The following is a 53,916-nucleotide window of genomic DNA, read 5'->3' on the forward strand; positions in this document are numbered from 1 at the left end:
CTTCATAACTGTAAGTTTGCTGCTGTTATGAATTGTAGTGTAAATATTTGCTATGCGACCCCCAAAAGGGTCCTGACCCACAGGTTGAGAATCGCTGCTTTAGGGAAAGAGGACAGAGAACATTTCCTTCAAGAGCAGTGAGTAAAGAGTGAGTCTGTCAGGGTGGGACTGAGAATGAAGCTGCCATTTCACTTCCCAGGTGTCAGAAAGGCTCCTTTAAGGGAAGGGATTGTAGCTATTGGACCTGGCAGTCTTCCCCACTTCCCTGGGATTTCATTCTCATCTATCTTGTGGGCTCAGATCTTCCAATGTGTCAGCCTGCTCTGGTTTGGTTTGCTTCCCCTCTCACCTCCAAGGCCTTCCATGTAGCTTCCCTGCAGATCCCAACCTATCCCATAGAGGTCCACTCTCCTAAATTCACTGGAGCTCATATGTACCTGCAGTCTCAGCACTCGGGGAGCTGAGGCAGGAATAGAGAATTCCAGGCTAGCCTGGGCTGTAAAGTAAGGGCCTACCTTTAAAGGGCAGTGGGACAGCATTAGGAAGATGTCCCAGACAGTAAAGTGCTTGCCACCCAAACAGGACTTGAGTTTAATTCCTAGCACCAATGCAAAAGATTGGTGTTACTCTACACACACTCACAGACACCTTTATAAAAGAAACAAAGTAAAACAAAACCCCTAAACCTGAGTCTCTGATGAAGAAGGCCCCCATGCACGGTCTCCAGGGTGGGGTCTTCTGTGCCCAAGAAGCCTGCCCAATGCCTGCCATCAGTACCGTTTCCTATTACTGACGCTCATGCTCACTGAATGCCTTCCTCACCCTCGGCTGAAGAGAATTTAGTCCTCCCTTATGAAACTCAATTCCATCCCAACCTACTGACAGACTTCATGTCTACACATTCAGTCTGTGAGGTGTTTTTCTTAGCCAAAGGCCAGTCTATGTGTGTGTGTGTGTGTTCCTGGTGGGTCCCATTGTTTCTTTCCATACAGCCTATAAACAAATTCCAGCCCTTTCCTATTGAAAACAACCATTAGCATCAATTTAGAAATGAGAGGCAGGCACTGATTCTGAAAGCTCCCCCAGGTGATTCCTGTGTGCATCCAGAGCCAAAAATTATAAATAGAGGCTGGGGATGGCCACACATGCCTGTGATCATAGCACTGAGGAGACAGATTGGGGCAGGAAGACCTGGCATCTGAGAGCCTGTCTCAAAATGCGCATGCACACACACGGGGGGGGGGTGTAGGGGAGGTTAGGGGTGCTCTCTGAGCTGGAGCTCTACTAAGCTATTAAGAGTTTCCAACACATGCCACATCATTTGCTTCTAGGCCATTGTGTGCTTCTCTGTCTCAAAGGCCCTCCCTGACTGTGAGAAACTGTTCCTGAGTGCTCAACTCAGGTGTCCTTCCCGAGAAGCCTCTAAGAACTAACCCCCACCTTTGATGGAGGTCCCCACTTCCCAGAGCATTCATAAGCCGCTGGGTCTCTCTTTTGGAAGGTTCACATGCTACTCTGTGTTGTTCACTTGTGTGTATGTCTGCTCTCCTAGGCTGGGGCTTTGCCAGAGTTCATTATGAGCGGTTTCCAGTGTGCTTTCCTAATGGAGATGTAGCCCCAGATCTCTTAGTAGGGCTTTCAGAGAAGCACATTGTTTAGAAAAGATTTTTTAAAGGAGTACTCATTAATTCAAATGCAAACATGTTGGTGAAGCAGAATGCTGAGCACTGTACATGAGTTCATCTCCTTTAACCTTTGCAGTGATTCCAAAAGCTAGGTACTATTTGTTCCCATTTTTAAGAGATTCCACAGTATATACACGATCTCACACATACTAACTGGACATTTAAACTCAGAACTTCAGAGACAGGTGTGGCCTCAAAGCTGTTTGAGTGCACATGAAAGATATCAGGACCTCAGAAAGCGTTAGTTAGCTCAATACTGCTCTCAAGGGAAATAGAAAGATGTGAGTTCTTACTGTTCTCCCCACTTGGCTCTGGGTCTCTGACTTTCTCCCTCTTCCTTCCATTGTCCTCTTCATTCTAACATCTAATCAACGCACTTGGTGTAGGGGCAACTGAATGACAGGCAGTGGGCCCAGTTATGGAGAAAGAGATATGACTAAAAGATGAGCTTCTCCCGCTGGAGAAGGGAGTTGGGAGAGATGCAGAAAATCGCATGAAAGTAAGCCAGAGGCAGGATCTGCCTGGAGATCTAACTGCAGCTTGTGCTGAGCCAAGAGAAAGGCTTGAGAGTTGGAGGCAGTCCCATAGATCAATATATGTTTGTCTGTGAATTTGCGAGCATTCATTTAACAAGTGTTTCCTAAGCATACACGCAGAGCATCATTCTGAATGCTCTACTGGGAGGTTTCGGATAAGCAGCCATCATGGATGCCCACTGGAAAGATGCCGGCCATTAATGACGGCTGTAGCGCAGGCTGTGGCTTGAGAATGACATAGATAGGCAGAGTGAGAAGACCAGAGAGGCCAGGGGTTTAGGGGACAGTGCTAAGGAGACTGGATTTAGAATTCTTTGCTGTTTCTTATCAAGAGTAGGTTCTAACAGGTAATCTACGGTGTGCTCAGAACTGTACCCTGGCTTTCACCTCTTACCAAGCTCTAAGATGCCCAGGCCTGGGTAGCCACAGCCGCCAGTTATCAATGTAGTGTCCCTCTCTGCCACTGCCTCTTCTGGATTCCCCAGCTCACTCCTTACACACAGCATCCAGGTGTCCAGGCTGTAATTGGATCATTCTAGGCCAAAGAGAAAGCGATTTCATATCACTGAAACCTGGTCTAATAGTTTGGGCTACGGGGGGGCGGGGGGGCGCACGTAGTGTTGAACTGACAACTGAGTAGAAACCCCCATGCCTGTCCTTCCCAGTCTCATCAGTTTCCTCTTCAGGTCCAGGTTTTCTCTTACCTTATCTCTCTCTAGTACCTTGTACCTGAACTGTAAATTGTGTAAGCGACAGGACCAGAACTTAATGTGGTTTTGCATTGTAGATGGCCGGTAAATGTCTGATGAATGAGATGAGCTGCCTCAAAATCTTGTTTTCTTTTACTTCTAGAATAAAAGTCAGCCTCATTTGGCCTCTGAGATCTACTACATTGAACCACAGCCAATTTCACTTGCCTTCTCCCCCACCCCCACTCACTACCTTGAAGGCTAGTTTAGACAATGATTCACAGTTTTTGCCTGGGGCCACTTGTATTCTCTCATCTCCATTCCAGGAAATCCTCTCCGTGGCTCCTTAAGCTAGGACTCATCCAAGTTTATAGGTTCTGAGAGGTACGGTGGTGGCAAGCTGCTGCCTCCCGTTAAGGCCTCCCGCCACCCCAATCAGCCCTTAGCAGGCACAACTGGCCCTCCTCTGCCCCTGCTGGAGAACACTTGAGAGAATGGTTGAACCCTGGAATTTCCCCGGCGTCTTAAGGCGTGCCTGTCGCAGACTGCAGATGAGTGGTCCTCATGCTGGACTGGACAGAGGTCCGCGAATGAGACCATGCAGGCTGCACGTCAAGAAGGAGCTGGGTGCAGGCCAAGCCACAGTCATCAGCGGGGCAGGCTGAGAGATGCGAAGGAAGGGGTGGAGAGCTGGGGCTGGGTGTGCTTCCTGCCCGGGGATCTGGCGACCCGCCCCTACTCCCGCCCTGGCGACCAGGCGGGTGCTGGACGGCCCCTCCTGCCTCGGCCAGCCGCCCAATCAGCAGGCGCCCCCCGCCCGGCCCGCCCCCTCCCCCTCTGGTGACAGAAAGTCGGCCCAGCAGATGAGGAAGTGGCCGGCAGGCGGCCCTTGGGACTACTCTCCGGCCCTGATCCCTCCGAACCCTCCACTGCTGCCCGCCTGGTTCCCACTGGTGAGTGTGGACCTTCCATGGCTCCCCACGTGCCAGTGCCCCCTGCCTGGCTGGCCAGGCTAGCCCTGCCCTGCCGCCTGCCCTGCCCAGGCTGTGGGCGAGGCTGTTCTTGGGGCGAGTGGGTGGGAGGTCCCAGCTACTGGGGCTGGACCAGCCCAGCATGCTCCCTCCCCCGACACCTTGGCCCCTGACCCCCATTTGCTCACACCTAGTTCTTTTCCAGCACCTCCTGGCCTTGCCCACTCCGTCTCCTCGTCTCCCTTCCCCTTCCCTTCTCCGGTGCCCTTTTTCACTTCCATCCATTTTAAAGGAACTGACCGTGTTCCACCGTACACACCCGGGTTTCCCTCAAGCTTAGGGAGAGATCCTTCGCAGAAGTCTGACCCCCTGCTGTCCACTACCGGTGTGTGTGGTGTTGAGTGAGGAGTGAATGGAAGGAGGTGGTTGAGGGAGATAAGGAGCTGGCAAGCTCACATGTCAGAGAGGAACCGTGTGTGAGAGCACATGTGCTAGGCCCCACTCCAACATAAGCCACCAACCAAAGTGTGACTGTGTGTGAAGAAATGATCAGTGTCGCTCACCAAGAGCCCTGTGTGGAGGAGGGAGGTGGGAGTGAGGCCCTGTTCCCTCACCTCTCCATGTGTCCATACCTGGTTAAGTGTGAGGGCCACTCTGTGTATGCAGTCCCTGCCAGGTGTAAGATCTAGGAGTCCAGTGGGGATGCCTGTTTTGGTGGTGTGGTCAGCAAGATTTGCATGGCTGTATGTGGATGTGTGCTAGCCCCTGGTAGAGGGTGTATGTCTCGGGGTCTGAGGCTAGTGTGTATAAGCGTGAGAGCGCAGATGGAAACGGTAGAGTTGAGCCCTGAGAAAGGACAGTGATGGAGGGCACCTGGAGCACTGAGGTTGTTGGGCAATCGCCTGATCCCTATGGGACAGAGTCCTGGGCTTTCCTGGGTCTAGGCTAGTAGGTTTTGAATCCCTCCCTGTAAGCCTTCTTCTGACATTCCTTCCAACTTTGAGGAGGAGGGGCCTAGCCCACGAGGAACCCTCCCAGAGGAGGGAAGATTCCTGAGATCTCCCCCACTCTCCCACCTCCTCACATACCACTGGTGTCCTTGCCCTCCCTGGAAGGGAAGGGTGATGCCCATTCTGAAGTAGTACAAACTGAGAATTCGTGCCGGCTTGGGAGAGAATGCTGGGTGTGTATTTTTAGCAATCTTCTGACCAGAGCTTATCTGGCTGGTCTAAGGTGGCGAGTTTGGAGCCTTGGTTTTCTCAATTCTGGTGGGTCCTGCTCCTCTAGGCATTGACCTGTGGCCTGGACCCACCCTCCACCCCATGCCCATGGTAGCGGGGGCGGGCAGAGGGCGGGGCTGCTGCAAGATCTAGTCAGACAGGTGGAGCCGCCAGGGCAGGAGTCTCAAAGAGCCAGGCTCCAGGAGTGGAAGAGAGAGAGAGGGGAGCTTGCGGGTGAGAAGAGGAGGAGAGAGTCTGAAGGTGAGCACTGGGAAGCAGCCGCGGCCGGAGGTGAGGGGCCCCTGAAGACAGAGGTTTGTTCAGATACTGGGGTAGAAAGACCATGGAGGTGGGAGTTCTGGCAAGGGAGTCTCGGGAAGGAACCAGAAGGACTTTACTTGAGAGAAAGGGGAGTAAAAGAGGAGAGGCTGGAGGGGGGAATAGCTGGAGGAAGGATGATGGAGGGCTCACCTCACTCACTGCCGGGGAGATGAGACTGGGTGAGGAGGGAAGATGAACTGTGCTGTGGGGATGAAGACTCCAGGAGACCGGCCTCAGAGGAAGGGAGGGAGGCCAGGAAGGAAAACTCAGGAGTAGAGAGAGAGGAGGGGAAGGTGTGGAGAGGAAGGGTGGGACAGCTCTTTGCAGGCAGGCAGGGTGCTTGGGGAGCAGAATGGCCTTTTCTCCCACTGTATCTCCGCTCGCCATGGCTGGGATTAAACTCGGGGTCATGACGTGCTAGGAAAGTGCTGTACACTGAGCTCTAGTCGCAGCGAAGCAGGCTGTCTTGTGTCTGTGGACCAACAGTAGGACGGGGGCATGCAGTGATCCCTATCTGATGCCCACTCTCCATCCCTCCTCAGAGTCCTTAGCCAGGATGGAGGCTGTTGTGAACTGGTATCAGGACTTGATGAAGCTTGCAGGTAAGCTGCTGTCCATAGCCACGCCTTCCCTGGGACCCCGGGATCTAGGTTGATATCCTAATGAAGTCCTTATGAACTATTTCATCCTTTTGTGACCTGATCTCATGACTAGACTTAGAAAGGTATCTTGAACCCTGTGACCCTAACTCCTTTGACCTCCTATTCACAGATCCCCGGATCCAGAAATACCCTCTGATGGGGTCCCCTTTGCTAATAACATCCATCCTTCTGACCTATGTATACTTCGTCCTCTCACTTGGGCCTCGAATCATGGCTAATCGGAAGCCCTTCCAACTTCGTGGCTTCATGATTGTCTACAACTTCTCACTGGTGATATTCTCCCTCTACATTGTCTATGAGGTAGGCTGGAATGCCTGGGCTGTAGTTCTGTCTGCAGGGTAAGGGTTAGGGCATAGGGCATGGGCCAGTGCATGGCATGTCTACCTTCCAGAGGTTCATTTGGTGAAGGGGAGGAGTTACAGGGAGAGAGGAACTCTGGTCTAATTCTTATTTTTTCCTAGTTCCTAATGTCTGGTTGGCTGACTACATACACCTGGCGCTGTGACCCTATAGACTTTTCCAATAGCCCTGAGGCACTTCGGGTAAGTAGAGCCTTAGGTAGAAAATCATAAGCAACCTAGATAAAAGGAGCACTCAGAGAAGTCCTGTGTGTGTCTGGCCAGTAAGCAGAGGCTGTTTAGGTACTGTGTAAAACGCATTAAGACTGATCTAACTTGTTACAGATGGTTCGAGTGGCCTGGCTCTTCATGTTTTCCAAGGTCATTGAGCTGATGGACACAGTGAGTAGCAATGGATATTAGAACTGGGGGAGAAAGGCAGGCACTGGCACTCAGCCTTTCCTCCACTCTTCTCGCAGGTGATATTTATTCTCCGGAAGAAAGACGGGCAGGTGACCTTCCTCCATGTCTTCCATCATTCTGTGCTTCCCTGGAGCTGGTGGTGGGGGATAAACATTGCTCCAGGTGAGCAGTTGAGGCCACTGGAGAGAAGGGTGGCCACTGGGAGCAGAGGCTTATTTTCCTGACTCTTGCTTTCTTTCCATCGTAGGAGGAATGGGCTCTTTCCATGCCATGATAAACTCCTCCGTACATGTTGTCATGTACCTATACTATGGATTGTCTGCCCTTGGTCCTGTGGCTCAACCCTACCTTTGGTGGAAAAAACATATGACAGCCATTCAGCTGGTGAGGGGCCTGATGGGTCTAAAACTAAACCCCCAATATTCCTTAGTTCCTTCTTTTACCCAGCCAGTCTCATACCGTCCTTCCCTAAAGCCTTCATTTCTATTCTCCTCCCTCCCAAACCTGTTTTTGACCCTTGTCTTTTTCTCTCCCAGATCCAGTTTGTCCTGGTCTCACTGCACATCAGCCAATACTACTTCATACCCAGCTGCAACTACCAGTACCCTCTCATCATCCACCTCATCTGGATATACGGTACCTTCTTCTTCGTGCTCTTCTCCAATTTCTGGTACCACTCTTACACTAAGGGAAAGCGGCTGCCCCGCACAGTCCAGCAAAATGGAACTCCAGCTATCACCAAGGTCAAGGCCAACTGAGAAGCATGGCCTAGCTATTGCCCACCTAAGTGCCTCAGGACTGCACCTTGGGCAGCATCCACCAGTGTCCTCTCCACCTACACCTATGACCAGGGCTCATGTGGTCAGGACTGAGTAGGAGGACTGGTTCTCCCCTCCCCACAGCTGGTCTACAGGGACTACTGTTCCCATCCCTTCTCCCAGCCAGCTCCAGGGATGTGGTCTCACTGCTGTCTGCCACCGGAACTGGAGGCTGAAAGGGCTGGACACTTCCCCCTCCCTGCCTTAAACTTGGGAGAGGAACACTCAGGGCTGGCCCCCACCAGGGTCTTGTGGCCTTTCTCCTCACACTGAAGAGGTCAGCAATAATCTGTCACAATGGACTCAGGCTCCTTTTCACTACACATTGAAGCATGAGCTTCTGGGCCAAAGGTCAGGATGGGCAGCAAGCCTGGCAATACAGGCGGTGTACTCATTTGTGTCTTAATTAAAGTGACAGAGGAAACCACTGAGATTGTGTCAATGTATAAATGGAGGTGGGGCATACAGCGCACAGAGGGATGGTAGTGCTGGCAGTAATTCTAGCTGAGGAGGGTTGCTGAAGCAGAAAGCTCAGAAGTTCAAGGTTAGCCTAGACCCAGTCTCAAAATACAAATGAAGCTCAGTTGTAAGGTGCTGGGTTCCATCCCCAGTACCACCACCACAACAAAATGTGGCTGAAAGTTCCCACAAGATTTCTAGCTCTGATTAGAGTAGGGGCAGCCCCTAGGAAGGATGCTTGGGACACAAGAAAGGAAGATACAACTTTATTAAAAAATAAAACAACAACAACAACAAAAAAACCAAGAGGGGTCTGTTTTCAACGGATGCCTTGGTGGATAAGGCTACTTTTGGCTACGCTGGCTTTTTCCCTCTCCCGCCGCAGGGCAGGGTCCAACTCAAAGCAGCGCCACAGCCGCAGAGTCTCATCAGCTGCTGCTGATGCCACTGTGGCCCCATCTGGACTCATGGTGAGACTCAGGACCCGGGCTGTGTGACCTAGGGTAAGAGCAGTGTATTTGAGTATAGACACACAACCCTATAATTGTTAGTCCCCTTGAAATAAAACTTGATACCATCATCTCACCCTCTTAAATAATTCAGTGCTTTTACTGTATTTACAAGGCTGTGCAATGTTCCAACTGGTACCACAGCAATCTAAATCATACTTCCCATCTTCTCCAAAGCCCTTTACTCTTCACATTTACCTATTCTCAACATTTCATACAAATGAAATCATACACTATGTAGCCTCTCTGCCTGGCTTCCCTTTGCCACCTACCTTTGAGCTCAGCCACCTTGGCCATGGTTGGGTACTTCCAAATAACCAGCTGGTTCTGGGCAAAGCCATGCCCTGAGATGAGCTCCTTATAGTGGGGAGACCAGAGGATGGAACACACCTGTGGAAAAGAGTTGTTATGGGCATGACACACAGCCCGGGCTACTCAGAATTGAGTCCACTAGTATTAGGAATTCTATAATGTGCTACAGATGCAACCGTAATGGTTCACAGTCCTTACTGTAGTTCCATAAGACAAATATCTATTTTATGGAAGATAAATCCACCAGTAGGAAGTTCCATAAATTGTCCCAGAGTAAGTCCAAGTATATGACTTCAGAGCCAATGCCTGCAGGGAAGGCTGAGTGTGAGGGAAATGAACGGGGTTGGCCGGAGTGTTTACAGCAAGGCACACATCAATGGCAAGAGCCTCGAATGTTCTAATGTATTTGGATGTTGTAGGTTGTGGGAGTTCATAGGCTTAAGGACAGTAAGATACCACTCAGACTGAAATAGAGAGGAAAGATTGGAAGAGAGGGAGCCTGGGCATGGTGACGCACACTTGGAATGCTGAAACAGGAGGATCACTCTAAGTCTGAGGCTAGGCAGGGCAAAACTCTGTCTCAAAAAAATAAATGATAGTAAGACCCAGTGATGAGAGGACAGATGTGAATGATAGTCCAAGATAAAACAATTCTCTTGAAAGATTCTAGGAGATTCAGATCTCTCAGCAGATCTGCCATTCTGAAGCAGTACAAGAGGAACAATACATCAGGAAGACAAGGTGAAGTGACGAGCTTAATTCAGGATATAGGGAGGAGGTGATACTTGGGACCTAGGGTTGGAGATAAGCCAAACTTGGAAATGGTGACTCAAGAATGAACCGAGTTAGTTCAGAAATTATCAGGTATAGAGTCGGAGTGGAATTGGCTGGAATAGGTTACAACATGAATCACCACTATCGAGCCCCAACAAAACTACCTGGGAATGGGCATCCACAGCACTCAAACAGGCCCCAGAGCAGACATTCCAAATGCGGATGTGTCGGTCACTGGTGCCTCCTCCGGTCGCCAGAATATTGGACTGCCAGGGACACCACGCAACAGCCTAGGTGGGATGGACAAAGGCTGGGTCAGGTCAATGGAGAGGCAGTAGAGCTGGTCAAGAAGCTCTAAGTGTCCCAGCCTAACCCCACCATGTCATCTCTCTTTAAGAGTCTCTAGTTGTTAGCTGAGGGTCTGCAGAGACCTCAGCTCAAATGCTTCCTCACCTTGACAGCACCTTGATGTTGAGTGAAGGTCTGCAGTGGGGCCCAGCCACTTTCTCCAGGACCACTCGGCCACACGTTCACCACGTTATCATTGCCACCGCTTGCCAGATGTCGTCCATCCGGGGCCCAGCGCAGCCCACATACTTCCTGGCTATGGCCACTCAATGTGGCCACATGGTGTTCTGCTACCCGAACATCATGGTGGTGTATGTGGCCAGAGCGTGAACCACTGAAAAGAAAAGAGATTTAGTTCTGAGGCAGCAGAGAATCGAGTCAGAGCCACTTCAGTTCTGGCAAGAAGTAGGCAGAAATCAGACTTCTGCTACAGACGAGCAAAAAACCCCACTGACCTGGACAGAATATAGCTGTTCCAACTTAGAGAGCTTACTCGAGCTGAGTGGCTAGTCATATTCCGAAGCCGTTTCTGCTGCTGCACATCCCATAGCTGTAGAGGTGAGACCACAGGATCAGAGACTGGAGCTGGGCACGAGCATCTTAGCAGCTGAGCTAGCTCTTCCCTAGGGCTGATGACAACAGGGCCACAATGCAGGCACCAGTCTCACCTGCACTTCAGCATTACTGGTGCCCACGGCCAGGTAGTTGCCCTCTTTGATCCAGGCCACGGAGGAAATGTAGTCCCCAGGCTGTTCCATTTGCAACAGCTGCAGGATGTCACCGGTGCCAGCGTTCCATAAGTACACACTGTTGTCCAGTGCCACAGCCAGGACATTTCCAGAGCTCCAATCCACGAGGTTCAGGTCTGCCAGAGGCAGAAAGAATGGAACATGAGGTCCTCTGTTGGACTGGTCCATCCTTAGGCCATCTTTCTCCATCCACAGACAAAAACAGTGATGCACTTACAGTAGTCATTTCGGATTTCAGGGGCATCGAGTATCCTGTCTGGCAGGGAAGGAATGTATCGGCAAGTCTTCCGGCTGGAGCCAGGCGTGGCTTTCTGGCTGTAGAGGACTTTCAGTCTGTTCTGGTAGCCTGTGGCAACAGAGTGAGTCTAGACCTTCAAACTGATACCACCCTTGCCTGCGACTTTACGCAGGAAAAGCAGGCACATGTCTCCCTTAGGAGGGACTGGGACCAACCTTCCGGGGCATTCTGAGGTTTCCCACTGAGTCTGAGGATCTTGGCTTCCTCCACATCAAAACCGTTCAGGTTCAGGGCCCAGGCTTTCTGATGCTCCTGACAGAGATAGGTGGTAATGAGGCATACCGCTATCATCCAAGGGACACATAAGGTCTCGTGCCTCACGACCCCTGGGCAATCATACCTTCTTGGTGGGCGTCTCCCCGTCTTCCGGCTGGTTCTCCTTGCTCAAGAGGAAGCTGGCCACCTCCATTTGGGAAGCACTGCGATGGGGGATATAGCGGTCACCTCCAGGTTTGCTAGGGGTGGTCTGAACCTTGGAATTCGATTTGCCTGGGACAGGGAGAGAGAAGACAGTCTGTCGAGGCCCCTGGAGGGAGCTAGAAGGCCGATTCTCAGCCATTGCATCTCTCCCTCTCCCGGCCCCCAACTCACCAGGAGTCCGGCCCGGGGTCCGGCCGGCGCTGTGAGATCTGTTGGCGGCCCGCATGGGCGAGGGCGCTGGGCCTTTGGTTTCCTTCGCTTTGCGCTGCCAGCGCGCAACAGGTGCATTGGGGATAGGCGCGTCCAATTGAAGCAGAGAGTGCAAGTCGCTCTCGAACACGAACTGCGCCATGGCAGCGTCTACGGGGGCGAGAGGCGACCAAGCTCGGGACCTTGCCGGGGTTTCTGGGCTCCGCCGGACACAGCTCCCACCAGACCGGCACCTCCCCGTACGCTGCCTTCCCACGCACTAACCCCCAGGTCCTCACAGTCAGTCCGTGCGTCTACAGAACGCGTTCTTTCCCGACCAGCTAAAGGCACGCCGAGCAGTTGTGCTTAAACTCTCCGCTGCGAGCACTCATTGGCTCCTTCAAAACCCAACCGTCTTAACCGTCGCCCTTGCCCATTGGTCGCTGCCCTGGAAAGGGGCGAGTCTTCCGGGAACGATTCTCAGATCTCACGAGAGTGTGGCTGCTCAGCTTGCGGGAGAAATCCCGAACCCACCTCCCGGAGCCTGAGTCCAAGTCCGGAGCGGAGTGCGGTGGGCGGGGCTTGCGCTGCCTGTCGGTTCTCGAAAGCCGCCCACCGCTTGACGTCTCTCCGGGTGGGACCGAGCGAGCAGTTGGTGGTGACCTGAGAGTCTGAGAACGGAGCCTGGGTGTGGGTGGTAGAGGTTATATGACAAGGGTAAACGCGATCCCCTGGAGCCGAGTGGTTAGAGACCTTGGGCAGGTGGCAAGCCTGTACGGGAAGGGCAGGAGCTTGTTGGCATGCATCCAGCTAGCCAAACACCCTGCTAGGAGGAGATGTGCGTGCGTGTGTGATGCTTAACAAAGTGAGACAGAGCCGGGCGATGGTGGCGCACGCCTTTAATCCCAGCACTCGGGAGGCAGAGGCAGGCGGATCTCTGGGAGTTCGAGGCCAGCCTGGTCTAAAAGAGCTAGTTCCAGGTCAGGTACCAAAGCTACAGAGAAACCCTGTATCGAAAAACCAAAAACAAAACAAAACAAAACAAAACAAAACAACAACAACAAAAAAAAAAGGATTGGGATTCCGGCCTTTTCCGTCGTGAAGATTAGGTTTTAGGTTAAGCGGCCCTTGGCTGTTTTTCGTGGGGCTTTGGAGTCTTGAGAATTTTAGTGATTCTGACTTAACCTGGGTTACATGCAACCTGTCAGTAAGCAATAAACATGTTGGTGTTCTGTTTTGTTTGTTTGTTTGTTTTGTTTTTCGAGACAGGGTTTCTCTGTAGTTTTGGAGCTTGCCCTGGAACTAGCTAGTTCTCATAGACCAGGCTGGCCTCGAACTCACAGAGATCCGCCCGCCTCTGCCTCTTGAGTGCTGGGATTAAAGGCGTGCGCCACCACTGCCCGGCTCCATTTCATTTGTTTGTGATGAGGGTCTCACTATGCAGTCTAGGCTGGCCTGGAACTCAGATCCGCTGGGATTTAAAGGCGTTTGTCGCCACACCGGATCCTGAACCAGGTTGTGTTGATGGAAAAACTAAGGCCCAAAGTGTGGGATTTGCCCATGGTCATAAAAGAAGTTGGTAAGAATCCTGGTCTGGGACCTGGAGAGTTAGCTCCGTGGTTAAGGGCTACTTGCCTTGCTTCCAAGGACTGGAATTTGGTTTGTCAGCACACAACTATATCTCCAGAGCATCCAACTGGCTCTTCTTGGTTCCACCGGAACCTAGCTCACAGGTAGCATACATTCATGCAGACACAGACATACAGACAGACACACACACATATGCATAAAAATAAAATCCTTTGAAGAGGGGGGGAGGCTAGAGAGATGGCTTAGCTGATTAAGAAAACGGGATGCTCTTCCAGAGGACCCAGGGTTCAGTCCCCAGCACCCATACAGCGGTTCACAACTATCTATAATTCTAGTCCCAGGGGATCCAATGCCCTCTTCTGACCTCCACCAGCACCAGGCATGCATGAGATGCATAGACATACATGCAGGCAAAACACCCATGCACGTTAAAAAAAAAAAGTTGTCCTCTGATCTCCACACCTATGCCATAGTGCACCTCTTCCCTCCAGTAATAATTTTAAAAAAATTGTTTGAAAACATCCAGAATCCAAGTCTGACTCATTTACTTTAGGGCTCTAATGAGTCGGATGGATGCTCGGAGGTAAAACAGCACTGATACAAATACTGATGGATACCACTAATGGAACATCTAACTATTGCATTAAAACAGTTTGTATAATTTTTTTTTTGGAAACATGTTCTCCTGTAGCCCAGGCTGGCCTTGAACTCCATGTAGTTAAGGGTGACCCTGAATCCTCCCACCCTCACGCCAGACAAGGTTCCTGTGTAGCCCTGGTCTGTCCTGATTCATTCTGTAAACAAGGCTGCTCTAGGTGCCTCTTCCTCCGGAGTACTGGGATTGAAGGCATGTGCTCCCGCAGCTGGCAAATTCCCTGAACTCTTAGGCAGATAAATCAGCTGTCTTCATTTTACATTAAAAAAAAAAAATTAGGTCAGAGAGCCAAGCATGGTGGCACACACCTTTTACACATTTATCTCAACACTTAGAAGCAGAAGCAGGTGATTCTCTGTGAGTTCCAGGACAGGTAGAGCTACTTAACAGAGAGACCCTATCTCCAAAAATCAAAACAAATAAGAAAAATTAGGTTAGAATGAGGTAATAGATGTTAACAAAGGCACCCTTTGCAATCCCAACAACATACTGCCTAAGGAAGAAGTCAGAAAAGGGTGCATTTGGTCCTTAGCCTAAGGTCACCCCATGATGGTGGGAGACTCTTTAACTGTTTGTCTAAACTCACTGTCGTCTCTAGCTCTGAAACACTTTTTTTTGGTTTTCTGTTTCTAGTTACCATGGAAAGCTAGAGTGTTAATGCCCTAGAGTTCCTGAAACTAAAAAAAGCAAAAACCGAAAAAAAAAAAAAAACGTAGGAAAGGGTAGCCTGGTGTCAGGCTTCCATGTTAAGCTAAGGAGTTTGGCTTTTATCTGCCAGTGGAGGTTCCTGTGCAGAAAGACTCAGCATGGAAGCAAGACAAGCACTTTGCTTTGTCTGTGCCTTGCTAAGGTGGCTATTTCAGAGAGGGAGGACAGGAGCACAGCTGTAGTGAACATGCGTATTGGAAAGTGAGCATGCGCCCATGCCCCAGCACCCTGAGGCAGAGGCTTACAGTGGCTAGCCTAGCAGTGCTGACATGTCTTTAATCCCAGCACTCTGGGGACAGTGGCGGGGATCTCTATGAGTTCGAGGTCAGCTTGCACTACAGTGTGAGTTTCAGGACAGGTCTACACAGAGAGACTGTGTCTCCAAAAACCAAACCAAAGCAACAACAAAAACAGAACCTTACCATTTATGATATAAACTAGGCAAGGGAAAGATCTGGCCACTTGAGAAACAAGTCACTGGTGATTCTGTGGGGAGGATGAGAGAACTGAGTGCTAGCGGTCCCTTCAAAAGAGCTTGCAGAAAGCAAGTCAGACTGTGGAGTCTGCAGGGGCAACCGTGAGCCCAGCCTCTGAGTGGGCTAGAACTGCTCTAACCGAGGACCACAAACTGGGTGTCCTAGGTGATTTACTGATTTACTCACAGTTGAGGCTAGAAGTGCCAGACCAAGATATTGACAGGGATGGCTCCTTTGGAGACGTCTGAGGAAGGACCTGTTCCGTGCTTCTCCTGGCTTCCAGTGGTTTGGTGGTGTTTCCTGATGTCCTTGCCATCTTCTCTTGGCTTTCTCTTTCCACTATCTATGTCTAAACTCTGCCCCCCCCCCCAGTACTAGCCATACTGACTCATTTTGACTAGTTTTGTGTGTAATAACCATGGGTTGGTTTTTTTTTTTTTTTTTGATTTTTCAAGACAGGGTTTCTCCGTAGCTTTTTGGTTCCTGTCCTGGAACTAGCTCTTGTAGACCAGGCTGGCCTCGAACTCACAGAGATCCACCTGCCTCTGCCTCCCGAGTGCTGGGATTAAAGGCGTGCGCCACCACCACCCAGCTTTTTTTTTATTTGAGGTACTTGGGTTTGAGACCTCAACATCTGAATTTTGGAGAAAGGGGATACATTTTTTTTTTTTTGAGACAGGGTTTCTCTGTATCTTTGGAGCCTATCCTGGAACTAGCTCTTGTAGATCAGGCTGGCCTCGAACTCACAGAGATCCGCCTGCCTCTGCCTCCCGAGTGCTGGGATTAAAAGTGTGTGTCATCACCGCCCAACAGGGGATACAATTTACCAATATCTTTCTATAGAACCCAAGCAGAAGCCAAAGCTCTGGGAAATCATCTGATGCAGACCCTGTGAATCAAGTCTGTGAATCGAGGTGGAAAAAGATGAACTTGTGGCAATAGATGAAACACAATACATTTGTGTGATTCACACTCCCCCCCCTCCGTTTACAAAGACTTTTTTTTCCAAGAGACTCAAAACTAAGCATTTGAATTATTTATTCCTCTGCTCCCACCTACCAAAGGCAGGAGGCTTAGTCCCCCTAGGTTTGATGTCTCCCGTACTGCTTGGTGTCTAGGGTTGGTACCAGGTTTGTTATTAGCCCCACAAGGGATAATTCCTTGGTGGTTTTCCAAAAGCACACCCTCCCCTTTAGTAAAGAGCCTTGTATTAAGCTTGTCAAATTGTCTGGGAGTGGTAGCGCATGTCTTTAATCCTAGCACTTGGGAGACAGAGGCAGGCGGATCTCTGAGTTTGAGGCCAGCCTGGTTTACAGAGTGAGTTCCAGGACAGGCTCCAACACTATACAGAGAAAGAACCCTGTCTTGAAAAACCAACCCCCACAAAAAAAATTAGATAAACTTGTCCAATTACCTAGTATGTCCATCTGTCTCTGACAAGACCCCGAGTAACAAATTGGGTATAGTTGGAGGTAGCAAAGACCCAAACATTGTATCATCTGATTGAGAAACTGGATGGCTTAGAGGAATCCGTAGCTTGAGTGGTTCAAGTTTATTTACCATTGCACAGGAGAGGCTTGAAATATGAAGGAAGTTGGCATGGAATTAAGGCAACATCATTCAGAAAGATTTCTTTAATTTAGGCAATATTTATTGAAGGTCTATTGCCTATCATGCCCCCAATAGTATTCAAGGTGCTGGGGGGAAAGGACAAATCCTTGGCCTCACGGCTCACCAGCCTGTAGCAAGAAACACACATGTCAAAAGTCACATAAAGCATCATGGGCACTATAGTAGAAGTCTGGGCTGGAGACAGGAACTTCTAATGGGCATCATACAATAAAGGCCAGAACAGGAGATAGAAAAGAAATCATTAGGACTTTAGTTGAAGTATGTTGAGTATTTAACATATCTTTGCCAATGTGTCCTCAATTGTTTCTGCAGCTCTGCGGGGTTCTGTCACTGTTCGTGCTCTGGAGATGACAGGGAAAGGCTCAAAGGCTTTCCGCTCTTTGCCTAAGTTTGCACAGCTAGCGGGTGTGAAAGACAGGCACGGAACCTGGCTCTAGCTCCAGACTTGGTTCCAGTGCTGGTGTGTTCAGAGAGGCAGGTGCAGAGCTAGGGTGGAGGGAAATGCCAAGAGAGCAAATAAATAAATGATTAACAAGACCCTCTTGGATGGCATAATTAAAAGGCTTGACGTGAACTTGGCCTGTACAGTTTCATTAGCAGCATGGCAGTAGGGGACCTCACTCTAAAGGGTCAATGGGAGGTGGGGGAGTAGAGACTTTCCCATACAAGAGGAGTTATAGGCCATGGGAACTTTAGCTCCAGCAGGCAAATCTCTGTGAGTTTGGGGCCAGCCTCTTCTATATAGCTAGTTATAGGCCATCAGCGTACATAATAAAACCCTGTCTCAAGAGAAGAAAAGTCAGAGGAGCCTAGTGGAGATGACCCTATAGTGGCTATATGGAGAAAGGGCTCTGAATTTGTCAGCAGTAGTGTGGAGAGATGAGTGTTACAAAGCCCAAGGAGATGGGTGGTGTTCAGGATGGATAAGGGTGTATGTGGGAGCCCTAGGTCTGTGGTAGCAAGGGGACCGCTTTCAGGGTTGCTGCCAATAGCTGAGTGGCAGGTAGGAGTGGTTGGCAATGTGGGTAGTGCAGCAGGATCCCGGCTCGGCCGTGGGTGGACACACAGACAGGGGTATGGTCCGCAGGCAAGGTTGCAGCCCTCGGTAGTCCATCTGGGGCTGGGAGGAGCACAAGGGCAAAGGAGTCCTCTCTGAGGATTTAGGGAGGATTTCCAGGAGGCTGGGCTCCACTTCTTCACAGGTGTCAGGAACCGTGGTCTTAGGCTGAGAGAGAGATGAGCCAAAGGAGATAGATGAATCCCAGCACTTGGGAGGCAGAGGCAGGAAGATCTCTGTGAGTTTGAGGACAGCCTGAATTGGAGCAGATCGTAGGGCATGGGGTGGGTTGGATTAAATAATATTTAGGCTCGGGGGTAACTCCTAGGGATAGTACATGTCGGCAAAGACCTTGAACAAGTTGCATTGTGGGAACAAGAGTCATTGGTGGTGGGGTGACTGGAGGAAGGGAGGGCTGGGGTGTACTTACAGGACTTAGGGCTGCAGTGTCTCTAAGGTACTGGCCTAGGACCCGATGTAGGTCTGGAAGGGAGGGCCACACAGCATGCCTCAGTCTTCTGTAGAGAAGGAAGAGAGAGGAGTCTGACTCGGGATTGAGTTGGGAGTGATGAAGAGGGCACCAAAGTGAGGCAGAGAAGTAAACCTGAAGAGACGGGGCGTAGCCAGAGCATGTCGGCAGTCCCTGAGCTCTGCCGAATCAGTACCATTCCTTCCCCATCACCCTGTCTCTCGGGGTCTGCTGTTCTTCTTAACTTACTGTATATTCATTGTATTTTTATGTTTCCACCAGAACACAAGCTCTGTGAGAGCTTGAACACTGTCTGTTTTCCACTTCTCTATCCCCTGAGCCCACAGTAGGTGCCTGAGAAATTGCTACGGTGAAGGAGGAAAAGCAGTGGAGTTTCTTGCGATGTGACGGCAGAAGGTTGTCTGAAGGTTGTCTGGGAAGAGTACCAATTAGGGTGTACTGTGGAAACTTCCAACTGGATGGCCCCGGATTTTCATGTTCAAGGGTTTCAGCCAAAGGTGTGTGGCCTATTCCATGACCTTCACCCCCATCTCCTGGGAGAAGTAGCTTTCTGATCTCAGGGAAAAAATAAAAAAGCCTGTGTGCCTGTTAGCAATACCACTTCCTCTTCTCTGTCCACATTGTTTTTTTCTTGTCAGATATGGCTACCTTGAATAGAGGCTCCATTCTAGTTTGCTCTTATACAAAGGCAGATTAAAAGTTCAAAGAAAGTCAGGCATGATGGCTCATGCCTATAATCCTAGGACTCGGGGTGGGGCAGGGTGGGGGGCAAGGTAGGAGGATTGCCATTGCCAGGAGCTTGAGGTCACACTGGACCATACAGTGAGTTCCAGGCCAGCCTGGGATACAAGTAAGAACCTGACCAAAAAAAAAGCAAAGCACTTCTCCTGAGTTCCAGAGAAGAGCGCCTGGCCTAGCCTATAACCAAAACACACACTCTACACTTTGACTCCTGAGCTAGGTGTTCAAGAATCAGCAGATTCTAGAACCAATTGAATGACCGAGGTGGTGCGGATTTTATCTTTAAGGTTTACAGTTTCTCCCCAGCCCTCACATAAATGAGTCATTCATTATGACATTGATTTAAGGGCCTTCTACTTGGCAAGCACTATGCTGAGGGTTTAAAAATGACCAAGAAAGGTATGATGGGGAAGACGTGTAAAGGAACAAATGCTGGGCTGTGCGTGTAGGGCAGTGGCAAAGCCGGGCTTAGCGTGCATGAGCCCCGGGTTCAACACTCCTCGCACCAAATACATAGACTAAAGCAGGGAAACACTACGGGAGCACAAAGGACCAGCCAGTGAGGGAAGGCCAGGAGGGGTTAAGAGTTAGTGAAGAAAGTTATTTAAAGATGACTGGATAGTCAGCCTAAGAGGATATTCCTGGCAGCAGGGACATTGTGTGCAAAGGCGTTGAGCAGTAAAACAGCCTAACTGGGGGTAAGTCAGGACTCTGGCAAGGCTGATTATACAGGGTAAAAGATTTTGTAGAGCTTTGTTGGGTTCTATCCTGGGTAGCTACTGAAGGAGTTAGGCAGGTCACACCATAGGCTAATGTGTATTTAGAGAAGCTTATGAGGAGAGAAGAGGCACTATTTCAATGAGTCAGGCAGTGTGCTGGGCTAGAGAAAGAAAGCATTGTTGGATCTATTTCCTGAGGTGGATTGACCAGGCCTCAAGGCCAACTGGGTGAGGTGGGGTTGGGAAGACGCCCGCAAGGACGCTGATTTGGGCCAAGGTTGGACAGTAGCCCTGGTCACTGAGCATCTAGGTGGTGGGGCTGTTGAAAGTGTCCACAGAGTGACCAGGCTAGAGTGTAAAGAGAAGGTGCCACTCCCAGAGGAGTGTGGAAGCAGCTGAAAGGGTGGGTGTGGATATTCTGTTGGTCCTGAGAGCAGTGTCATCAAGTGACTCTAGAATTCTTGTTCAGAGGCCACTGGCCTTGCAGAGACCACACCCCATCACCCTCTTGGCAGGGCGGTACCTGTAGTGCGCAGGAAATTGCCACTTCAGCAGCCCCAGGCCCAGGAGGACACTGAGGCACAGCACCAGGAGCAGAGCAGTCACCAAGGAGATCCAAGCTAGGGGGACAAAAAGCGTGTGACCTCGGTCGACCCATGGCCCCGCCTAGGGGCGTGCAGGCTCCAGCCCTGGCTCCACCCCCAGCTTCCCAAGCGCCCAACACCACTCTGAGACCGTGAGACACAGGGAGCTCCGAGGCCCGCCCATCGTCCCGAACCACGCCCTCTACGCAGCGTAGACCAGCTTCGGCCCCGCCCATCCTCACCGGTCTCGGAGCCAGTGTCCACCCTGGCTGGGGGAGACCAGGCGCTCCAGGGGCCTTGGTAGGTGGGGCCGTTGAGCCTGGCGCGCAGCTGTAAACTGTAGCGAGTTCGGGGACGCAGCTCCAGGGTCCCTCCCCGAGCCCCGAGGGACGGCTCCAGCACCTGAGAGGACAAGCGTGGAGCGGACCCTCAGAGCCACACAGACCGTGCCACAAATTCCGCACGAGGCGTGCAGGATCAAAAGCCCTGCCTGAGTTCAAGCCTGGGAACACACCCCGGCACTCACAAAGCTGTGCATCCAGCCACAAGATGTGGGGACCCCGCTACGGGCGCTCACCACCTACACTGGTCTTGCCTTGGATTAGAGACATGCTTGGACCCTCAGGGCCACACAGTGCCACAAGTTTTATAAGCGCAGAGGACGCCAGATTTGCGCTAGCTGCCGGGGGGCCACAAACACTATTTTGCACAAGCAAGGATACACTTAGCAAACATTTGAGTTGCTTAGGAAATGCCTAACATTGAGCTAGGCGCTAGAGACAAAGGTAAGTAAGTGAAATGCACAGCTTTATCTGAAGAAGTAAGTAGGCAGATAATCGCAATTAATTAGTGCAAGGCACCATGGGAGCACAATGAAACAATACTGCCTAGTTTAGTATGCCAAGAACACGGACGGACAATGGGAAAACCAGGAGTGAAGCGTGTTTAATACGTTATTCAAATTACTTGTTGCTAAGTAGGAGAGGGGGAAGTGAAAGGAGGAATCAAGGATGATTCTAGGCTCCGGTCTTGGGTAAGAGGTGGCTCCACGGTCAAAGAGGTGAGAGCAGTAATCTTGGAAATAAAAACTGCATATGGGTCTACTTTATAGAAAGTTTAGCTACGGTCAGATGAGTATCGCCAAGATAGTGGCCAGCTTTGGTTACTACGCAGGGCCACTATGGGAGGCATAAGGATCTAATGGAGTTTTGTGTATTTATATGTAGATCTGGGTAACTGACAAATTGGCTACACAATTGGGATACACATGAAAAATTTACGCTGTATTTAAAGTTTGTATACATTATCGTTTATGAGCTATATCTAGTCAAAGTACAACTGGGGAGGAAAATGAATTTAGCTTCAATACAGTGCATCTGATCTGTTGGAGATGAAGTTGTTTACTAGAGTTGTCTGGTAGGAAGATATATATGTGTGTGCGTGTGTATGTATATATACATATATGCATGTGTGTATATATACATATATGCACACATACCTCTATGTGTATATATATATACATGCTAACTGAGAATAAAAACAATGTTTGTGTATTAAGTACCTTTCTATATGCTAGGAATTTATATTAGATTTATTTTAATTGTATGAGTGTTTGTCTGCATATACATATGTACATCAGGTGTGTGTCCGGTACCCTCAGATTCCATGAGGAGAAACTGGAGTTATGGAGTTACGTGGGTGCTGGGAACTGACACTGGGTTCCTTGCAGAAACAAATACTGCTAACTGCTGAAATATCTCTCTAGTCCTTATAGTTAATTTTTATTCAACTCCAAGACAGGTAGCTTTCTCCCCATTTCACTAATGAGGAGACTTCAAAAGTTTAGGTAATTTGCATGTGGTGCTTAAGTCCCTTTCTGTGTGGGGTCTAGAATGTGAGGTTGTTAATATTTAGTTGATGCATAGCCATTGAAACCATAGGGTTTGAACCACTCACCTAGGCGGAGCAGACATTTATCTAGGAGAGAGTGTTTTGGATGCGGTACTAGTAAGAAAAACTCGTCTCAATCAGAGAGATAGGGAGAGGATGAGGGAGGCCACCATCTCACAGAAAGGGTTCTGGGATGGAACCTGGGCCTCCTGCATGCTGGGTGAGTGTTATGCCACTGAGATCCACCTCCAGCATGGGGAGAGAACGGTTCAAATGGAGTAGCCCACGGTTCCACATGCCCACGAGGGAGTTAGACAGCAGCTGAATCAGTTCAACATAGATGGACAAGTCCAGAGACAGTGTTGGCATGGGGAATGCATGTGTGGTGGTCCACAGGCATGCGTTGCTTTATGGTACCTTCCAGTCCTCGTGGCCTTCTCCCGCATAGCGGAGCTGGTAGCAGGTCTCTTGAGCTGCCCAGGATGTCTGGTGCTGCCACTCCAGTTCCAGCCTCCCGCTGGAGACCTCTCTCCAGTGCAGGCTTGGGGTAGGGAGGAGCACTGCAGGGGTTTCAACAGGGACTGTGCTAAGCCCTTTTGTGTATTTTGCCTCATGCCACCAGGGCCATGGGTCAGAAACGTTAAATAATAATAGATATAAAGACATGAGCAAAGATGAAAGAATGTAGTCTATAGAGTTCAAGTTTCAGCCTTCCAGTTAGACTTGGTGAAGGTGGGAATTATGTGGGGATACTTACCAGCCTGGTGGATCCAGAAAGGTGAGCCCAGGTAGCTGTGAATGTCACCTTGGGCTGTGGTCACCTCTACAAGGATGTGAATAACACTGTCATTTTGTGGCTTGAAGTGGCAGCGGGAGAATAGCGCAGGCTGTGATGGCTCTGCTTCCTCTTCTGCTTCACATTTCTCCCAGGTGGGATCTCTAAGAATCAATCCGACAGAGTCACCGAGTCAGGCTTGCCCCAGACACCTCTCCATCCTCCCCAACACACAGGCACTGTGTCCTGCATGGATCACGACTGAAGTCCTCCCTCTGTGCCTTAGGCCTCCAGGGCTCTCTCTGCCTTTATGCCATGAGGTCTAGCCTCTTTCCTTGAGGAAAGGGCAGGCATGCTATGTGAAAATAATGTGGTTATATGATGAAACCCGCCACTCTGTACTAGCTTAATAACAGCATCAATGATAACAAGAACAATAAGACATGAACATAGAGTCAGCACTCAGCCTCCTAGTTCAGACCTTGGCCAATGGCGTGATTTCTCTCTGCTCTAGCTCCCTTCCTTTGAGGAACTGTTTTGATACCTACCTTGCAGGCTGTTTCCAAGATGAAAGAGACGATCATTTTAGAAGCAAACATATTTATATTTTTAAATTTGCTCTTATTCAGCAGCCTTCTGGCATTGCTTCCAGAATTTGTTTCCCGAAACTGATTACTTGCTAATAACACCCAGAACATATCACAGTTTGACCTTTGCTGTTGCCACGTAAAGTGAAGCCACCATTATTGCTTGTGTGGGTTAAAGTAAATTCTAATGGGTGGGCATGTGGCTGCTTTTTTCCTCCCTCTTTCTTTTTCTTAAAAGACTGGTTCAAAAACAAACAAACAAAAAAAAAAATAAAAACAAAACACTGGGTCTCATTATGTAGTCCTGATTGACTTGGAACTTGCTAAGTAGGCCAGGCTGGCCTTGAACTTTGACGTGCACTTGCCTCTGATTTCTGGGATTAAAGGTGTGTGCTTTTTGTGGCAGGGTCTCACTCTAGCAAGGCTGCTCTCAAATGCTCTTAATTCTTAATCAAATCCTCTTGATTCTAATCCCTTGGTGATCTTATCATCCCTAATGGTCATTCTTGCATTCACACATCCACCCACTTAATCAACAAATACTTGATACTCATGTGCCAAGCATTGTGCCAGGCCTGAACACTATAAAGATAAAAAGTAATCTTAAAGGTGCCTCCATGTCAAAGGGCAAGTCACAAACACGAACAGCCGTGTTCTTCTGTGTGGAGTACGGGCTGACAGGAGAGATCACAGCAGAGCATCTAACTGGGAGGGGCGGGGTCAAGGATTGCTTCCTGGCTGAGACAGTGTTTACACTGAGGCTCAGACTATGAATGGGTTAGGGAGGGGGACAACTGGCTATTCCAGGCACATGCTTTGCAGACATAAAGAGAGTATTGTGCTGTGGGGTGATTTTTCTTTTCTTTTCCCTGAGGCAGGGTATCACTGTGTAACAGCCTTGGCTGTCTTGGAACTTGTTCCATAGACCAGGCTGGCTCAAACTCACAGAGATATATCCACCTCTGCATCCCGACTTGTGATAGGGGTGGGGTAATTGTGTAGGAGATTCTAAATGGTTTAGAATGAGGAGTGGTTTTTAGGACCGAGAGCTTGCTAGGAAATGATAAACGGGACTGCAGACCCCGTCATGGACAGCCTCTTTAAGGAGCATGAACTTTTGGGGGAGGTGGTAAGAGGGTCTCACACTACCTAGTTCTGGCATGCCTGGAGCTAGAGGTGAGCCTCCTGCCTCAGCTTCCTAAGTATGGGGATTAGAGCATAGGAAAATGCTCAAATATCATAACCAGGGAAGGGTCGAACACATTGTACCTCAGAAGACTCTTCTAATTGCTGTTTGTGGAGAGGACTTGGGAGGGGAGAGGAGCAGAGAATTCCAATAGGACATTGTCGGGATTTTCCTGTGCAAAGTAGTGAAGGCGAGAAGACGGTGGAGACAGAATGAAAGAAAGGATGCAAAAAACTTCTGTTTTAACACGGCTATTTCTGATTAGACCTGAAGGGCAGAGGAAGGAGGAAAGTCCAGGGCGATTGAGGTGTGGAAATTGACTCGTGATAGAATAGAGCAAGAGAAAATTTGGGTAAAAAGAAGAATCGATTTTATTTGTTGTTTTGTTTTGTTTTTCAAGACAGAGTCTCTGTTTTGCCCTGGCTGTCCTGGAACTTGTTCTATAGACCAGGCTGGCCTAAAACTCGCAGAGATTCGCCTGCCTCTGCCTCCCCAGTGGTGGGGTTAAAGGCGTGTGTTTCTATGCCTGACTTAATTTGGTTTTGTCACCTTAAATTCACCCATGGATTAGAGCTGCACCCTATGAAAATCTGTACGACTATTTAAAAGAATAGCCACTTTTTTTTGATGGTTTTTTGTTTTTTTGAGAGAGGGGTTCTCTGTAGCTTTGGAGTCTGTCCTGTCACTAGCTCTATAGACCAGGCTGGCCTGAAACTCACAGAGATCCCCCTGCCTCTACCTCCCGAGTGCTGGGATTAAAGGTGTGTGCCACCACCGCCCAGCCAAGCTACTTCTTTTGGACTGAATTCCAACAAACATTTAAGCAAAAAAGTAAGCTAATTAGCCATTTAGGGTTGTAGGGGGAATAGCTTGGTGGTACGGTATTTGCTTAGCCTGTGATCCTGTCCTTAGTATCATAGAAACAAAAACGAGAACAGAGCTGGGCAGAGTTAATCCCAGCACTCAGGAGGCAGAAGCAGGTAAGTTCAAAGTCAGCCCATGCTGCATAGCAAGTTCCAGACCAGCTTGAGCTACATCGTGAGATCCTGTATCAAAAATCAATCAATAGTATAGATAATAAATAAATAAAAATTCCGTGAACGTGAATATATAGTGTGATATAATTTATATTTAAAAATTAAACATTGTTTTTGATTTGCTTTGTTTTTCAGAACAGGGTTTCTCTATTATAGCCTTGGCTGCCCTGAAACTGGCTCTATAGACCAGGCTGATCTCAGACTCACAGAGATCCTCCTGCCTCTGCCTCCTGAGAGCTAGGATTAAAAGTCATGCACCACTGCCCAGCTTAAATACTGTTTACAAACCTATGTAAATGCAATGAAAAATCTGGAGAATACAGCAAAGCTTTTTCTGTTGTTGTTGTTTTGGAGTGCTGGGATTAAAGGCGCGCGCCACCATCGCCCGGCCTTTTTTTTTTTTTTTTTTTTTGTGATACAGGGTTTCTCTGTAGCTTTGGAGCCTGTCCTGCAACTAGCTCTTGTAGACCAGGCTGTCCTTGAACTCACAGAGATCCACCTGCCTCTGCCTCCCAAATGCTGGGATTAAAGGCGTGTGCCACCACTGCCCAGCCTACAGCAAAACTCTTCAGAGTGACTCTCATTCATTTGTTGAGGGTTTTTTCTTGCATATGTGTTCTTGTGTATGTGTTCTTGTGTATGTGTGCACATTCATGTGAGTATGAGTGCGCATGCGTTCTTGTGTATGTGTGCACATGTATGTGTGCACATTCATGTGAGTGTGAGTGCGCATGCGGAATCAGAGGACATGCTTGGGTGTTGGTCTTCAAGGTTTGCCTTGTTTGAGATGGATCTCTTGGCTTTTTCTCTGCTATGTACAGCAGGCTAGCCCTTGAATGTCCAAAGATCCTCTGTCTCTCTGTCTTGCTGTGGTATCACTGGGATCCCACATGTGTTCGACTGGGCCCAGCTTTGCATGGGCCCCAGGGATCTGGTTGAATGGCAAGGACTTTATCCAGCCATCCCCCTCCTCGCTCATTGCCCACTGTGGTAGGTGATGAGAATGTATTGGTGAGGAAAGATGGATGCTGATTTTGTCATCATGAGTCACACATAGTCAATGTCAGTGTTTCTCGACTAGAGATCTGACGGAGAGCTTTTTGTGTTACTGTTTTTGGAAAAAGACTCAATCTTATATAGCCCAGGGTGTCCTTAAATTCAAAGGTTGACCTTAGTTCCTCCTGCTTCTACTTCCCTAGTGCTGAGGTTATAGGTATGTACCACCGTACTAAGGTTTTTTTTTTTTAAAGATTTGTTTATTTATTGTGTATATAGTATTCTGCCTACATGCATGCCTGCAGGCCAGAAGAGGGCACCAGATCTCATTATAGATGGTTGTAAGCCACCATGTGGTTGCTGGGAACCGAACTCGGAACCTTTAGACAAGCAGGTGGTGCTCTTAACCACTGAGCCATTTCTCCAGCCCCATACTAAGATTTTTATTTAAACAATCACAACAAGGATAAATGTTAAATTGCATCTGAGATTAGTGTTTAAAAAGGAGAGACTGGGTGGTGGTACACACCTTTAGGTCCAGCCCTCGGAAGACAAGGCAGGCGGACCTCTGTGAGTTCAAGACCTCCCTCATCTACAAAGCGAGTTTCAGGACATTGCACAGAGAAACCCTGTCTCACAAAAACAGAAACCACAAAACAAGGAAAGTTACATAGTACAACAAGCATGTATAAACATGCTAGCAAGATGACTCCACTGGTAAGGGCACTTGCTGCCAAGCCTGACAACCCAAGTTCCATCCCTGGAACCCACATGGTGGCGGAATAGATCGACTCCCTTACGTTGTCTTCTGACCTCCACACTCATGCTGGCACAGATGTGCCCTTGACCCCATGCGGCAAAGTAAGTAAGGTTTTCAAAAATGCGTAATTCTGCTATTGGACCTAATAATGAAGGGACTGCTTCCAGAGATCTGAAGGATAAGGGACAGTAAAGAGGAGAGAGGGCCAGACAAGCAGTTCGTCAGAGGTCAGCAGAGCAGGAAAGGAGCCTGTGCTGGAAGAGAGAGATCAGTGGAGGGTAGCGTAAGATGAAGCTGAAGTCACAGGTACAGCAGACAGACTTCGTTAAGATCAGTGGAAACTTATCAAGGGTTTTAAAGCAGGGGGTGTTCTGTTTATTTCTGAACTTCTGGAGCTCTCCAGTTCCTGTGTGAAGAACTCTTTCCAGCGAACAAGTGGGAGATGATAACCCTCCTCCCCCACCCCCAGGACTGGGGATTGAACCCAGGGTCTTATGCATGTCAGGCAAGCCCTTTACCAAATACTCTCTCTCCCCAACCTGATGGGTTGTAATCGGGCAATGGCAGCGACACAACTTTGGGAACACTTAGTATGCAAAACCAACAACATGGTAATAGATTGAATTCAGAAAGGATGAAGGATCAGGGAGGCCTTTGGTAGATGTCCTTGAAGGCCAGGTTGGGTTTTGGATAGATTTACTAGATCACAGATCACAGGATATTGCAGTACATACTTGAGCAGCAGAAGGTTGTGACCACTAAGTTTCACAAAGCTCTGCAATGTGGGAGGTTAGCATCATGGAGAGCAAGCTGAAGGTAAACAGAATTGCCAAGGGTGTCCGACCTTTTGATATTGTGAAATGACCTGGTTATATAAAAAATTCAAACTTAAGCGCCACATAATCAGGTTACACAAAAACTGCATGTCGTAAGTAAGTTTTTGATTTGGGTCAAGGTCATAGCTGTCCTTGGTCGCATGTGGCCTTTGGGTCCTATGTTGGACATGCCTGCTAGGCCGTCTCAAGAGTCCAGATGAGATGATTAGGTCTGACAAAAGCAAGCCATTCCCAGCAGAAATGAAGAAAGACAATGAAAACACTCACTGGAGAACGAGAGAACAGAGCAGGGCCTGGAGGGGACCCACAGCCACGTTGACTTTCCGCAGGTTCAGGCTCACCCAAAGTTGCAGTCTTACCTGGCCGTGGGGCAGCACCGTGTCCTGCTGTGGTGGAAGAAGCCTTGGGAGCTAGTGTGGTCCTGATGCTGCCACTGGCAGATAACCTTCTTTAGATCCAAGGTAAAACACTGAAGTCCAATTGCCACTGTGGTCAAAGAAGAGGGCCGAGGCCGAGGCTTTTTACTCAGGAGAGTCCCCAAACTGTCTCCACACACACAGCAGAGCCTTCTCCCCTCTTCTCTGCCTGAGCACAGCTGTCCTGTGCAATGCCAGGTGTGAGGTCATCAGGAATGACCATGATTCCCAGCTTAAGTCTCCCTGGAGGTCTGTCTTAATCCCTTCCCCATCTCCTCATTCCTTTACTGACCCACCTGCATCTCCTGGAAGGTCCACAGTCACAGGAAGGGACCAGGGACCCCAGGAGCCACGAAGGGAGACTCCATCTGGTTGGCTGCGTAGCTGGAGCCAGTAGGATTTGCCAGGCTGGAGCCCTGAGATGAGGCAGCTTCCACCCTTCACTGTCAGAGATGGAGCCTGGGGGGAAAAATCCCAGGCTTGCTGCTCAGCTAAGAAGGCTCACATACCTTGTATTTGAACCATTGTGCAAACCTCGGCTCCTTGCTGGATAGATACGCACACAAAGCAGGGGCTGTGCTGGCAAATTTTGGGTGGTGTTTAGGGATTTTTACAAAGTCTCGATTTGGAGGGCTGAAAGGCTTCTATTATGTTAGCGTGAATGATCCAAAGTGGGAGACCCCTAGACAGGGCTCCTGAAGGCTAGTCAGAGTCTACAGTGGCCCCTCAAAGGCCAATCCTACCCAGGGTCCCCTAAGGATGACCCTTCTTTTTCAGGGGACATGTTGGGGTAGGAAATAGGAAGAGGAGTAGAAAGCTAGAATACTTCTCCAGTTGGGGAGGTCCTCATGGGTCCGTACTGTTGGGACACTGTAGGCCGAACACATGGAGGTCGGTCATGAGCAGGAACTGGGCTCAGCATCCACAGAGTGGGGCAGCAGGTTTCTGTGGAGAGCAGCTGCATGACCGAGGGGCTAGTGGAGTTGCTGGGGTCCGTGGGGCCATAGCGGAGTTCATGCCTCAGAAAGTCACTGATTTCAGGAGCAGGGGCCTTCCAGTGGATCTGAAGTTCCCCTGGTTGGCTTCCACTCCTGGCCTTGATGATACTGGGGGGAGCTGGCAGGCCTGAGGGCAAGACAAGGCAATCAAATCACTGAGTGCCAGTCTATGGTTCAACCCATGGACCGCAGAGAGGGCTGTGCAAGACTGAATAGAGCAACCCTGAACTAAAAAAGACACCTGTTCTCATTCCCATGGAAGGGAAAGAGGGGGCTGCTGTCCTCTTCTAGGCTCTTGAGAATAATGAGCTCACTGTGGTGTAATGGTTTGCTAGATTTGTGCCTCTCAAAGCAAGGACCTCTTTCCATCCCTGTCTCCTTGTTGCCTGGCACACATCGGTGATCTGACTGTTGAACAGGTGAATATATGTATATGTTAATAAGAGGAGCAAGATATCCTTGATGTGAAATGATTTATGAGAGAAATCTAGTTCTGGGTGCCAAGGCTGGAAGGATTAATAAGGGCGGTGGTTCTGAGATGCCTCTAGGAATCTGACAAAGAAGGTGCCCACATTGTCCCGAAAGACTACAGGTGAGCCTGATTCTGGGTGCTTTCACAGGCAGCAAATGGAGGGACAGTGTGGTAGAGATACCCTTACCTACACTATCCACAGAGAGCACCCGCTGGGTCAAAGTTTGGTTGAGGACCACATTCTTCAGCCAGAGGTGCAGCGTAAAGAAGAGGCGTACTTCATCCTGGGCTGGAAACCGGCACACGTATCGGGTTCCAAAGGTGGGCACCCTCTGGGAATGCAGGGGACATGCACGGGGCGTCTCTCTGTTGGCACAGGAGAGGTTCTTCCTACACAGTCATCATGCTCATCCCCGACAACCCAGGTTGAACCCATGCCCAATTTCTGTCTCCACTATTGCCATTTTCTTCTTGCTGCTTGTGGTAGGAATTCCATAGGGACTTGAGCTGGCCCATTTATAGAGTGGTGATGTATTGGGCATGCACTTGGCGTAATCCTCTGATAGGGCCAAAGACAGGGAAGCTAAGAGTGTGACTCAGCTAAACATAGGGACAGATAAATGGGGATTGGGGCTCAGTCCAGAACCTACCCTTGGTAGGCATACAGCAGCTGGTATGTCCCACTGGGTGCTGCCTCTTCCTCATCCCAGAAGCAAGTGAGGTCCTCAAATGTTTGGGAGAAGCAGTTCAGGGGCTCTGTGCCCAAGGCCAGCAAGAAGACATCTGAGAAACAGTTGGTGAGTCGGGCTCTAGATTCTTCCAGTGGGTAAGAGTAGGGGACCAGTGGGAGTCTCTTACCCTGTATCCCTTCCCAGGGCGCTTCATCCCTTCCCAGGGCTCCCTTTGCCTAAGCATAGATAATCTCCACCCTCTATACACCTCACCTTGGTTGGTGACTTGTGCCTGGTTTGGAGGGACCAAGAGGAGGCAGGAGGTGACCATGAAGAGGGCCCAAGAGGGCATCTTCTCCCGCACTGTGTGCCTGCCTTAGCCCATCCTCCCTTCAGGAAGCTGGGCCTCAATCCCCTCCCAGGCCAGCCCCTCAGGTTCCTGTCAGATACAGCCCCACGTCCTGTCCCTGTCTCTGCCCCTCTGGGGCCCTTCCAGACCACATTGGGGCCAGGGGCCAGGGGAGGGGGAGTGGGCAGGAGGGAAAGAGGAATTTAAAAGAGAAGACATGAGTCTTTTCTTGGTAGGGACATAGTGGTATGTATTTGCCTGTGACTCAAAAGGAGGCACCATGTGGGTGCTGCGTGCACTACCGGGGAAGAGCATATGGTCATCGGGACAGTGTTCACCATGCTACACAGGGTGACTCAGCATCCATACAGTAGCCTTATTTCCAACAGGAAGGTGAGAAAGATGGGGTACAGCAAGGTTAAAAGGTTACTCAAGGTCACATATCCAGGAAGATGGAAGGTGCGGGAGATTACACTTCAGGACCCGAGTGATCAGTAGTCTTGCCACGCTCCTTGATGATCTGCCATGAGGTGCCTGTCTCCCTCAGAGACAGGCCCGGTGGTGGCTATTTCCATCAGGTTCTGGGGCCCTGTGTATAAACAAACACATGCTCCTGGATAGGAATGGCCTGTCCATCAGAGGTGGTCTTCTCGGCAACCTTAGTGTGTGCTCTATAGACAGCAGTGATAGAAGCCCTGGCAATGGGTCAGGAATGCAGAATTCCAGGCCCTTTCCTTGACTCACACAAACACTGCATTTACCAAAATCCCCAGATGGTTCAGTACACAGTAAAGTTTGGAAAGTAGGGCCTTCAGTATTTCTGTCTGTTTGCTCAGAATGAGGAAGACTTGGGTCTCGGCTCTTCGGCTGTGCCTGCTTCAGGCCATAGCGGGGGAGGGTATATGCTCTCTTCATGGGAGCCAGGCCTTTGGGCTATGCTGGACCAATGGTGGTTCCTGTACTAGTGTAAAAGCTCCTGCTTAGGGGAGAGATGGATTGGAGGGGAGCAGCAAGTGACCATGCTAACACTCACACTTATCCCTTCGACTTCATCTGGGCTCCCAGGGGTGGCTCTGCAGACTAAGTGTTCTCAGTGTCACCTTCCTTTCTTCTTCCTTGTGAATTAATTTTATCAAATTTTAGGAGCTGGGTATGGGAAGAGGGAAATCTTTTAGGGTTCCTCTACAGTCTTCATTTTTTTTTCTGGCACCATTTCCTTGTCAGCTGTAACAATTCAGTTAGTCTGGCTTAGTCCTATTAGCTCCCAGGTTACAAAGGTCAGAGGTCACACTTTAAATGCCCCTCCCAAATATAGAGCTACCCAAGCTCAATCAAGTCATATAAGAGGGGACACACATAATTTCTGTCCCAGACTTTTGGTAGGAGGTGGATGCTGATGACTTCAAAGTCGGCTATGATTTCACTCCTGGGCTCCAGATTTGGGTAACCAACTGCTTATTTGGCTTCTTCTCTACTTGTGTGTCTATAATATTAAATATGCCCAAGCTGTGCTGCATGCTTATGAGCCCAGAAGGTGGGAGCAGGAGGATTGTGAGTTTAAGGCCCGCCTAGACTGCATAAGGAATTCCAGATCAATCTTGACTGCATGGGGAGACCCTATTTTAAAAGCGAAACACAGAAACAAACGGCCACACTCCGAGTGGTTGCTTGCCAATAATCTCAGCTACTTGGGAGACTGAAGAGGGAGGGTCGCTTGAGCCCATGAGTTTGAGACTAGCCTTGGCAGCATAGTGAAAGAGCCTTTATGGGGGCGGGTGGGGGGCAAAGTCTGGTGTAGTAGAGCACATCTTTAATCCCAGAACTTGGGAAATAGAGGTAGATGGATGTCTGTGAGTTCAAGACCAGCCTGTTCTACAAGTAAGTTTCAGGCCAGCCAGGGCTACATGGAGAGACCTTGTCTCAGAAGGAAGGGAGAGAGAGCAGGAGAGAGGGAGGGGGGGAGGGAGGGAGGGAGGGAAGATGGAAGGAAGGAAGGAAGGAAGGAAGGAAGGAAGGAAGGAAGGAAGGAAGGAAGGAAGGAAGGAAGGGAAGGAGCAAGCCAGGTCTGGATTCTGGTTCTTATCCCTAACCCTGTGCCTTGTGTTTCCCTATCTCACCATCTTTGTAAATGGCATCTCCACCTACTCAGTGTTTAAACCCTAAACATTAGTACTTGATTCTTTCCTACACCCAATTAATTAGCAAGTGCTGTGATCTGAGTCTGCACACTTTTAACCCCTCCAACCCCCTTATTCTATGTTTGGCTCACAGCACTGACGTCCTTGGCTTCGCTCTTTAACCTTCTCTAGACGTCAGCATGACAGGCAGATGCTGTAGTGAGAATTGGGCAATTAAAAGAAAGGAATTTTTATGTTGTTTTATTTATTATTAGCTAGTGAGTATAAAATGTATGTGTCATAGCATGTATGTCAGGTCAGAGAACAACTTTTGAGAGTTGGTTCTCTCCTTCTAGCATGGGATCTGGCATTTGAAGCCGGGTCATTAAGTATCCCAGTCATTCTTGCCGGCGGAACCATCTCACTGGCCCCAGACTGGTATGTTTCACATGCCTATCCTGTGTCTTCACTCCTCATTAAAATCTCCGGACAAGTGCCCCATAGCATTTGGAATACACCGCAAATGTCTCCTGATGGCACACCAGGTCCCGGCCGAATGGGCACGTGCAGACTTGAACTTCACCTCCTTTTGTTTCCTTCTTCAATCCCACCATCTGTCATAGCCTGATTGTGGCTCTTGCCTTAACCCCAGTCCATCTCAAGCTGTTGCAGCACGTGGTATTCCTCCGTCTGGTCTACAATGTCTGCTTCTCTTGGTTTCCCATCCTGTAGCATTCTCTCTGTGTCCTCCTGAACCTTCTTTTTCTCTTAAATCTTGCTGCTCCCATGCATCCTTGCTTGACTCTTTGTGTTGTCTGAGTGATCACACTGCTTCAACCCTTTCTACAAACCAGTAACTCCTAAGACCTCATCAATCTTAGCTGCTATTGAACATCTATCTCTGCTCGTTCTTCCTTGGAACTTCAAACCCATCAGGTCCCAAGCAGAACTGTTACCTTCATCTGCCCTGTGAGCCTCTCTTCTTATTTCTTGCACCTCCCATGGGCTAACTGGACGTCTGAGCCTGAAACCTAAGAGTGATTTGTAGGCAGAGACTGCTCCTTTGTTCCTGGCCGCCCAGATACGAATAACCACATAGAAACTATATTAATTAAAATACTATGTGGCCAATAGCTTAGGCATATTCCTGGCTAACTCATATTTTGAATTAACCCATTTCTATTAGTCTGTGTATCGCCACGAGGCTGTGGCCTTCCAGTAAAGGTTCTGGGCGAACATCTTTCTCCTTCAGCAGCTACATGGCATCTCCTTGACTCTGCCTACTTTCTCTCTATATATCTCTATTCGGATTTCCCACCTGGATGTACTCTGCTAAGCCATTGGCTGAAACAGCTTTATTCATCAACCAATAAAAGCAATACATATACAGAAGGGCATCCCACATCAGTGATTCTTTTTTTGTTTTTTTTTTTTGTTTTTTTTTTTTGGGGTTTTTCGAGACAGGGTTTCTCTGTGGTTTTGGAGCCTGTCCTGGAACTAGCTCTTGTAGACCAGGCTGGTCTCGAACTCACAGAGATCCGCCTGCCTCTGCCTCCCGAGTGCTGGGATTAAAGGCGTGCGCCACTACCGCCTGGCCACATCAGTGATTCTTACATCTTCCTTCTCGCTCTACTCCTGCATCCAAGGCCCTACCAAGTTCTATGACTTCTAAGGGAGGTGGTACACTAAGCATAGAGTCCACTGGGGACTCTATAACTGTCAGAGAGTTGAGATGGGGGCCTCTGGTTCCTGCATAGGAGGATGTTCAACTACCTGTCGATGTCATTGTCCTTTTTCCTCTGCATTTGTGCAACTAGAAAGAGCTACTGTTCCCAGTCCTTCATTTTCAGGGTCCAATGCTAGCCCAGATCCACAATTATTTCTCTTGACCAGAACCCAACATAAACTATCTCTCCCTGGACCGGTGTGGAGGCACAGAAATAAAGACACAACTCTCATGTCTTTATCGGGAGGGAGATTCTCAGTGGTCCCTCATGAAGTCCTGAGTTCATATCCTGAAGAATTTTTCTTTATACCAAAACTTAACTTAGGGGAAATACATTAGCTTTCTGTCTCCTAGGTAACCAGGTGAATGGCTTTCAGTTACACCCACAACTACCTGTCTGCTGTGTATGCTAGCTGTTACATAGGTTTGAATTAGCATTTCTATCAGGCATCCTCCAAGTTATAAAGAAGGAGCAACAACATCCTGACCTTTTGTTAGGTTGCGAGGGCCTGTCTGGTAGGCTACGACGTGACCACCCTCAGGTGGGGCCTATGGCTTTAGAGCCTGCATGCTACATCATATAGAAATATGGGCCTACACTTCATTCCTGTAGAAAATCAAGCAGGAGCTGGCACATGCCTAGGACACAGGAAGTCATGTAGTTCTGCTCCCTTTGGTTAAAAAGTCCTGAAGACTCCGAGGCCCAGGACAAAGCAGCAGGCTTGGCTTACATAAGCCAGGCTGGGGAGATAGTTCGGGCAGTAAAGAGCTTGCCATGCCAGCCTGATCACCTGAGCTTCATCCTTACACTCCCTGTGAGGGGAGGTGGGTGAGCCACGTGTGGTGGTTCATGCCTTTGATCCCAGCACTCGGAAGGCAGAGGCAGTAAGATCTCTGTGAGTTTAAGGCCAGCCTGGTCTGAAGAACAAATTCCAGGACATCCAGGACTGCATAGAGATTCAGAAAAAGTCGAGTGAGATGGTGTATGTGCATGCTTTGTAAACCCAGTACCAAAGATGTATTGATAATAGATCCCTGGGCTACTAGCCTGACTTACTTGTCAAGTTCCAGGACAATGACAGACCATGTCTCAGTAAAAAAAAGGTGACAGCATATAAGAAATGACAATCTGGTGCTTAGCAAGGGTTTTGTCCACCGAGCCATCTCCCTAGCCCAGGCAACATCACTTTTAGTTTGCCATTCTGATAATCTACAAATGGTATCTTGTGTCTTTTCTGAGGCTCAAATATCCTTATATTCTTTCCTTGCTTAAAATCTTTTCAGGGAAGTGCAAACTGGTACAACCCCTGTGGATATCAGTGTAGCAATTTCTCATAAAATTAGGAAACAACTTTCCTCAAGACTCAACAATACCACTTTTGGGTATATATCCAAAGGATGCTTAACCATGCCACAAGGACATGTGCTCAGCTATGTTCATAGCAGCATTGTTTATCATAGCCAGAACCTGGAAACAACCTAAATGCCCTTCGACAGAAGAATGGATAAGGAAAATGTGGTACATTTACACAGTGGAGTACTACACAGCAGAAAAAAATATCGACATTTTGAAATTTGCAGGCAAATGGATGGAACTAGAAAACATCATTTTGAGTGAGGTAACGCAGACCCAGAAAGGCATATGTACTCATATGTACTCACTCATAAGTGGTTGTTAAACATAAAGCAAAGAAAACCAACCTACAAATCACAATCCCAGAGAACCTAGACAACAATGAGACCCTAAGAGAGACATATATGGATCAAAACCACATTGGAAGTAGAAAAAAACAAGATCTCCTGAGTAAATTAGAAGCATGGGGATCTTGGGAGAGGATTGAAGGGGAGGGGAGAGATAGGGAGGGGAGCAGAAAAAAAATGTAGAGCTCAATAAAAATCAGTTAAAAAAATCTTTCCAGAGCTCCTTATGGTCCTTAGGCTTGTCCTTCCATGCGGGAACCTGGGGCCCTTCTCGCCTTCGCATCTCCCATAGTTGGGATCTCTCCCTCCTAATGTGCTATTTTCTAGTCCCGGAATCCGTTCCAAGCTGAGGACTCCCCCATTGTCACGGCTTCCCCAGGCACAGAACCTCCCCAACTTAACAGCTCCTAGGGACTTTCTTTGTGTTTTTAGACCCGTTCTTAAGTTTAGCCTCTCAGGAGTCCTTTCTTATCTTCCAACAGCTTGTAATGAGGGAACAGACTAACTAAAAAAGAGGGAAAGCAAGATGGCTCCATTGAAGGCACTTGTCACAAACCTGAGGGCCTGAATTAGATCCCTAGGGCTCAAGTGGTGGAAGATGTGGTGGCATTTCATTTGTATTTTAATAAATAAAGCTTGCCTGAAGATCAGAGAGTAAAACAGCCCCTGGTCAGCCTTACAGACCAGGCAGTGTAACACACACCTTTAATCCCAGTAGCAACTAGTTGCCATAGAAACCAGGTGGTGCTTGCCTTTAATCCCAGAAGTGCACACCTTTAATCCCAGCCCTAAAAAGGATTTTAGCATGGGAGGAGACAGATCTCAGTCCCATTCTGAGATTCCTGGAGGCAGGATTGCCATTTCGGACTGAGGTTGAGGTAAGAGCCAGTGGCCGGCTCTTTTGCTTTTCTGACCTTTAGGTTGAACCCAGTTTCTATCTCTGAGTTTTTATTAATCGTGCTTCACAAAGGAGACAACAGACTCCCACAAATTGCTTTCTAACTTTCACATGCCCACTATGACTCACAAAAATGGGAGCCCACAAATAAATGTTTTCTTTTTTAAGTGTGTGCGCGTGTGTGTGTGTGTAGAGTTAGCTCAGAAGTTAAGAGCACTTGTTGCTCTTGCAGAGGACCAGGGTTTGGATTCCACCACCCATGTGGTAGGTAAAAACCATGGGGGTGTTCCAAGGGATCTGGTATTCTCTTCTGGCATGTACAAATGAATAAAAAAGAAAATCTTTTAAAAAGAGAGATTCAAGTTCACACCTTTTTCATGGTCCCCCTTTTCTGTGCAGCCAGGAGCAATGCGATGGGTCTCATTCTAAAATGAGGGAGCCATAGTTTTGCTAGGAGGCCATAATAGAAATAAATATACCAAACCGGGGGACAGAGGAGAGGGAGAGCCAGGCTGAGGAGGACGGGAAGCAATGAGACATTCGTCGAAGCCCCACCCTTTAAACAGTGGTGCCCACTCCTCAGATTAAGCTCACTCTCTATTCTGCAACTGTTAGCTTCCCTCCAGCATGTCCAGTGAGGGTATCCCATCCCAAAATCTTGCATCCTCAGCATTTTGGGAATAATAAAAAAGGCATCACGTCACCTGTGGAGCTGAAAGGTTGGCAGCCATGGAAACTTTAGGGAGAGCATGAGTTCAGGTTGAGGATGATGAGGATGTGAGCCCAGGGAGGGCTCTGGTAAAAGCAGAGGGCCAGGGAGTGGTACCTCACATAGGTCATCCCAGGTGCTCAGGAGATCCAAGCGGAAAATCTTGAGTTCAGAGGCCAGTCCGGATTACATTGCATGTTTGAGGTACATTGCCTGTTTATACAATGAGATATAAGTTTAAAATGATTTTTATTTATGTATATGTGTGTGTATGTGTGCTCATGAAGTCCAGATAAGCGTGTCAGATCCCATGGAACTAGAGCATAGGCAGTTGGAAGCCACCTGATATAGGTGCTGGAAACCAAACTTGGGTCCTCTATAAGAGCAGCAAGTGCTCTTAGCCACTGAGCCATGGCGACAGCCCTGGATATAATTTTTAAAATGACCCCAAAGAGCTGCTAGCCCTGAAAACCTGGAGAACACATCTTTCCCTTTTGTGTCCTGGTAGAACTGTGCCTCTGTGGGGGAGGGAGGCGTGTGCTCTGTGCCTCTTGCTTCTGGTTTCAGTCATTTTTTTCACTACCCATTTGGTGTTCCTTGCCTGCTGGGGTGTTTTGATATGCGTGTAACCGGACTATCTCACCACCCTAACTAGAGGATGTCCCCAAGAAGGGACTCTCCCGGGGTTAGAATGGTGGAGTGTGCTCTTCCTGGTCACTCCCTCTCTTATCCTCTAGCTTCCAGAAACAAACACTTCTCCCTGACAGCACTATGGCAATGTACTTATCGCCCCACGGCTCTATTGTGACACCCTGTCCTCCTCTTTCCAGAAGAGAAGCCGGGCTCAGAAGGAGTAAAGGAGTCGTCCAGAGTCATTGTGAAAGGGGACTACTGAGACTTGAATTGAGATCTGTTTGTCTCTGATGGCTTTTTGTTTGTTTGTTTGTTTTGTTTTGTTTTTTGAGACAGGGTTTCTCTGTGTAGCTTTTGTGCCTGTCCTGGAGCTAGCTCTTGTAGATCAGGCTAGGTTCGGACTCACAGAGTTCCCCCGGCCTCTGCCTCCCAAGTGCTGGGATTAAAGGCATGTACCACCACTGCCCCGACTAATGGCTATTTTTTTTAAAAAAAAAACAACAAATGTTATTTTAAATTATGTGTAGACACGTGTGTCTGCATATAGATGTGTGCATGTGAATGCGGGCGCCCAAGCAGGCCCGAGGCAGGGAATCCCTTCAAACTGGAATTGCGAGCTGCCTGGCGGGGATGCTGGGAACAGAATTCTGGTCTTGTGGAAGTACAGCAAGTGCTCCTAACTGCTGAGCCATCTTTTCAGTCCCAAAAGGCCATTAAGAAAAAATCTTACACAGATTCCTTGGCCAAAGATCACCTTGTAGCACTTTCCGGTGCTCTCCTTATTCATCTAGAATCATGTACTGGGCATGGGGGCTTCTTGAAGTTGGAGGCTGAGTCTAAAACCCCCTCCGAAGGGCTGTGATGCTAGCATGTGGAGAAGTACCCAGGAGTATCTCCAAGGGAGACAGCTGGAGGGGTGCAGCCCGCACAGTCGTCTGTGCTGCCTCCTGTCATCTGCCAGACATTCTGGCTCCTGAGCTGCCCTACTTAGGCGGCTGCTCCGTCACCTCTGAATCGAAGGCTGGAATCCAAAGAAAGAGGAGACTGGCCCCCTACAGAAGCTTCGGGTTGCCAATGGAAGAAGGCCTGGGTGAGATAAGAGATACACAGGCCTGCGGAAGGAGCCTGTGCCGCACAGAAGGCCTTGCAGGAAATCGTCCCCTTCCTTGAGGGCTAGAGGGAGTGAATGACTCAGAGCAAATTGGTTTGACTTCCGTATTTTACAGCCAGGACTGTGGTGAGACCCTTCGACCAGGTGCCCATCAGCCTCGCCTTTCCCAGGGGTCTTGGTCCGTCTGATAAGGCTTTTTTTTTTCTGGCTTTTTCCATTGCTTCTCTGGAATCAAGGTAGCATGACTGGCTCCATCTCTTGTCCCAACTCCTGCCCAGGCCACGTCCTGTGAGATCAGGGCCAGGAGTGAAGTAGAGGGACACTAAGCGAGAGTGGGTGGGGCAGTTGAGACAGAATTTATGGCTGTGTACTGTGCTCGTCTTTCTCAGTGGGGGCTGTGGTCCTTAGAGTCCATAGGGACAATGTAGGACTCTCCTATGGGAGAAAGATGCCTTCTTGACACCCTAAGATGTGCTGCAGGCTTAGTGGTGAATTTGTACTGGGCCCAGAGCAGCTCTCTCTCGCTAAGCCAGAGAAGAAGCTGAGAGATTCTCCGGAGCCAGGGCCTCTAGTTCAGAATGGCAGCCTTGCCACTCACCGTCATGTTTTAAGTCAAGTTGCTTACCCTCTCAGACCCTTCTCTTCTACACAGTAAGGGTGATGGAAATACCCCCGGGTGAGCATGTTGAAGACCGGAAGACTTAATGTGCGCGGAATGCTCGGCACGGTACCCGACACGGAAACACGTAACCATTATCAAGCATCATTCCTTTAGTGGTAGACGTGGATCCAGTCCTAGACTCTCGTGGCCAGCCCCCGCCCACCCTCCTCCACAAGTGCTTCTTCTGGCTCCTTCCGACCACATAGCCTCGCGTCCTCTGCGCACTTGGTTTCACACCTGCTTTCACTGATCTCGTTGCCGTCACTCTCTAATTCTTTTTGTAATTACAGTCAATTATCTATGTTTGTATACACAGGCATACACATGTGCCACGGTGCAGGTCCGGAGGTCAGAGGAAAGCTTTTAGGAGTCCTTTCTCTTCGCCATGTGAGACCCAGGAATTGATCTCAAGTGGCCAGGCTTTGGTGGCAAGTGCCTTTACCCATGGAGCCATCTAACTGCCCCTCTATACCTTCATTTTTGGAGACAGACTCTCTAACTGTCCCTAGCGCTCACCCACAAGGCTAGCCTGGCTGGTCATCAGGCCCCAGGGACCATCCTGTGTCTGCCTCTCCAGCAGTGAGGTTGTGATGTATACTGCTCCACCTGGACTTTTGTGTGGGTGCTGAGTATTGAACTCAGGTTCTCGGGCTTTGTGCTGCAAGCCTCCCTGGGCTCTCTGAGCTTTGTACCCTGCCTGTCCTTGTATTTGTACCACACCGGCTTGGTGTTTGTTGCTTTATGGTAAGTTTTGAAATCTGAAATTGCAAGCCTTCCAATTTTGATTCTTCTTTTTGTTTTGACTATCCTGGATTTGTTGCAATTCCATATGAATTCTAGGATATGTCTGTTTATTTCTATGAAGAGAGTAACCGAGATTCAGTTAGAAGAATGTTGAGTCTATAGATCACCTGGGTAGTATCATCAGACACCAATGTCCTCCCATCTTTGAATCTGCGGCACTTGTTCTTTTTTTTTTTTTTTTTTTTTTAGGTTTTTAAACAATGGTGCACGGGATGCTGGAAATTCATTACTAATTAAATCCATGACTTGTTGTAAGTCTGTGGTTTGTGTCTTCGTAGGAAATCTCCCGTTAAATCTAACAGGCGTGTGCTTCATCTTCACCCCTTACCCTATATAACCATGTGCTACAGAGTAGCCAGACTGATGCTTCAAAAAAAATTAAAAATGCCAATCTTGGACCAGCTGCATGGCTCAGCGGGTAAAACACTTGCTACACCACCCTAGCAACCCACATGTCCCCCCCTCGCCCAGAACCCACGCAAGGTGGAAGGAGAGAAATGGCTCCATAAGATTGCCCTCTGACCTTCATATACTTGCTGTGGCACACTTGTCCACACACATATCACGCACACACACAATAATAATAAAAATAAATAAAATGCAAATCTGATCCAGACACACCTTTACTGACAGCTCTTAAAGATTTTATTTATTTATTTATTTAGGTTTTTTTTTTAGACAGTGTTTCCCAGTAGCTATGGAGTCAGTCCTGGAACTTACTCTGTAGACCAGGCTGGCCTCAAACTCATAGCGATCCACCTGCCTCTGCCTCCCGAGTGCTGGGATTAAAGGTGTGTGCCACCACCTCCTGGCTAAGCTTTTTTTTAAAATTTTATGTGTATATGTGTGTAAACTGTGTATGTTGGGTGCTTACAGAGGCCGTAAGAGGGCATCGGATTCCCTAGAACTGACATTCCAGTGGCTCTGAGCTGCCTGTGGGTGTCGGGAGTCTGACTCAGGTCCTCCCAGCCATCTCCCAGCACTAATTTATTTTTGCCTTTGCACTAGCTGCTCTTGCTAAGGACCATGTCCTTGAGGTTGCCTCTAAAGCCCAGGATGGCCTAGCCTTTGTCACGACTTTGATGGAAGAAGGCTCTCTTTGTTCCATCTCTGGGAAACCAGACCAGGACAACCTTGAACTTCTGACTCTCCTGCCTCCACCTCCGTGGTGGTCGAATTGCAGGTTTATAATACCACGTCCAGTTCTATAGCGCTGGGAACTGCACCCAGGGCTTTGCGTGTGCTGGGCTGGAACTGTTAACTGAGCTACATCCCCAGACTTGAGCAAACTTTTTTAAAAAAGATATATTCTATTTTTAAAATTAGGTATGTATGTGTGTGTGTGTGTGTGTGTGTGTGTGTGTGTCTAGGGTGGTGGTGGGGTGTGTCATGTGGGTGCTGGTGCCTGTGGAGGTCAGAAGAGGGGGTTGTATCCGCTGGAGCTGGAGTTACAGGCACTGGTGAAGGGTCTGATGTACGTGGTGGGATCCAAACTCCCACCCTCTGGAAAAGTAGTGCATGTTCTTAATCATTGAGTAGCTCTGAAGTTTTACTCTAACACATTCCATCTACCCTGCATTAGCTTCCCATTTACTACAATGGATTTCTTCCTCCTGATTCATCTCAGGCCCCGACCATTCATCCCTGTTCACCACAGATCTTGCTGTCTTTGTATATTACACCATTAGCGGACAGCACTTAAGGATGCACGAGATCCAGTTCTAGGGCTGCGGAAGAGCTCATTTAGTACCAGCGACAACGAGGCAGCTAAAGTCCACTCCTTTCTCAGAGGAGAAAAGCAAACTCAGAGAGGTTAAAAGATGCGATGAAGGCCACACAGATAACGTGTGCCTTGCAACTCTTGAGCCCAGGCCTGCAATTCTAGCATCTGTGTTGTTGACCACACTGTCATACCAGGTTTATGTTTTTCTTAGTGGGGAGGAGGGTGTTCATCTGATTCACTGAAAACAAAAATTCCGTTTGTTTCCTAAGACTCAGTGGGAGAGACATCTGAGGACAGTCCTGAGCAGTCAAAGGAAAAGCCAGTCAGAGGCCACACATCATGGATGGGGCGGGGAATGGGACACCCTTTCAGCTAGGAGAGAAACACCTCCCCAAGCACCAGTACGGAGGAATCCACCTCATCTGGCTGAAGTTGGGAGGGGCCGCTGCCTCCTCCCAGTTAGCTGGCTGTAAGCTGGTGACCTGCCAGGGAAGGCTGCCTGGAAGCCAAGTGCGAGAGGGGAACAATGACCCCAAGTCCAGCCACCATCTGTCTGGGGTAGGATGTTGCTTCAAGCTGAGCCAGGGTTCAGCCAGTCCTGGCATGGACTGCTTTGGGCAGAGCAAAGATTCTGAGGCTGTGGTGACTCCTCAGAGATGCAGGGAGACATGCTGGTAAGAAGGCTGGGAAGCAGGAAGGGGAACAAGGAGAGATGGTAATGCAGCTGGGATAGAGGTGGGGACTGGTGGCACATGTGGGCAGTGGGGGCTCCAGAGCACCTGGCACCCCTCCCGAAGGGCAGCGCGACAGGACAGCGCTTCTTTCCTCAGAAGTCCAGCTTTCGCTCTTGGGATTAACTCTTCCCACCTTGGACCAATCATCTGTAAAATGGAGACACATGGCTACTCAGCATGTTTATTTTTACTGAGGTCAAGCAGAGAGTGGGGGTGGCTAAGCGGGGTGTTAGTGGCATGTATTCTGCTTTTGGTGGAGGATCAGAAGTGGGGTTTGGGTGTAGGGCGCAGGAGAATGGGGAGCACTCATGTGGAGGAACAGAATGAGCGGGAAGGAAGGATAAAAAGGGTGGCTCTGAGAGCAGCTGCCAAGAACGGGGACCCTTGTTTCCCTCAGCCCGTGCTTCTTGGATCTTTTCTTGTTTCCTCTGAGTTAAAAGACTTTCTTGAGACAGCTTGGGTCTTGTGGTTAGAAGGGCCCGAAGTCACAGACAGGTGGGAGGGTTTGCTCTGGCCAGCAGAGCCAGGTTCCAGTGTGTGGGCAACTCAGGCCTCTTCAGCTGTGGCGTCAATGCCCGCATAGGTGAAGTTCTCAAATAACGACATGTTCACATAGGCCTGTGGGAAGAACAAGTCTTAGTGGAGCAGAAGCAGGCAGACCTCTGTGAGTTCAAGGCCAGCCTGGCCAACCCAACAAGCTCCAGGCCAACCAAGGCTACACAGTGAGACACTGTCAAAAAAAAAAAAAAAGGCTGGCTGATTCATCTCTCATAAGGCTGTTGTTGATGGTTTGATCATTTGTATATGTGATTATTTGACCCTTCCCTCCCTTCTCTTTCCTCTCCTTCTTTCCCTCCCCTTCCCTACTTTTGAGAGAGTCTAAGCCAGTCTGTCCTTGAACATGCTTTGTAGGAAAGGAGGATGACCTTGGATTTGAACTTCTTATCCTGCTTCCATGCTGAGATTACACTGTACCACCGAGTGCTGAAATTACAGGTATGTACCACCATGTCCTGCCTATGGGGTTCTGGGGCTCAAACGCAGGGCCTGGTGCACGACAACAAGCACCCAACTGAACTACACCCCAGGCCATATGATCCTCCTGCCTCTGCTTCTGAGATTGAAGGCTTGTGCCATCGCACCCAGCCTGCTTTTAGAGACAAGAGTCGTCATCGTCTTCTTCTTCTTCTTCTTCTTCTTCTTCTTCTTCTTCTTCTTCTTCTTCTTCTTCTTCTTCTTCTTCTTCTTCTTCTCTTCTTCTTCTTCTTCTTCTTCTTCTTCCTCTTCTGCTTCCTCTTCCTCTTCTCCTCCTCCTCCTCCTCTTCCTCCTTCTCCTCATCCTCCTTTGTTTTTTGTTTTTCGAGACAGGGTTTGGCTGCTGTAGCTTTGGAGCCTGTCCTGGAACTAGCTCTTGTAGGCCTTGAACTCACAGAGATCCACCTGCCTCTGCTCCCGAGTGCTGGGATTAAAGGCGTGTGCCACCACTGCCCAGCTTGAGAGACTAGAATCTTCTTCCGTAGCCCAGGCTGGCTTTGAACTCAGTCCTCCTGACTTTATCTCTCAAGAGCTGGGGACATAGACACACATCACAGACACCCAGCTTCCTTCCTTCTTAAGGTAGTTATTTAATCAATTCATTATTTTCTTGGGTGGTGTCACACACTTTTAATCCCACTTTTAATCAGGAGGCAGAGGCAGGAGGATTTCTAGGAGTTCAAGACCAGACTGGTCTGTAGAATTAGTTAACAGAGAAACCCTGTCTTGAAACAAAACAAAACAAAACACTAAAAAAAAAAACAAAAAACCAAACACTAAAAAAAACTACAAAAAAACCCGTTTTCATATTTATACATTTTACAGTATTTCTTCTTTCATTTTAATTTGATAATTCATCTATTCACATGGCTATTTGACTCAGCTATTGTTACATTATGTTTATTCATATGAATATTGTATCACCCACTATTTCCACTTATTTATTTAGCCCTTCCTGTATCATTCAGCCCCTCCTCCATTTTGGGTGACCATTCATGCATTTTCTCTGGCCCTGGATCAGGTAAGAAGGGTCCTGGGAGAGAATGGGCTGATGGCTTGGAGGGAGACAGACTAGCCATCTGGAATTTAGAGGAGGGATTTGCTGTTGAGACTAAGTAATAAGAGTTCTGGAAAGAGTATAGATGTGGGCCTAGTGTCTAAACCCGGCATGGGCTGCATTCTAAATCCAATCAGCTGCGGTGACAGCCCCAGCTGAGGGAGTTTGGGTAATGCGTGAGGGTGGGAGACATAGTGGCCTCATACGTGAGCTTGGAGAGTGCCCATCCCCACCTTGCCCAAGCTCTTACCTTCCTGGCTTCTAGCATGCGGCCCAACTGCAGTGCGATCTGGGCAAAGGGGGGGCGCTCATAGGGACGATCCCGCCAGCACTGCCTCATCAGCTCGTACCTGTGGATGGGAGTGGGGGTGCTGTAAGGTGAGGGACTGACTGGGGGGCAGCTCACAGATTCAAAGCCTAGGCCACTCATCTCAGAGTTGAGGTCCCAGAGCTCCAGGGGCCATGAACTCACACTTCATCGTCACAGTTTCGAGGCTGCTCCATACGGTAGCCCTGAGGCAACTTCTCGTAGAGTTCAGCACAGGTCATGCCACAGTAGGGCGTGCCCCCTGCAGAGGGTACAAGACTCCCTCAGTCCGGGGCCCCACAGTAAGTTGGGATGCTCTGGAGAACTGGGTGTAGGCTTACCAAGGCTCACTATCTCCCACAGGAGGACCCCGAAGGACCAGCTGAAATGAGAAGGGGGCACTTAGTGACTCGTGTGGGAGACACATGGCCTAATCTCCCCGTAACCAAGCTGCATAACCATACCAGGTCCTGCACGTGGCTTCTCTGCTAGTGTCTGGCCTTGGCCAGTTGCTGTCTCTATTCCACTGAAGCCCGTTCATAACTCCTGGTCCCCAGACTCAACTAATTGTAGTAACATTTGGTGTATTTATGTGTGTGTGTGTGTGTGAGAGAGAGAGAGAGAGAGAGACAGAGACAGAGAGTGCATGTGTGTGTGTGTGCGTACCTCTGTGTGCATGTGTGCCTGTGTGTGTGAGCACATGCCTGTGTGTGTGTGCGCGCGCGAGAGAGAGCGCACATGTGTATATGTGCGTACCTCTGTGTGTAGTACGTGCCAGTGTGTGAGAGCACATGCTTGTCTGTGTACATGTGTGTTTGTGTGTGTGTGTGAGAGAGAGAACGTGTGTGCAGAAGCATATGCCTGTGTGTGTGAGGCACAGAGGGGTCTGAAGGGCCACGCACAGGTAAAAGCCTCAGGTGGCCATGATTTTACCCTTCTGCCAGGAAGGTGGGCTTGCTCTTTGAGTATTCTTCCTCGCTCCCTAGTGACTACCCAGTTTTTCTGGGTCTTATTGAAGAATTCCTTGGTCTCTTACACGAAGAAAATCCTAAATACTTCCTTCCCCAGTCCTGCCACCGAAGTCACTTCCAAGATGAAAATCCCTCTAGGTATTAGGAAGCCTCGGAGCTTCCCTCCAAGATGGCAGAAACTCCCAAAGCATTCTTAGAACTCACTGTTGCACGCCTGGCTTCTACTGTTGACACTTGAGTCATGACTTCGATAACCCAAGACATTGCTGAGGTGCATCTAGGCACTGCCCGAGTGTCCTCGGGGGCCATGCCCTCTGCCCCTCCCCACCTGCCATACTCACACGTCACTCTTGGTGGTGTAGACACTGTAGTTGAGAGACTCAATGGCCATCCAACGCACAGGGAGACGGCCCTGTGAGGGAAAGGGTCAGAGGCCAGGATGGAAGAAAGGCCTATTTGAGGGGCTCGAAGGGCAGGCCCAGGCATGGGCCCTAAGTGGGAATGAGACTTGCCATCGTCTTCTTCACGTATACTTCCTCCCCCCTAGAAAGGCCAAAGTCTGCGATCTTGGAGGCCAGGTTCTCTCCAACCAGCACATTGCGGGCAGCCAGGTCCCTGTGGATGAACTGCAGGCAATGTCAGAAGTCAGGGACCAGAGGGCTGAGAGGCCCGGAGTATGGGGCCAGCAGGAGCTCCAGCAGCTTCCCACCCACGTAGTATGCCTCAGTCACAGATCAGCTGACAAGGGTCTGAGCAAAGTCATTGCTGGTTCTCACGCATTCCTTCCCCCAACTTCAGCCACAATCAAGCCCAGATAACAGCTCTCTTTCTGGGACAGGCGTAATTGATTTACTGCCCTCTCCTCCATCCCCTCCCTCTCCTGTTCTTCTTTTTCTCTTCTTCCACCCTCTCCCTTCACTTCAACAGAGTCTTGCTATGTAGTCTTGGCTAGTCTGGTACTTATTATGTAGCCCAGGCTGGCCTTGAACTCTTGATTCTCCCACGTCTGTCTTCCAAGAGCTGGGATCCGAGGACCTATCCATCCCACCCTTCCTCTTTCAACGCCTCTGTCCCAGTTCCCCTACTGTCTTGTCCCCTCTCCCTTATTGATGAAAATCCATAAGTGGCCTTCATGTTCCAGGTCCTCCCCTTAGTCCTCCATCCTCCTCAGACATGTTTGCCCATCAGTCTCTCCCTGATGCCCCTCTTTTTTCAAAGACTCCAATTTTTGCTGCCTGTAAAATGCCTTTGGTCAGGCTGGAGCGCCCCTCTGGCAGTTGTCCCCGGCTCATCTCATCTGGGAGCCCACCCTCACCCTCTTCAGTGGATTTCCACACCCTCCCTGCTGGAGTCTCTGTGCTGAAATGGCAGCGCTACATGGTCTCCAGCCCAGGCCCGTCTCTTGAGTACGAGTTTGGGATCTACACTTCGCCCCTTCATCACCTCCACCCAGGATGTCTCTCAGGGACTCCAAACCTAACACCTTCTCCCCATCTACCTCCTGTCCTCTTCTCCCTCTGCGTATCATTGGCAGTCAGTTGGCACCAGGCACTGAACCTGGCGCTGGGTCCTTCCTCCTCACTGTTCGAGCCTGTTGTTTGACCATCTGGCCAGGTTTGTGCAGAGGCCTCCCCCCTCTCCCACTGTTGCCCACCGCACTTGCACACACCTGCTTCTCACTCAGGTACTGCATGCCATTGGCCGCATCACTGGCAAAGCGCAGCAGCTGCCGGGAGCTGAGGGTGGAGGCTGTTCCATGCTCTCGAGCAAATGCCGGATCAGTCTCCAGGACCCTGCTCTTTCTCAGGAAATCGAGTAGGTTTCCATAAGGGGCATATTCGATAGCAATATACAAGTAACCTGGGAGGTGAGGAGACACATGGTGATGGTTTAGATACAGGCCATGTGTTGTTATGAGCAGTGCCCGATTTTAAGAGACAGCTTGCAGGATGCAGGAAAATTCTGTGGTGAATGGGGAACCTAGGGATCCCCACAAGCCACTAATGTGGTACAGGTGATGGCCGATGACAGAGGTCTGGAAGGAACAGGTCACGAATTAGAGGCTCACCTCGGTTCTCACAGGCTCCCAAGAGGTTGATGATATTGGGGTGGTGTCCCAGTTTGCACAGGACTTCCAATTCGCCTGCAAAGTCGCGATGGTCATTTTCAGACGCGTACTCTGCATAAAGAAATCAGTGTCAGCTTTTGCCATGGATAACTCGGAGAGGGGGTCAGATGCTGGTGGGAGTTAGCTAGGCCTGGTGTTCGTGGGATTCAGGAAGAGAAAGAGGCTTGGGTCTGGAGTCACATCCAGGGACCTTTTAGCATCTTGATGGCTGCATTCATCTTGAGCCCGTCCTTCTTGATCATGGCCCGGATGACTTGGCCGAAGTTCCCCTCCCCGATGAGGTCCTCGAAGGTGATGTCCTCCCACTCCAGCACAGGGTAGCTCAGGGGCTCAGGCTGTGGCTTTGGCCGCCGGGTCAATGTCAAGGTTCCTGAGCTGAACTGCAGGATTGTCTCCTCGCCCTTCACGGAATGGGATGAATAGACCACCAGTCCACACAAGAGATGTGGGGGTAAAAGGAGGACCAGAGAGGCACATAGAGAGAGGGTCCAGTGATTAGACAGATGGACAGAGTCACACCTACAGAGACAGACAGCACACAGAATTACAGGTGACAGAGCCACAGATGAGTTTCCGGCGCACAGGTGTGTAAGAAGACACATCCAGTGGCGTCAGCCTAAGGGTCTAGTGTGTGGGGTTTGCTACAAGGTGGAACTCAGGGCTTGTGGGTAAGTTGCCAGATCCTGGAAAGGTCAACGGACCAAAAACATTCTAATATTTAAATGGAAAATTGCAATGAGATGTAATGGGAAAAAGTGAGCTTCCCATTATTGTGCAAACCCTACAACGAGGCTTTAGTTATTCATTTACTTGTGCCTCCCTGGGTGCATTTCTTGAGGCTTTATTATGTGCAAAGCCCTGAGCAGTGGGGAGCAGGTGGACAGGTTTTCTTCTTCACAGCAGAAGAAGCAGAGACGATCTTTGTCCCTCGACTTGGTGTCTAGACACAGCTCTAAACCCAGGCGAAGACTCAAGGACTGTAACAGAGGGGACTGCCCAGCTTTCTCTACGAAGCAGGGCTATGCTGGGCAGGGTTGATGGCAGGAAAAGGCAGCAGCTGAACAGGAGTAAAGAGTTGCAACTGAAGCAAGGTCCAGATGGACCAAGCAGTGGCCTTCCTAAGTGAGCGGGTGCCCAGTTTGACGGGTAAGCACAGGGGACACAGGTCACATGGACTCATATGGAGCGTGTGCAGCAGAGGCATACACCAGAATAAACATTGCATTCTGCGGCTGTGTCACATGCAGGTGCATCCGTCCATTCAGAGATACACATGCACCCGAGGGCCTGAAGGCGTGCCAGCACAGGGACGCAGGCACACATACACGGGATGCACGTCTGCACCACTCTATGGCACAAACATGAGCATCTGTGTGCAGGCACACAGAACAGACAACTCTATTGAGATGTGCAATGATCATATGTCCACTAAAGGTTGCGTTCTCACTGCCTTGCCTCAGCACCTGTCCCTGCTCCCTTCTCCCCACCTCCCATGGCAGTGATGACTTCCTGTGTGAACTGGCCTCAGAGGCAAAGTCAACACAGCTCAGACAAAGAAGCCAGTTGACTCTCTGGACTCTCAGTGGGATTTTTAAAGGCACAGCAGACACCAGAGTTGAACACTGGACTTTCTATACAAGAGCTGGCCCGAGGGAGAGAGAGAGAGAGAGAGAGAGAGAGAGAGAGAGAGAGAGAGAGAGAGAGAGAGAGAGAGAGGTGTTTCTCCCTCTCTTTTCTTTCTGCCATTTTTGGTAACTCTGAATTTCTTTTAAATGACTCTAAATAGCAAGGACGCGAGCAGAACGGGCCAAGGCTAGAGTTCTGACTCTGAGTGACAGAGCGGGATGTTCTCAGAAGAGCTGGGAAAGCCAGGGGGTGGACATGACAAGATAGGGTGTAGATGTCAGCGGCCCTTCCCCATCCATGTCTGTGTAGGCCCAAAGGCCAGAGGGCATGGCCTGGCTGTAAGAGGACTAAAATCCCACACGAGTTTGAAGAGTGAGCCTCTCTCCTCCAGGAAGGCAGGTGAGGCTGCAGGCCATGCACACTTTTAGAGGGTCAAAGGCTGGCTATGTGGAGGGCATGGCCACACACGGATGCCCTTCAAGGGGTATGGATAAACATGGGTGAACAGTTTCTCAAAGGAGCCCTTGCATAGTGGCGCATGCCTTTCACCCCAGCACTCAGGAGGCAGAGGCAGGTCGTCTCTGTGAGTTCAAGGCCAGCCGAGTCTCCATAGAGAGACCCAGTCTCAAAAAAGGAAAAAGAAAGATAAAAGACTGGAGGCTGGGATGAGAGCTCACAGTCAGTAGGATTTAGGACACTAACCACATATGCATATAGATACAAACTGGCTCCCAAGTAAGGACGGAGGCCAGCGTGGGCCAGGATATTGCTGTGTGATCCAGGCTGATAGTACCCTCAGAGGGTGGGTAAATAAAGAAGACAAGTCCAGATGGTGGCTTCCAATCCTGGAATGAGACCTGGTGAAATATGGACAAACTGTCTTCTTTTTAACTGAGACTGCTAATTATTCTACCATTACTATGAATGTGCTCATGAGCTGAGTTCAGTTCTAAAGAAGTGGGGGTGGGGGTGGCTGGGCGCTGGTGCCGCACACTTTTAATCCCAGCACTCGGGAGGCAGAGGTAGGTAGTCTCAGTGAGTTTTAGGCCAGCCTGGTCTACAGAGTGAGTTCCAGGACAGCCAGGACTGTTTCACAGAGAAACCCTGTCTTGAAAAACAAAACGAAAGAACGTTCTGTTTTGTACCCTAGAGGGCCACTGAATGTAGCTTTAAACTTGTGGCGTGAACAGGCATGTGCAGGCCCATATGCGCTTACATGTATGTGGGTACAAACACACACAACAGGCGGTATCATGTGGGCACGGGACACTGACCGATCCTGACTGGTAGGTGAAGGTGCGTCTCCGATGGAGGCAGCTTCGCCGGATGCACACCAGGGCTAAAAGCGCAGCCAGGATGGTGAGGCAGGTGGCAGAGATGGAGCCTACCACAGCCAGGACCAGTTGCTTATCCAGGCCCTCTTCAGCCGCCCGGCTCTCTTGGGCTGGGCCCTCACTCTGCAGCCCTAGACACAATGAAGGACAGACTGGGTCAGGGGACCCAGAGGCCACCGTGGGATCCCACAGAGGGAGAGGTCGGAGAGCCTGGTACCACGCTGTGAGGAGGCGTCATGGACGACAGTTTCTGAGGTCGGAAAGTCAGGGCTTGTGATCCTTAGCTCTAACTTGGAGGGAAGGTGGAGGGGCGCATGCAGAGTACAGTCTTGAGGCCTAGGGATCCTGCAGGGCCCATTCTCTCACCATTGCCCAGAGTGGCCTCTTCTACTGTGTTGCTCCAGTCGCCGAGACCCTGCACACTGGCCCGCACCCGGAAGAGGTAGCGCGTGCTGGCATTGAGGCCACGGACGATGGTGCTCGTCTCCTCAGGCCTGTCTACATCCATCCACTTGGGGTCTCCTGAGCCCCCGGCCACCTGAATCTCCACAATGTACTTAGATATAGGACCAGATGGAGCCTCAGGATGCTGCCAGGTCAGCTGGATCTCAGAGTCTGAGAGGGCCTGGGCACGGAGGTTGCGGGGAGCTGGAGGCCCTGGGGAGGTAAGAGTGGGAAGGAAGGGATGGATTGGACGAGGCTGTCTAGCTGTAGGTCCAGACGCGATTACTCTAGCACACTTTCTTCTCTGTGGTCCCAGCACAGGAGCCACGAGCTACCTTTCACTGATTCTACTATCCCTAGGTCACCTCTACCTCCAAGCTGCTTCTTCCCTTGGTCACCCTGCATCCCAAGTCCTCTTCATGTCCTCAGTGGCTTAGCGTCCCCCTCACCCCCCACCCCCCTCCACCTCCTCCACATGGCCCTGCTCTTCACATGAGTCATAATTTCCTCATACATTCCCACCCCACATGCTCCTGGTGACCGTGTCCTCCTAGTATCTTCTATCTTCCCCATGCATCCTGGGTTCTCTCCACTCTCTTGTAACCTCCCTTTTCCCTAGCCCATCATTCCCACAGTGGGCCTACCGCTGGGGGCAGAGACATGCGCGGTAACCTCCCTTAGCCATTCCCACAGTGGGCCTACTGCTCCAGGGCGGAAACACACGCGCAGTAACCTCCCTTATCCCTAGCCCATCATTCCCACAGTGGGCCTACCGCTCGGGGGCAGAAGCACATGCGCAGGGGGTGAGGCAGGGCCCAGGAGGGTGCAGTGATAAAGCCGCACATCCAGCT

General features: G+C 49.5%; 4 protein-coding genes across 10 annotated transcripts in view; 1 reads left to right on the forward strand and 3 right to left on the reverse strand.

Moving 5' to 3' along the window:
• The first annotated feature begins 3,715 nt into the window (after positions 1 to 3,715).
• On the forward strand, positions 3,716 to 8,090 carry Elovl1 (ELOVL fatty acid elongase 1). Of its 4 annotated transcripts, none has more exons than XM_075945202.1 (8): positions 3,716 to 3,863; positions 5,965 to 6,024; positions 6,194 to 6,384; positions 6,546 to 6,626; positions 6,768 to 6,824; positions 6,902 to 7,007; positions 7,093 to 7,229; positions 7,382 to 8,090. In XM_075945202.1, the coding sequence occupies exons 2-8, from the start codon at positions 5,979 to 5,981 to the stop codon at positions 7,601 to 7,603; spliced, it is 840 nt and encodes a 279-aa protein (XP_075801317.1). In that variant the 5' UTR covers positions 3,716 to 3,863; positions 5,965 to 5,978; the 3' UTR covers positions 7,604 to 8,090. The 4 variants fall into 4 exon arrangements, with proteins under 4 accessions (XP_075801317.1, XP_075801321.1, XP_075801319.1 ...); XM_075945206.1 differs by lacking the exon at positions 3,716 to 3,863 and adding an exon at positions 3,923 to 5,415; XM_075945204.1 differs by lacking the exon at positions 3,716 to 3,863 and adding an exon at positions 3,923 to 5,362.
• Positions 8,091 to 8,375: 285 nt separating this feature from the next.
• On the reverse strand, positions 8,376 to 12,148 carry Cdc20 (cell division cycle 20). 2 transcript variants are annotated; one of them, XM_075945201.1, is made up of 11 exons: positions 12,021 to 12,148; positions 11,704 to 11,892; positions 11,453 to 11,601; positions 11,268 to 11,364; positions 11,032 to 11,160; positions 10,734 to 10,930; positions 10,521 to 10,615; positions 10,171 to 10,399; positions 9,882 to 10,007; positions 8,904 to 9,021; positions 8,376 to 8,620 (listed from the first exon to the last, which is right to left on the reverse strand). In XM_075945201.1, exons 2-11 carry the CDS (start codon positions 11,882 to 11,884, stop codon positions 8,442 to 8,444), a joined length of 1,500 nt encoding a protein of 499 aa, XP_075801316.1. In that variant the 5' UTR covers positions 11,885 to 11,892; positions 12,021 to 12,148; the 3' UTR covers positions 8,376 to 8,441. The 2 variants fall into 2 exon arrangements, with proteins under 2 accessions (XP_075801316.1, XP_075801315.1); XM_075945200.1 differs by having other exon boundaries at positions 12,007 to 12,109.
• Positions 12,149 to 16,833: 4,685 nt separating this feature from the next.
• Positions 16,834 to 31,349, reverse strand: Mpl (MPL proto-oncogene, thrombopoietin receptor). 2 transcript variants are annotated; one of them, XM_075945309.1, is made up of 12 exons: positions 31,271 to 31,349; positions 30,977 to 31,109; positions 30,514 to 30,692; positions 29,683 to 29,801; positions 29,153 to 29,315; positions 28,800 to 28,926; positions 23,021 to 23,202; positions 22,681 to 22,823; positions 20,616 to 20,775; positions 20,313 to 20,409; positions 18,270 to 18,357; positions 16,834 to 18,007 (listed from the first exon to the last, which is right to left on the reverse strand). In XM_075945309.1, exons 1-12 carry the CDS (start codon positions 31,347 to 31,349, stop codon positions 17,756 to 17,758), a joined length of 1,722 nt encoding a protein of 573 aa, XP_075801424.1. In that variant the 3' UTR covers positions 16,834 to 17,755. The 2 variants fall into 2 exon arrangements, with proteins under 2 accessions (XP_075801424.1, XP_075801423.1); XM_075945308.1 differs by having other exon boundaries at positions 29,683 to 29,981.
• A 12,981-nt stretch (positions 31,350 to 44,330) lies between these two features.
• Tie1 (tyrosine kinase with immunoglobulin like and EGF like domains 1) overlaps positions 44,331 to 53,916 on the reverse strand; it is a 20,350-nt gene continuing 10,764 nt past the window's right edge. The window contains exons 12-23 of one of the 2 annotated variants that reach the window (XM_075945582.1): positions 53,839 to 53,916; positions 52,988 to 53,278; positions 52,562 to 52,752; positions 49,852 to 50,062; positions 49,602 to 49,712; positions 49,203 to 49,393; positions 48,046 to 48,159; positions 47,875 to 47,945; positions 46,904 to 46,944; positions 46,728 to 46,824; positions 46,506 to 46,605; positions 44,331 to 44,781 (exon numbers count right to left, since the gene is read on the reverse strand). The exon at positions 53,839 to 53,916 is cut by the window's right edge and continues 213 nt beyond it. In XM_075945582.1, the coding sequence (XP_075801697.1) occupies positions 44,710 to 44,781; positions 46,506 to 46,605; positions 46,728 to 46,824; positions 46,904 to 46,944; positions 47,875 to 47,945; positions 48,046 to 48,159; positions 49,203 to 49,393; positions 49,602 to 49,712; positions 49,852 to 50,062; positions 52,562 to 52,752; positions 52,988 to 53,278; positions 53,839 to 53,916 (1,568 nt within the window). In that variant the 3' untranslated portion in view covers positions 44,331 to 44,709. The remainder of the gene's footprint in view (positions 44,782 to 46,505; positions 46,606 to 46,727; positions 46,825 to 46,903; positions 46,945 to 47,874; positions 47,946 to 48,045; positions 48,160 to 49,202; positions 49,394 to 49,601; positions 49,713 to 49,851; positions 50,063 to 52,561; positions 52,753 to 52,987; positions 53,279 to 53,838) is intronic. The other variant, XM_075945583.1, reaches the window with a different exon arrangement.

The sequence above is a fragment of the Microtus pennsylvanicus genome, chromosome 13 (genome assembly GCF_037038515.1).
Source record: "Microtus pennsylvanicus isolate mMicPen1 chromosome 13, mMicPen1.hap1, whole genome shotgun sequence".
Lineage (NCBI taxonomy): Eukaryota > Metazoa > Chordata > Mammalia > Rodentia > Cricetidae > Microtus > Microtus pennsylvanicus.

Excerpts from the sequence above, each read along its gene's own strand:
- Cdc20 (XM_075945201.1), bottom strand. The coding sequence starts at position 11,884 with ATGGCGCAGTTCGTGTTCGAGAGCGACTTGCACTCTCTGCTTCAATTG. Across the intron at positions 10,931-11,031 it reads TGAAATCCGAAATGACTACT|ACCTGAACCTCGTGGATTGG; the intron begins GTAAGTGCATCA and ends TGCCTCTGGCAG. Across the intron at positions 10,616-10,733 it reads CCAGTAATGCTGAAGTGCAG|CTATGGGATGTGCAGCAGCA; the intron begins GTGAGACTGGTG and ends TCACCTCTACAG.
- Elovl1 (XM_075945202.1), top strand. The coding sequence starts at position 5,979 with ATGGAGGCTGTTGTGAACTGGTATCAGGACTTGATGAAGCTTGCAG. Across the intron at positions 6,385-6,545 it reads CCCTCTACATTGTCTATGAG|TTCCTAATGTCTGGTTGGCT; the intron begins GTAGGCTGGAAT and ends ATTTTTTCCTAG. Across the intron at positions 6,627-6,767 it reads ATAGCCCTGAGGCACTTCGG|ATGGTTCGAGTGGCCTGGCT; the intron begins GTAAGTAGAGCC and ends AACTTGTTACAG.
- Mpl (XM_075945308.1), bottom strand. The coding sequence starts at position 31,349 with ATGCCCTCTTGGGCCCTCTTCATGGTCACCTCCTGCCTCCTCTTGGTC. Across the intron at positions 30,693-30,976 it reads CTGCTGTATGCCTACCAAGG|AGAGACGCCCCGTGCATGTC; the intron begins GTAGGTTCTGGA and ends CTGTGCCAACAG. Across the intron at positions 28,927-29,152 it reads GGACCTTCCAGGAGATGCAG|TGGCAATTGGACTTCAGTGT; the intron begins GTGGGTCAGTAA and ends CTTTGACCACAG.